General features: G+C 44.9%; 1 protein-coding gene across 2 annotated transcripts; it reads left to right on the top strand.

The window, feature by feature from the left end:
- Window positions 1–6437: 6437 nt before the first annotated feature.
- On the top strand, window positions 6438–49358 carry plod1a (procollagen-lysine, 2-oxoglutarate 5-dioxygenase 1a). Of its 2 annotated transcripts, XR_011927128.1 has the most exons (20): window positions 6438–6592; window positions 7966–8057; window positions 8748–8881; window positions 10394–10557; window positions 15314–15426; window positions 16503–16566; window positions 24678–24775; window positions 32523–32624; window positions 33358–33483; window positions 33558–33679; window positions 33818–33922; window positions 33990–34115; window positions 35136–35277; window positions 38999–39112; window positions 39555–39617; window positions 39698–39802; window positions 43146–43292; window positions 43585–43710; window positions 48652–49053; window positions 49145–49356. XR_011927128.1 is itself a non-coding variant. In XM_072449317.1 (19 exons), exons 1-19 carry the CDS (start codon window positions 6460–6462, stop codon window positions 48805–48807), a joined length of 2232 nt encoding a protein of 743 aa, XP_072305418.1. In that variant the 5' UTR covers window positions 6438–6459; the 3' UTR covers window positions 48808–49358. The 2 variants fall into 2 exon arrangements, 1 of the variants encoding a protein (XP_072305418.1); XM_072449317.1 differs by having other exon boundaries at window positions 48652–49358.
- The last annotated feature ends 4305 nt before the right edge of the window (window positions 49359–53663 follow it).

Genomic DNA, 53663 nt, shown 5'->3' with positions numbered 1-53663 from the left:
TGATTCTCATCCCAGCTGCTTCACACTCGGCTGCAAACCGTCCCAGTGCATGTTGCAGGTCCGGGTTTGATGGAGCCATATGGACAACATCGTCTGCAAACAGCAGGGATGGAATCCTGTGGTCCCCAAACCGGACACCCTCCGACCCCTGACTGCGCCTAGAAATTCTGTCCATAAAAATTATGAACAGAACCGGTGACAAAGGGCAGCCCTGGCGGAGTCCAACAAGCACTGGGAACAGGTCTGACTTACTGCCGGCAATGCGAACACAGCTCCTGCTCCGGTCATACAGGGACTGGGCAGCCCTGAGAAAAGGGCCCCAGACCCCGTACTCCCGGAGCACCCCCCAAAGGACACCCCGAGGGACACGCTCGAAAGCCTTCTCCAGATCCACAAAGCACATGTGGACTGGCTGGGCAAACTCCCATGAACCCTCGAGCACCCGATGGAGGGTATAGAGCTGGTCCAGTGTTCCACAACCGGGACGAAAACCACTCTGCTCCTCCTGAATCCGAGGTTCGACTATCGGTCGGATTCTCCTCTCCAGTACCTTGGAATAGACCTTACCCGGGAGGCTGAGGAGTCCTCCTCCATGGCCTCCCCGAACTCCTCCCAGGCCCGGGTTTTTGCCTCTGCGACAGCACGAGCCTCAGCTCGCTTGGCCTGCCGATACCTGTCGATGACCTCCGGAGACCCACAAGCCAGAGTGGCCTGATAGGCCTCCTTCTTCAGTCTGACGGCATCCCTTACTTCCGGTGTCCACCACCGGGTTCGGGGGTTGCCGCCACGACAGGCACCGGAGACCTTGCGACCACAGCTCCGAGCAGCCGCATCAACAATGGAGGCAGAGAACATGGTCCACTCGGACTCAATGTCCCCAACCTCCCCCGGGACATGGGAGAAGCTCTCCCGGAGGTGCGAGTTGAATACCCTACTGACAGAGGGCTCCACAAGACGTTCCCAACAGACCCCCACGACCGTTCACTGGGGTAAACTCCAACACGTGGCGGCTGAGCAGAGGGGCCATAAGCAAGCCCACACCAGCCCGCCGCCTCTCCCTGCGAGCAACACCAGAGAAGTGGAGCGTCCAGCCCCTCTCGAGGAGATGGGTTCCAGAGCCCAAACTGTGCGTGGAGGTGAGGCCGACTATATCCAGTCGGTATCGCTCAACCTCCCGCACAAGCTCAGGCTCTTTCCCTCCCAGCGAGGTGACATTCTATGTCCCCAGAGTTAGTCTCTGTGTCTGGAGATCTGGTCGCTGAGGCCCCTGCCGTCGACTGACACCCAGATCTCTCTGCACCGGCCCCTTATGGATCCTCCTGCGGGTGGTGGGCCCACGGGAGGGCGGCCCCACGTCGCTCCTTCGGGGTGTGCCCGGCCGGGCCCCGTGGGGTAAGACCCGGCCACCAGGCGCTCGCCATCGAGCACCCATCCCAGGGCTGGCTCCAGGATGGGGCCCCGGTGACGCCGATCCGGGCGACGTAAACGGCCTTGTTTTTGTTGTCATCATAAGAGGCTTCTGAACCGATCTTTGTCTGACCCGTCACCTAGGAAAGCCCCCGACAACATAGCTCCCGGGATCATTCGGGCGCTCAAACCCCTCCACCACGTTAAGGTGTTGGTTCAAGGAGAGTTAATTTATGCTTACCATATTTGACTATATAGACGTTGCTTTTATTATTATTTTATTATTCATTGTTTTATGTTGCACATAACGCCGAGACAAGTTCCTATGTTTGCGAACTGTGTTTAATGGCGTATCGACTTCTACGTAATAATCCCCTGTGCACAAAGTGATCAATCTAAATCTTAATTGTATGAAAATAATGTAACAGTATACCAACAGACTGAAAAGCAACTCTTAAGGACACTAAATTAAATGCTGCGGGCAGGAGACATCAGATGGCTAGTGTCGATGGGGTGTGTGCGTGATGGTGCACATGCACACTACTGCACGTGAAGGGTCTGTCACCCATTTGACTGTGTCTCACAAAGATCGTAAAGCACATTTTACTGATGGTTTTACTTAATTCATGTTTTTGTTAATGGTCCCATTGTTAGCATATAACTACAAGATAATTACAAGATAATTACATGTCTGTGCTGTGATTCTTTTGATCAAAGACCTCTCTCTGTCCCCAAGATGACTCATTTTGTTTTTTAACACTAGGGCACTGTTTTTAAAGGAACAGTAAGAGGTCTCTCTTGCCTTTGTATTCTTTGTTTTCTTGTATTTGCGTAAACCTGCCTGTAAACCTGCCTGTAAGAAAATGTAAATGTTTCTATTGAAGTAGGTCTTGTGACCACCTATTTGACCTGTAATCTATAAAATGAACGTGAATCCCTTGGTGGGGACCAGAGCAATGTAGGGCGAGACGTGTGGACGAATCAGTTCTGCACGAGAGTGACTGACGAATATACATGAGGAAGAGATTCATTCTGATTGTCCAGCAGGAATAAACATTCCCTTTTGAGAAAAGACAACTCTGTCCTACTCCTTTACTTTATTTCTTAATGATTGTAAGGAGAGAAATTCCACAACAGTCGTCCACCTCTTGGTTTAAGACAAGTACCTGTTTTGTTAATTGTGCCAGTTTGGTTTGCAGGGTAGAGGCCATTTCTTTCCAATCAGAGATTGAATTATCTGCCGCTAATGATGGCTTTTCTTCAATGAGAATGTATACAGTACTTGCAATTTGTATTTTTGTATGCATTGAAAATACTGAAAATTGTTGAAATGTTTGAAGTATGCAATGTTTGTCACTTTGCCTTGAAATGTGGGGCTGCATCTCCAATCCCGGATACACGTTCTGGGATCACCTTCTCATGAAAGCCTTCAGTGTTGTACCCCTTGTCACCCTCCGGGACTCCCACAAGTCTTAAGCGGGTTCCACACCGCCGCGGCCGAAGCGTCCAGTTTACATTCAAAGTCTATGGTAAACGCGCGTCGAGCACGTAGTGCGTTATCCGCGGCGCAATTTCTTCGTTTTTGCGGCGCGATTGGTGCGTTTTTTTACGCTCTCGACGCTTTGAGCGCACGTATGAGGGGACGAAAGTGGCTTACGCGACGCGTTCAGCTATGTTGAGGTCTCTGCCGCTGAAGCGTAGCAGCAGCCATCAGAGCTGACGCTCCAGTGACGTACATACGTACGTATTTCCCCTCGCATTTCCGGTATTCCCCGTGGAATTCCCCAAGAAGCGCCACTTTTTCCTTGCTCGTCAACAATGGCAGACGAACGATTGATTGTGGCTGTTTGTGGGAGAAAGGAGCTGTACGATGTATTCACGGTGGAATACAGAGACAGAAACAAACCAAAAATGCGAAAACAACACTCTCGATATCTGCAATTTTACACAATGAAAGGCCACACCGTCAACAACTCCACTGCTCATGCGACAACACCTCTACTGCGCATGTGCGCAGAGAGCTCAAGCGCGCCATACGCGCGCCTGTGTACAGTGGCCGGGGCGTCGATAATGTGCGTCTGGTGCGTAAACCTTTCAAATGTACACGCGCTCAAATTCTGCGTCGGGCGCGATTAGGCCACGGCGATTAGGCCGCGGCGGTCTGTACGTAGCTTTAGATTGTTTCTGTGGAATCTAGACTTTTAAAGGCATTTACAAATTAGTTATTACACCCCAGAAATAAAAAAAAAAATAAGATGATGACCATAATGATCATAGCCTTTTGACTGAAACATTCATTAAAGCTTATAAATCTGAACTTTCAAGGGGATTAGTATCTAAATTATACAAATGTATCAACAGTCTGGACAGTCACTCCACCAACTACATTAAAGGTCCCAGAACATGCAAAATCGACTTTTCAGAGATTTTAACCTTCTTACATTGCTATTTGTGCTTCATATATGTACCCAGAGTGTTTTTTTTTATTGATTCCCGCAGTGTTTAGCTATATTACAGACTATCTCCTTTCTTCGAATCTCCAAACTGACGGGCGGTGGGGCAAGACCGCCTCCCGCCTCCCGCCTGTCGCCTCCCGCCCCCTTCCCCCCGGCTCCGCGCTGCTGTCTCCCCACAAGCCCATTCCGGAGTTTTTCTGCTTCGATTTACGACGAAACACGGCTCAAAGAGGCCCAAAACTTCATTAATGATATCGCACTCTTTACTATTATCACAATGGTGAAGGTTGATGTGGCAGTTGCGGGAAAATAAACGGAGAGAAGTTCTATCCGATACCGAAAAAACAGGAAATAAGAGCGCGATGGACATAAGACTTTTATATATATATATATATATATATATATATATATATATATATATATATATATATATATATATATATATATAAAAGTCTTTATTTATATATATATATATATATATATATATATAGATCATAGATCTATAGATATATCTGTTTTGCGCACGCTGTTGAATAAACACCAGATTTATTTCGGCTCAAAGTAGTGTTGATCTGAAGTTCTATCGTTTCTCACTCATTCGCGCAGCAGGAGCGGCACGGCGGAGCAGACAGCTGTGGGGCTACGTCATGGGTGGGCGGGGCACACACGCGCTCTGAGACTACGTCACGGGTTGGGCGGGGGAGCCAGATCACTCTTCGCAAGGGTGGGGGCGAATATCAAACCAAGCCGTCTGCATTTCCGGGTTGGTGAGGGAGTCCAAGGTCTGGGTGATATTTCTAAACTATTATGTTAAGGGTGTTGCACAACCCTTATTATTATTATCAATTATACACTTAGGATAGACTACGAAACGTGAAAAAAGCATGTTATGGCACCTTTAATGATGGATGGGAAAGAGAGGGTCACTTTGTTCTGGATCATGAAGAGTGGGAAAGTATATGTACATCTCGCTAGAGAACCACAGGATCACATATTTGGAGGGAATTCTGTGTGAAAAGTGTGTCTGGTTTCTTCCTAAACCCATGTCAATGTGCCCATTACTCACAGTTAATGCAGACTGTTGGAAAGGATGTGGCAGCAGGAGGCAGACTGTTGGAGAGGATGTGGCAGCAGGAGGCAAATCACTGTCATGTGTTTTGGGATTGTCCTGTTGTTCAGAAGTTTTGTACTGAGATCAACAAAGCCACAGGCAATTTATTATCATCATTTATATATTATATTTGGGCCTCGAGACTCAGTATTTGGGCCTCGGGACTCTGTATTTGGTCCTCAAAACTCTGTATTTGGTCCTCAAAACTCTGTATTTGGGCCTCGGGACTCTGTATTTGGGCCTCAGGACTCTGTATTTGGGGCTCGGAACTCTGTATTTGGGTCTCTGGACTCTGTATTTGGGTCTCGGGACTCTGTATTTGGGGCTTAGGACTCTGTATTTGGAGGGAGGCTGTCACCTCCAGCCTCGCTCTTCTCTTCTCGCTGTGTCTCCTCCAGCCTCGCTCTTCTCTTCTCGCTGTGTCTCCTCCAGCCTCGCTCTTCTCTCCTCGCTGTGTCTCCTCCAGCCTCGCTCTTCTCTCCTCGCTGTGTATCTTCCTGCCTCGCTCCTCTCTCCTCGCTGTGTCTCCTCCAGCTTCGCTCCTCTCTCCCCGCTGTGTCTCCTCCAGCCTCGCTCCTCTCTCCTCGCTGTGTCTCCTTTTTCCTTTCTCCTGTGTCTCCTCCAGGCTCGTACCTCTCTCCTCAACTTCTCTCTCCCCGCTGTGTCTCCTCCAGTCTCGCTCCTCTCTCCCCGCAGTGTCTCCTCCAGTCTCGCTCCTCTCTCCCCGCTGTCTCCTCCAGCCTCGCTCCTCTCTCCCCGCAGTGTCTCCTCCAGTCTTGCTCCTCTCTCCCCGCTGTGTCTCCTCCAGTCTCGCTCTTCTCTCCTTGCTGTGTCTCCTCCAGTCTCGCTCTTCTCTCCTTGCTGTGTCTCCTCCAGTCTCGCTCCTCTCTCCTCACCGTCTCTTATTGATTACATAGCCAGAGGGATTCTGTTGTATAACTCAGCGCTACTTCCTGTCACTTTCAACTATTCTTTTTCAACTTTTCTTCCAAAACTGTTACTCTGCTGATGTAAAATTACGACAAACATTTACCACTGGTGCTATCCCACCAAACTAATTCATGATTAGAAAACCATAAGAACCTTTTGTTTGCTCAGCTGTTCTCTCACTGTTTTGTGACAAACTGTGATTTCTCTCTCGCCCGGCCCCTGCCCGGCCCCTGCTGGGGCTACGTGCTCCTGCTCACGTCCGAGCAGACCAGAGACTGTACTGTACATGCAATTCATGTGTGGGTTATAGGTCTAAAACAGTCAAATACCCCTCTATTTAGTGTACTTTTACACGTACTGCTGTGCGTTTTTATTACTTTGTGCAGACTGCAGAGCAAAAAAGCATTGAAAACAGAGAGAAAGAGAGGGAGAGAGAGAGCGAGAGACCGAGAGAGAGAGAGAGAGAGAGAGAAAGAGAGAGAGAGAGTGAGAGAGAGATCCATGTGGAGCCATACATACAGCTCCGGGACATTTTTCTACATGGAAAGTTCCTAAATGCAACAACGCACGCTGAGAACGTTTGGCCCCGCGCTGAGGACGTTTGGCCCTGCGCTGAGGATGTTTGGCCCCGCGCTGCTCTTCTGGACTGTTCTTACCGCGAGCGCGGAGGAGACACGGATTCCCGAAGGTAAAAGCTCGGAATGCGCTGGTTACATTCTGCTCAGAGACGTAAACTAAGCCGAAAGAGCGCCGGCTGTGCACACACGTCTACAGCAGGAGGTCAGGCGAGCAGTGGACACGGGAAAAGTCCTGACTCTAAAGAAATGTAAAGTTTAGAGCTAACTTTTAGAGCTCAGCGCCATGACGGCGCTGACGTGGACCGGTCTCTCTCACTGGGGCTCTCGGACTCTCTCTTGGTCTCTCTCTCGGACTCTCTCTCGGACTCTCTCTCGGACTCTCGGTCTCTCTCTCTCGGTCTCTCTCGGTCTCTCTCGGTCTCTCTCTCTCGGACTCGCTCTCGGTCTCTCTCTCTCGGTCTCTCTCTCTCGGTCTCTCTCTCTCGGTCTCTCTCTCTCGGTCTCTCTCTCTCGGACTCTCTCTCGGACTCTCGGTCTCTCTCTCGGTCTTTCTCTCGGGCTCTCTCTCTCGGTCTCTCTCTCGGACGCTCTCTCGGACTCTCGGACTCTCTCTCGGACTCTCTCTCGGTCTCTCTCTCTCGGTCTCTCTCTCTCGGACTCTCTCTCGGTCTCTCTCTCTCGGTCTCTCTCTCTCGGACTCTCTCTCGGTCTCTCTCTCTCGGGCTCTCTCTCTCGGTCTCTCTCTCTCGGACTCTCTCTCGGTCTCTCTCTCTCGGTCTCTCTCTCTCGGTCTCTCTCTCTCGGACTCTCTCTCGGACTCTCTCTCGGACTCTCGGTCTCTCTCTCGGACTCTCGGTCTCTCTCTCTCGGTCTCTCTCGGTCTCTCTCTCTCGGACTCGCTCTCGGTCTCTCTCTCTCGGGCTCTCTCTCTCTCGGTCTCTCGGTCTCTTTCTCTCGGGCTCTCTCTCTCGGTCTCTCTCTCTCGGACTCTCTCTCGGACTCTCGGTCTCTCTCTCGGTCTTTCTCTCGGGCTCTCTCTCTCGGTCTCTCTCTCGGACGCTCTCTCGGACTCTCGGTCTCTCTCTCTCGGACTCTCTCTCGGTCTCTCTCTCTCGGTCTCTCTCTCTCTCGGACTCTCTCTCGGTCTCTCTCTCTCGGTCTCTCTCTCTCGGACTCTCTCTCGGTCTCTCTCTCTCGGTCTCTTTCTCTCGGGCTCTCTCTCTCGGTCTCTCTCTCTCGGTCTCTTTCTCTCGGGCTCTCTCTCTCGGTCTCTCTCTCTCGGTCTCTTTCTCTCGGGCTCTCTCTCTCTCGGTCTCTCTCTCTCTGTAAATAAATTCAAATAAAAATCCTGAACAACTGGTGTAATAATTGAGTGTTCATAGGCCTTACTAAATTCAGAACTGAAATTTGTCTGTTTTGTATTTAATAATAAAAAATAGCCTTTTATAAAGTTGTTATAGACGTGTTCCCTTAATCTGTTCAGATAAACTTGTTGTGCTGACCGTGGCAACCAAAGAAACGGATGGCTTCAGGCGCTTTTTGAGATCAGCCAAGCACTTCAACTACACTGTGAAGGTACAACTGTCCTCCTGCTGACCATTGTCCAGACCACCAGACCATTGTCCAGACCATTGTCCAGACCACCAGACCATTGTCCAGACCACCATACCATTGTCCAGACCATTGGGACGTGCTAACATGCTACATATCTATTGGAACTTAATAAATATAAATTAGAAATGTTTTGCGGGCCGGATTAAAACATTTTGGGGGCCGGATGCGGCCTATGGGCCACATGTTTGACACCCCTGGTTCAAACTATGGGAAGGACTGAGGAGGACTAAACCACTGAGGCCACAAAGCAGGACTTGACTCAAACACCTCAACACAAGAAGTATGTACCTATAACATACATCGTTTGGGAACCATTTTCTTGTCGTCAGACCTGTATTTTAGTTTGGTTTTGGCTGTCGTCTGGTAGTCGTTTGGTAGTCGTCTGCCTTGCTGAGAAGTGTCACAGTTACTGTGACGTGTAGGTACGGCACTAAAATACAGCTCTGACTAGAAGTAATTCGGAAACTACAAAGACGTGAAAAGCTAATGAAACTAAATGGCCAAATCCCTCAATGGCCCAGGAGTTTTCCATGGTAGAAAAGGTTTCATCGACATCTTGATTTATAAGATTATCTTTGAAACCTTTTCTCATATGAAATACGTAAGATGAACTACAAAACATCCTCGAGTTCCTGAAGTGTTTGGTCCTAGGTCCTAGGTCGTGGCGAGAAATGGTCTGGAGGGGACTATACCTCTGCTCCGGGCGGGGGCCAGAAGGTGCGCCTCCTCAAACAGGCCGTGGACGAGATGACAGACGAACACACCATCGTCCTCTTCAGTGACAGGTAGGGAAGGTCCCATTTTTTTGAACACTTACCAATATTTAATGTTTAGCTTGCTGCGGTGGCTGATAATTGATATTTGCCATCATCAATATCACTGATAGCTAAAAAAAAACATCCCCATAGTAAAAATGTATACTATCTAAAAGGCTGAGTGGATAGCACAAATTCATGTTACGTCTGTGGTCCTGCAAGCCAAAAAATGTATTGTATATAGGCAAGGCAAGTTTATTTTAGAGCACAATTCATACACGAAGTGCTTCACACAAACAGGAGAAAATGCATTCATATCACAAAGACCTGTCTCACATCTTCACGAAGAATGTTCCAGATTTTTAAAGGATACATACTCAAATGATGAAAATACCCCAAAGGACAACCTGTGGGTAACTATTTTAGCGCTAAAACTTTGAATTAAAAAAAATAAAATAATAATCACTAAAACATTTGTTTCCTTGTGTTTCAGATTCAAACTTAAGGTTAGGTGGCATGGATTCCATTAGAACTTAATATACTGTGTTTTTGTCAAGCCGTGTTTCAGTTAAAAACAATCAAGATTATAAGAAGAAATACAATTATTGATTAAAACGATATGTTACACAAGGATCTGACATTTAGCACAGCAAGTTTCAAAGTAGTTTCAGTTGGGAGCGTTATCTTTTCACTAGAAATATGAATCACATTTCTCTGATTGGGAAGCCGGACTCGCCTTTTGTTTTCACATCTGTGTGATGTGACTACAGAAATAGCACTAGGCTACTTTGAAGTTTTTTGTTAGAAAAGTGGGGCACAAGCACTTTGGACCTTTTCTGGTAGAAGTCCCCTTTACCTGATTGTCTCCATCAAAATTTGCGTTGCCTGAAATGTCCCACAATTTGGTATGGAGACATTTATAATTTTCATCAAGGATCACACACTAGTTGTATTCAAGAGACAGCTCATCTTTGGGTTCTTTCAAAAATACTTCTTTCTGACCCTCTGTTCTCCTTCTTTCTGACCCACTGTTCTCCTTCTTGCTGACCCTCTATTCTCATTTTTCTGACCCTCTCTCCTTCTTCTTGCTGGCCCTCTGTTCCCCTTCTTTCTGACCCAATGTTCACCTTCTTGCTGACCCTCTGTTCTCCTTCTTGCTAACCCTCTCTCCTCCTTCTTGCTGACCCTCTCTCCTCCTTCTTGCTGACCCGCTCCTCCTTCCTGCTAACTCTGTTCTCCTTCTTGCTGACCCTCTCTCTTCCTTCTTGCTGACCCTCTCCTCCTTCCTGCTAACTCTGTTCTGCTTCTTGCTGACCCTCTGTTCTCCTTCTTGCTGACCCTCTCTCCTCCTCCCTGCTAACTCTCTGTTCTCCTTCTCGCTGACCCTCTATTCTCCTTCCTGTTAACTTGCCGTTCTCCTTCCTTCTGACTTTCTCTCCTGCTTCTTTCCGACCCTCTCTCCTCCTTCTTCCTAGCCCTCTCTTCTCCTTCTTTCTGACTTTCTCTCCTTCTTTCTGACCCTCTCTCCCCCCGTTTCTGCAGTTATGATACGGTCTTCGCTTCTGGACCCAAGGAGCTGTTGAAGAAGTTCTCCTTGGCTGGACACAAACTGCTCTTCTCCTCTGAGAGCCTGCTCTGGCCCCTCCGGCTGCTGGAGGACAAGCACCCCCACGTTGTCCTAGGCAACCGCTTCCTCGGCTCTGGAGGTGACTTTAACATAATTTACTATTGTAGTTCTATTTAAAAATGTTTCCTAGTTAGTCAAGACGTTTTCTGTCTAAATCATGGGTGTCACGCCCCTCTCACTTTTTATTAGAAAATGAGCAGCTGCTCATCGCTATGAAATCTGACCTTCACTTTGCTGCTCTGTTAGCCTGTCTCGCCCTCTTTTAAGTGAACCCTCAAGTTGCAGGCTCCTTGAGTGTCCATCCTCTGCGCTCCTTGGGCACTGCTCCAGAGCAGGAGGAACATCGTGCCTGACCTCCGCCAAACAGAGGAGATTTTAGCTCTTTGGGAGTTTTATTTAGTCTCAATCCATTCAGGGATCATTTAGTTGCGGACTTTTCAGATGGTTTCATTCACATTTTAGTGTCGTTAATATATCTAAATCAGACATATATTCAGACCTGTATTCTCTTTAGTGTTGGTTTACTTGGTTATTAGAATGAGAAGGGAAAAGAGGACAGAACAGCAGCAGAAGAGCAGGAGAAGGAGGCAGGATTTAGATTCTGATCAATTAACTGAATTTACATTGTTCTCCAAAGAAATTACATTCAACATTCAGCTGTAACTGACAGTTTTATACTTTATCATGGCAGGTTCTGATTTTAAAGATGCACAATGTAACTGTGTTTCTGATGCAGGTGCTTGTCTACTTACCAACATGGTCTGGCCCGAAATGGTAAAATTGGCCCTAGGCCGGACCACATTGCCAGTGTTGTACCTGAACGAAAGTTCATGAACGCGTTCATAATTTTTGTGAACGTGAACTGAACGAACTGTATTACTGCTGAAGAACGATAATGTGAACGGGTTCATTCTGGTGTCTGTGAACGGCACCTTCGTTCTTTTTATTTTCGTTAAAAAAGAGCCTATGTCTGGCAAGTGTGAGAGACAGAGAGATTTCGCGTGTCGCACCACACTGCGCATCAAAACAAAAAGCAGCATTGACGCGACCGCAACGTGAAGTCAACAGAGCAGCAATGATTCGCCCTGCTACAAGCAGTTACGTGAGTTTTATGATAAGGTCAGTGAGGATGGGAACAATCTAACATTTCTGTGCAAACTTTGCCCAGCAAGTTTCCCCTCATGTTTTGGAGAATATACTGTGGGGTTGAAAGCTGCTGCTAGTGTGGACTGAATGGACAGCAACAAATGGGGGAAGTCTGTCCCTTCAATGTGAATGTAAATACTGGGTAAGGATTCAAAATTGGATATGAAGATGAAATCTGACACATAGTTTCAGCATTAAACTAATACAATAATTGCTGCCTGTGGTTGTACATGGGCTGTGGAAATCACGGACGGTGATCTGGTGAACAGGTGCCAAATAAACATTTGGGACCAGAATGGAAGTCGTCTACGCTATTGTCAATTGACAGGTAAAAATAACCTTGCGCAAATCCAGCGCGCCTTACCTAGTTTCGGCGATCTTCGTCAATTTAATGAGGTTTCGATTAAATTCTGTCAAAGTGCGCGAAAAAATGTGGAGCTTCGGGAAATGTGTAGCTTTGGAATTCTCCGGACCAGGGCTCGGCAGCCAATCAGAGCCGAGCACACACATTTCATTGATCAATCAGCGCGCAGCATGCAAATTTTCACTTGTAAACACTAAACTGTCATGGCGCGGACCATGGCGGACTATCGTCAAACGCTTCCCGGCCTGATTTAAAGGTGCCATATCATGCTTTTTTCACGTTTCGTAGTCTATCCTAAGTGTATAATTGATAATAATAAGGGTTGTGCAACACCCATGACATAATAGTTAAGAAATATCACCCATACCTTGGACCCCCTCACCAACACGGAAATGCAAACGGCTTGGTTTGATATTCGCCCCCACCCTTGCGAAGAGCGATCTGGCTCCCCCGCCCAACCCGTGAAGTAGTCTCAGCGAGAGCGTGTGTGCCCCGCCCACCCCGGAGACGGTGGGACGTGTAAACAGAGGCAGAGGTGACAGAGTGGACACAGCCACTTTTCACGTACTGTGTCATCTTTCGGCAAAGTAAAGAGTTTGACGCAATTTTTACAGCCGAAAACACATTTTCTCAAACCAGGCATGTTGACGACAAATAACGAGCTGTGTCCAGCAGCAAACAAACAAAAGAAGTCATGTTTGCTAACTTAAATAGCCCCTTCCCCCCTCAGCGCGGAGCCGGGGGAAGGGGGCGGGAGGTGGTAGGCGGGAGGGGGATGGAGAGGGGGGAGGGGGGATGGTGATGCGCGCCTGCGGTTATGACACGGTCTTGCACCCACCCCCCGTCAATTTGGAGATTCGAGGAAAGGATATAGTCTCTCTGGGTACATATATGAAGCACAAATAGCAATGTAAGAAGGTTAAAAGCTCTGAAAAGTTGATTTGACATGTTATGGGACCTTTAATGATAATTCAGTGGCAGCTCGCCCATAGGGGGCGTCGCCCCAGCTGACCTGACTGTTTTTATTTTATTTTATTTTCTAAATAATCTCTCATTTTGAAAAAAAAACCCTGTGTTAATTAGATGCTATTGATGATTTTGCTTTATGGGTTTAGAACTCTCCAGAATTATATTTACATAGTTTCAAGTTCCATGTTTAAAACGTGCACGTTTATCATTTTTGGTGTAGTAGCCAATAGGCTATCTTGCCGGGGCTCCTGTTCGATCAGCCCCATTGTGTTGTATTTAAGCCAACGGCTCCCCTGCTGCTAGGCAAAAACGAATACACATTCGCCAATCATCGTCGAGGAATTTCATGGGTTTGGGGCGCTGAAGATTAGCGCCCCAAAGTACCAAGATGCACCACTGAAGCTGCTTGTTAACAGGTGTTTTCATTCCAGCAGCGTGTAAAATGGCGACGTCGGCCCAAATTCAGTCAAATCCTTACATCTGCATCCCTTTGGAAGAAGAACTTTTGAGGAAAAGCTCATTGTAAAACAACTTGGACATCCACACCATGAGAGTGAACGACGTGAAAGATAGTGGGGTCTCAGATGACTTGCGGACTAGTAAATACAAGTACCGGCCCATTTTTGCACGGTCTGTTAAGTACAGAAACATACCGTCGAGCATAAAGTGGAACGGGTATGTGTCCTACAAGTCCAGTTGCACGACTTCCGGTATTTTTGTTCGTATTCAGTTGTTAATTTCTCTTAATTCTGAGATAAATTGAAACCTCCCGCTCTGGGAGTTAATCTCCCGCTTTACTAGGTGTTATCTCCCCCTGGGATGACAAATAGGTTGAGAAGTATGCCTAAAATGCACTAGAATGCAGGAAATCACATCTACGAAATTCAAAATTTTTAATAGCCCCACCTAAAAAAAAATCACCAGCCGCCACTGGGTAATATTCCCTTTTTTCTAAGATTTATTAATAAAAATTACTCCGCCCTTGCACTCAAAAATGCCCGTCCACATTTCAAAATACCCCGTCCAAAATACGGGAAGACGGCCCTCTATCTAAAAGCCTGAGCTCTAGACCTGTTCAAGATGTAGTTTAAGCCTGATGTGAGCTCTTGGTTCAAGACTAGATCTAGTTCAAGTGGTTTATGATTGATACTGGTTTGGTCTTTGCTTAGTCCTACTTTTATGTGACGGAGGAATATATATATATATATTTTCTTATTTACTTAATTGAAACAACCGATTTCTGTTATACAGTACCATTGGGAGTTGTTTGTGGATATTTGATATAAATAATACAATTTTGGTACATTCCAGCCCCTTTACAATGGCTCTCAAAAACATCTGGCCCCATGGAAAATATTATTGAATTGAATATTATTGAACAGTTTTAGACTATGGTAAGACCAAAAGCCATGATTTTACTTACACTTCTCAGCTGTAAGAAACCTGTAAAAAATGCCCCCAAAAGCAGCAAACTTGATCTTTTTTTCCCAAACATTTGTAAATCCAATTTTCTTTTTCCACTGGTAAATTTAAAGTTTGTGAAAACCACATTCTAAATTCCAAAATGGAGCAAAAGTTGAACATAAACATCAGAATATTACAAAATATGAAAAATTCCGAAGGTTTTGTCAGTAAAACCACTCAGATACACAATAGTTTTTCATTTTATCTACAGATTTGACCACAAATTATACTTTTTTTGAAACTCGAATACAATTTTAAGGCTTTGTAACGTGGGAAAAAAATCCTGCACACTGTCTTATTTGCAAGTGAAATTTATTTACAGGTGGAGAGGCAATGTTCCGGCAACTGGGCCTTCGTCAGGTAAAAGTTGCTGAAACGTTGCCTCTTCACCTGTAAAAACATTTCACTTGCAAACAAGACAGTGTGCGGGATTTTTTCCCCCTAGTACATTTAGCGTCACACACGCCTTTTTCCTACGCACCTGCTACAGAATCTGACGTGCGGAGTAAGTTTGTAACTGAAAAAAACAAACTAACCGCCTGTTCTACACCAAACCACCAAACATTTTAAATTATTGCTTGTGTTTTGTATAAAAACCTAACACCATTTGCATTAAGGCTAGATCTGATCTCAGTTATTTAAAAAAAATGTCCATGTTCATTTCGTACCCAGTTGCCTCCATTCCAGAGGATTCTAGAATCAGAAATAACGTGAAACTAGTTAAATCCTTTAATAAATAGTTAAACACATCTAATCTAGTGATTCGGCCCTCAGAGGCGACTGTTGTTGTGATTTTGGGCCTTACAAAAATAAATTGATTTGATTTGATTTAGTCAAACCTAGACTCAACCTATTTATGGTTGAGTCTCTTGACTGTTGTTGTCCCCTGCAGCGTTCATGGGCTTCCTCCCCACTGTGAAGAAGTTGGTGTCAGACTGGACTGGAGCAGACAGTGACAGTGACCAGCTTTTCTACACCAAGATCTACATTGACCCAGAGAAAAGAGTGAGTACTTGTGGACTTTTATTTTTATGTGTTTATGTTTTGTTTCCTTACATGCAGAATGCCACTCTTTAGTTACGGACCATCCATCCATCCATTATCCGGGGCCGGGTCGCGGAGGCAGCAGTCTAAGCAGGGACTCCCAGACTTCCTTTTTCCCAGACACTTCCTCCAACTCCTCAAGGGGGATCCCGAGGCGTCCCAGGCCAGCCAAGAGACATAGTCTGTTACGGACCATTAAAATTAATGAATGAATAGTCTAAAATAAAAGCATCCATTTCATTAAGGATGGGATTTTTATGAGCTATGAGAAGCAAGAGGTGCTTCCCCAGAGACGTGACTCATAAATAGGCTCAATATCACAACAGCAGCTGTCTCGGAGGGCGACAGTGAAAAACTAATTAAACAATGTCCATAGGGACGAGGGGCAATGTCCCAGGGTCCCCTGTCCTTAGACCCTTCTTTTTGGCCAGGAAAAACTACTAAAAACCTGGGTGGAATTTAAAAGCCATACTATGGAACATTCACCATGAAGATAAGATAGTATGGCTTAACTTAATATCTCCATTGAGTTGTGCAAAACGTTGCATTGTGCTCCTTTAACTAATATTGTCCCATTAAAAGCCTCAAAATACTGCTTATCAGAACATAATGTGCCTATCACCAGTCCTGTTTCTGAAAAAAGGCCCTTCGTGGGGCATCAATGTAAAAAGTAGCTTATCACCACAACGTATAGGTGTAGGGAGTTAAAGAATGGGTTATTATTGCTGTACTTTAATCAATATGTTGTTTCCTCACAGAACCGTGCCATACAACTGATAAATGGTTACTTGAATAAATGAATGAATACGTCTATATTATTAAGGCCAAATACTTAATACTTATTCTTTAAAATGCATCATGTATGTATGGTGTTAAATATTGAATAACTAAACTAAATTAAATAAATTGAGCTGAACCTAATTATTTGGACAATATGAAAGCAGATAGTTTTTTAAACAAAAGTGTTAGTGAATATATACATGTCCACCCATGCTATAAATTCATATTAATAAAATACATGCCTTTTCATATTTCAGAAATCCATCAACATCACATTAGACAGTAAATGCAGACTGTTCCAGAACCTCCTTGGAGCACTGGGTGAGTTTTCCTCTTCGACACTCCACACTTAGTACAAGTAGCATCAAAACATGATCAACTATATAGTACTTGCTGCATTACACTTCAGGTTCGGTTCTGTTCTAAACTGCATTTTCTGCGCTGTACTTGTCCAACCCTTTAATGGCAATAGTGTCATAATACTCTAGACTGGTTGTGGTTTTGAGACCGGCCTTGAAGAATTCAGCTTTGATTAATTCTAGTAGTATAATCCAATGGAACCTGACTTTAATTCAACTCTTCCAGTATCCGCCACTCTCAAGTCTTACGTGTCCAAGGAAAGGCTCAGATGTGGATCAAGGCCTCTTTAGAGCTCTTTTGGGTCTGGGTTTGGTTTCAGATCAAGAGCCCAAGGGAAGTGAGAGAGCGCAGAAAATATCAAACACATTTAAGCGATATAGATAAAAAGCAAACCATTGTTTTGACTATTCATTATACAGAGGTAAACACACGAGAGCAGTTGCAATATGATTTCACACCAAACAGCTAAAGCTAACAAATGTTGTAAATGAATGAAGAATATAGGACTGATGGACATCTGAAGGGAGATGAACCTCAGTGCATGCCAATACAGCCATTTTTCTAATCCACACACAATCTACTCCAGAATATACTTTTTTTTTAAATCTTCAATAAACAGAGATCAAAACTCACTGATAGCAGATATAGGCACAATAGACTTAAGTGAATCAATCAATTATGTCCAAAAGAACTGAACAAATACTCCCAAATTTAATTCACAATGATCATGACAAACGCAAGACAACACTGTGAGAAACATCAGATGCTGTGGTCACGCCAGTATCACATCCGTCCAAGTTATATGCTTTATTAAAATAATTAAATTACAGCAGTAATTTCAGTTCAGTTACATTTAATTAAGTGCTTTAATCCACTTAAAATGAAAAAGACAAAAATCTTGTTCATGACCTGTGTAGCAGGAGCCTAATGTTCTGTGGGCGTATAGCCTACTCTTTGTGGCCCGCACCGAACAAAAAAATAAACTGAATTGAAATAATACCACTGAAACAGATGGCGAAATATATGACACCAAAAAGCTAATTCACAGACTGCGCTCAACATCGTGCTGAGCCCGCTTTATGCTTCTCCGTCAAATCCACGCTGACCTCCCTGACACACACACTGGCTAATTGCAAATCTTGTGGCTCTTGTTGTGTATGTGCCGCAAGCTTTCTGGTTTGCTGCCATGTACGTAGCGGAGGTCTGCATAGATTTGACGGAGAAGCATAAACCAGCCTTCAAGTTTCATCAGTGTTGTTCTGCTCACATGGTTAAAGCGTTATCCTGTGATTATACATCCACCTGACGCCGAGCTCTCCTCTTATCTCCACCTGCTCGGTCCTCTGTTACAGCGAGTGGTCATGCACTCCCACGCACAGGCATACACGTCGCGCACTGCCCCGTACCGCTCAGCTATGCCACGCAAATCCGCCTGATCCTGCAGCATTTGACCCACGGGAAATCCCGTCCACCACAGGTCTCTAGTCAGGGCTAAGGCACAGCTAAGGCAGGGGCAGACAGGGGTCCAGCAGCGCTGCTTGCCTCCTCTACAGCTCTGGAGCAGTGCGCAATGGCACACACTTGCAGTTTAGAGGCAACAGTGCATAAGACAATCCTTATATTTAATGAATAATATACAAAAACAACAGAACAAAGCTGTAACAAGGCTGGATGCTGAGAACACTTTTGATTCTGTTAGCTGGCCTTATTTATTTAAAGTAGTAAACTAATTTCAAATAGATTATTTAATTATTAAAATTATGTCTTTATGATGGTCCAACTAATAATTTAAATCAATGGTCACCCGACAGATCCACTGGCAGGATAAGAGAGGTGAGACAGGGCTGTGTCTGGTCCCCCCTCCTGTTGCTTTGTACCTGGAACCATTGGCCCAATATATCAATCAAAAACAATTCACGGTGTTACAATTGATGGGATGGAACATAAAATTGCATTATGTTCTATTGTCGGTGTAATCCCTCATTCGTCCAGGCGTGTTCCATAGTAGAAAAAGCTTCAGTTGTAGTCATCTGGACTCAGTTAGAAAAAATAGACGTTTCGACTCTCATCCAAGAGTCATTGTCAATAAAAGAATTTAGATCGAGAACTCCGATATTAATACTGTTCTGTGGTAAGACCCGCCCATTGGGCGGAGCCTTCCTGAAGTAGCAAGAGTTGTTTGTTTCAACAGAAACTCCCCCCTTGTATCTACCGAGCTAGCCTATTCAGAATTTTAATGGGCTATTAGAATCCTCTCTGTCTTTGTGAGACCCTGGCTCAACCACCCTGAGTACCTGATTAGCATCTAAATGTCCTTGTCCTGGTCCTCTACCATTCCAGGGGTTCAGTATACCATTATAGATACCAGGAAGATTGAATCTAGCCCTCCATTTCTGTTTAAAGAAGGTCTTTCTTTTTTAACAAAAATAGCTTCCTTGACTCCTCTTTCAAACCATCTTTTCTCCCTGCTTAAAACCTTCACCTCACCGTCTTCAAACGAGTGATTAGAGGCTTCAAGATGCAGATGCACGGCACTCTGAGGTCCTGAACTTGTATTTCTTCTGTGCTGATAAAGCCTCTTGTGTAGAGGCTGTTTCGTCTCACCTATGTAACGTTCTTTACAGCTTTCTTCACTGCATTGGATCGAGTAAACTACATTGCTCTGTTTTTGAGTCGGCAACTTGTCCTTAGGATGAACCAGTTTTTGTCTTAAAGTGTTTCCTGGTTTAAAATAAACAGGGACTTCATGTTGTCTAAAAATTCTCTGCAGTTTTTCCGACAGGCCAGACACATAGACACACAGGGATAGAAACACCCTTCCTTCTCTGTTCAGTTTCCCTTTTGTCCTGCTTCTTGGTTCTCTTCACTCTGTTGAGAGCCCAAGCGGGGTAACCACAGGCTGAGAGGGCATTTCGGACATGTTTTTCCTCTTTCTTCTTGCCCTCTGAGCTGGTGGGCACACCTTGAGCTCTGTGTTGTAAGGTTCTGATCACTCCCAGCTTGTGCTGTAGTGGGTGGTTGGAACCAAAGAGCAGATACTGGTCCGTGTGTGTAGGTTTCCTATATACTTCTATTTGGAGTTTCCTGTCCTCTCCTCTGATCGTGGAACAATCAAGAAAGGCCAAGCGATTCTCCTTAGCGTCTTCTCTTGTAAACCTGATATGTGGGTCCACAGCATTGATGTGATCAGAGAAGGTTTCCAGCTCTTGTTTCTTGATTGTTACAAACGTATCATCGACATAGCGAAGCCACAGTTTTGGGGCTATGCCTGAGAATGAGGCCAGTGCCTTCTTCTCAAAGTGCTCCATGTACAGGTTGGCCACTATGGGAGAGACGGGCGAGCCCATGGCACAGCCATGAATCTGTCTGTAAAATTGTCCCCGGAATTGAAAGTAAGTGGTGTTCAGACAGATGTCCAACAGTTTGCATATGTGTTCAGGTGTCAGTTTGGTCCTTTCCTGTAGGGTGGTGTCTTCCTGCAGTCTGATCCTCACTGCTGCTACTGCATCAGAGGTCGGGATGCAGGTGAACAGGGACACAACATCATATGAAACCATGAGGTCATCTGGGTCCAGTTGGAGATGTTTCACTTTATCCACAAAGTTGTGCGTGTTTTCCACCTGATGTTCCGAATTCCCCACAAGCGGAGCCAATATAGTTGTTAAATGCTTGGCCACATTGTAAGTGATAGAATCTGTGCTGCACACTATGGTTCTGAGTGGAACATCCTTTTTGTGTATTTTTGGAAGGGCATAAATGCAGGGCATGGCTTCACCAGGATACAGACTGTAATACAGAGGCCGGTCTATCGCTTCCTCTTTTTCCAGCCTTTGTAAACAGTCTATCACTTTCTTCTTGTAGCCACTGGTCGGATCTCTTTTCAAGCGCTCGTATGTGGTCGTGTCCTCGAGGAGGGTGTGGACTTTGGCTTCGTAATCAGCTGCGTTGAGAATCACAGTGCAACGTCCCTTGTCTGCTGGGAGGATGTTGATGCTATGATCTTTTTCTAGTGCTGAAAGTGCTTTTCTCTTTTCAGATGTGATATTTGAAGGAGGTGGTTTGGCACTCTTCAGAGTCGCTGTGACACGTAGCCTCAGGTCTGCAGCCTCCGATTCAGTCATTTTGTTGTTCCTAATTGCCGTTTCAGTGGCTGTGATGTAGTCCTCTGTAGGGATGTGTTTAGAGGTGACAGAAAAGTTGAGCCCTTTAGAGAGCACCTCCTTTTCTGCCTGTGTCAGAACACGATCTGATAGGTTCTTAATCCAATTGTTTTTGCTGGTCGCTAATTTGTCTGTCTCAGTCCTAATGTCTAGCTCGACCTCACCTGCATTCTTTTTGTTCAAAAGAATGTTGAACTTCTTGATTTGGCGTTCCTTGCTCTTCTTGTGCTGTGCTTCTTGTGCTGTCTGTGTAAAATCCAGCACTCTTTTGAAAGCTTCTTCAGGGAGTATGCTGGTTAATTTCTCCTGTAAAGTTCCTGTTCTGTCTTTCAATTTATCAATTCTGACGTTGTTTTCCTGGATCCTTTCACTGAGCATCTGCATAAGGCTCCTTCTCCAAATCTTCTCTGCTCTGTGTCCTCTGACCGGTGATTTGATCTGCAGGCTCTTCGGGATCATGTTGTTCTGTCTGCATCTAAGATTGAACCTCAAGTGATTCCTGTTGTCTGCTAGTTTCCTGGCTACAGATTCGAGTTCCCGAACTAAATCCAAGGTTTTAGGCCCAAAATTCTTGGAAATATGTCGGTGTAATCCCTCATTCGTCCAGGCGTGTTCCATAGTAGAAAAAGCTTCAGTTGTAGTCATCTGGACTCAGTTAGAAAAAATAGACGTTTCGACTCTCATCCAAGAGTCATTGTCAATAAAAGAATTTAGATCGAGAAATTCTTTTATTGACAATGACTCTTGGATGAGAGTCGAAACGTCTATTTTTTCTAACTGAGTCCAGATGACTACAACTGAAGCTTTTTCTATTATGTTCTATTGTATTTCACCAAACCAACAATTTCCATACCCAATGTGATACATTTTCTTCAGATAAAAATTGTATGTACAAAAACATTTTAATTATCATATTCTGGCCTCCCCTTTTGATCTATAGAAAAACCTATCCATTTAAATGGCGGTGTTTAATAGGTGTTGTCCTCAATAAAGCTCTATCAGCAATTATAGAGAAAAAATATACCCCTCTCTTTACTACTATAAAACAAGATCTTGAAAAATGGACTCTGATACCATACTTTGTTTAAGTCAAAGGATTGAAACTATAAAATGTAATGTTTTGCCCAGATTTTTCTATATCTATTTCAGACTCCTCCAATTTCCATCCCCAACCAGCTGTTTGATGCGTGAAATAAAACAATGTCAAGATTTGTATGGCAAGGCAAACAATATCTGTTTCAAAGCTCTGTCCTTCGACAAATGTCCCAAGCACACCTGTCCTTAGACCCGAGGAATTCCACAGTGAAGGAGAGATCTGACTCCCTCGGACTATTATTAAAACATAAATCCTATTATTAAAAATAAATCCTATTATTAAAACTTAAATTGCAATGCTTCTTAGAAATTAGCTTTCCCCCCCTCAAATTATTCAGCACTAGGCAAGGCAAGTTTATTTGTAGAGTACATTTCATACACAAGGTGTATGAAATGCCTGCTTGAAGCAGCCTGCTTCACTCAACACATCAACTCATCAAAAATGCATTCAAATCACAAAGAAATTACAGATATCACAAAACAGTTTAAAGGTGGTATGGACGATTTTTTTCAGCAATTTTTTTTTATCATATTTCCTCGTGGCGTGGATAAGTCATTTCTCCTGCCACGTATCAATCATAAAACGCACCTACCGCTCACCTGCAGCCACGTCAGGCTCGTCCCCACGTTTCAGCGTGCCTAAGCGCATGGATCTGTCATAATATAGTTCCCTCAGTGTACGGGACAAAATGAAGACGGAGAAAGACAGTTCGAGCTGACGCAGAGGTGGACAGAAATCTACGGGAGACAAGCGATGCGATGCGCTCCGTTGCGCTAATAAACAAACGCACGTGTGTGTTGTATCGGTCCGCACGGGGGAGTGTGCATGCGCACTTCCGCCTGCGTTCTCAAATCGCCGAAAAATCGTCCATACCGCCTTTAAGACATGAAAGAAAAGAGTGCAAAAAAAAAATAATCCTTTCGGTCATATGCACAGCCAAACAAAACTGTTTTTAGCTTTGATTTGAACATCGTCAGATGTAGAATCTGTCTCACATCTTCAGGAAGACTGTTCCAGATATTAGCGGCATAAAACTAATATGCAGATTCCCCATGTTTGGTCCTGACTCTGGGCACCAGCAGGAGGGCGGTCCCTGAGTTCCTCAGAGTCCGAGATGGTTCATATGGCACTAACATGTCCTAGATGTACTTTGATGCTAGGCCATGGAGAGACTTGTACACAAGCAGAGCTGCTTTAAAGTCTATTCTCTGAGCCACAGGGGCCAGTGCAGCGACCTGAGAACAGGACTAATGTGATGGTACTTCCTGGTTCTAGTCAGGACTCGAGCAGCAGCGTTCTGGATGTACTGCAGCTGTTTTACAGCTCGTTTGGATAGGCCAGTGAGCAGGCCGTTACAGTAGTCTAATCTACTGGAGACAAACGCATGAATAAGTCTCTCCAAATCTGGTTATTTTTTTATTTTGGCAATGTTTTTTAGATGGTAAAAAGCTGCTGATGTTATTGATTTGACTTGGCTGGTAAGGTTCAGGTCTAAGTCCTTTATTACCCCCAGATTTCTAACTTGATTTGTAGGTTTCAGAGTGAGACTCTGGAGGTGACGCTAACACTTTCTCTTTGTTTTTGTGGGCCAAAGATGATGATTTCAGTCTTGTCTGAGTTCAGCTGGAGAAAGTTGTTTTGCATCCACACACTGATCTGTTGGATGCAGTGACAGAGTGATTCCACTGGTCCATATTCACCTGCCGACAGTGAAACATAGATCTGACTCGTCTGCATAATTATGATTTTCAAATTATTGCTGCGTATCAACTGACCTAACGGCAGCATGTATAACAAAAGGGGTCTCAGGACTGACCCTTGGGGCACCCCACAGGTCAGGGGCATGTGGTATGAGACACCAATGAGTGTCACCAAAGTACTTCCTGTCTTCCAGATAGGACCTTAACCAATTTAGAGTGGTGCCAGTGAAACCCACCCAGTCCTCTAGTCTTTGTAAGAGGATCCCATTCTCAGTGCTGTGATGAGGTCTAAAGCCTGACTGAAAAACATCAAATGAGTTGTTAATTAAGAGGAAATCTGTGAGCTGTTGTAAACAACCTTTGCCCCAAAATGGCAGATTAGAGATGGGCCACTAGCCATAGAGTATAGGGTTTGTGAGGGTGGGGGTTGTAAGTAGGGTTTGTGAGGGTGGGGGTTGTAAGTAGGATTTGTGAGGGTGGGGGTTGTAAGTAGGGTTTGTGAGGGTGCGGGTTGTAAGTAGGGTTTGTGAGGGTGCGGGTTGTAAGTAGGGTTTATGAGGGTGGAGGTTGTAAGTAGGGTTTTTGAGGGTGGGGGTTGTAAGTAGGGTTTGTGAGGGTGGGGGTTGTAAGTAGGGTTTGTGAGGTAGGACGGTAGGACGGTGGGTGTATCTGGCCGTACCATGAAGGAGCCGTGTAGCCGCTGAGGGGCCGCTCTGTGACAAGGCGCGTGTTCAGACAGAGGCCAGGCCTGTTACAGTGGCATGTATGTTCTCCTTCACTATGGAAGGAATTTACGACAGCCACACAAAGAAAAAATAGTTTTCTCTCTATAAATGTCGTCCTGTTGATCTGACTTTATTTCTAGAAAAATAGAGGCCCTGACTTTTATTCATTCTCATTACTCCCTGCAAAGTGTAGGTGACAGAACCTCCACCTGAAAAGTTGTGAAGCAGCAAAGTTACACCTTTAACAAAAATTTAGGATTATTGTTTTACTAATTTATGGTTCTAGAGAATAATGAATGCAGCATATCCCAAAAAGTAGGCAGGTACTAGTACCATGTATTGTCAGTGGTGGTTTACCAGGAGCTGAGACTTGACCTGCAGTGTCTTTCAGATGACGTGGTGCTGAAGTTTGAAGACAGCCGTGTGCGAGCGCGAAACGTGCTGTACGACACTCTACCTGTCCTGGTCCACGGCAATGGGCCCACAAAGGTTTGACAGACACTCCTATCACACACATGAGCGAGACAGCATTTTCACACTGAGTCCTAATTTGTTTAGACGGGTCGGATAAAAAAACATCAAAAACTGAAATCTGAACTGCTTAAAAAATTAAAAAATCTCATGCAAGTTTGTAGAGGTTTTTATTGCATCTCAAAATGCTTTTATCCCCTAAGCTTCTTTTGCAGATTTGCTCATTTCTATTGAAATTTCAAATAAATAAATTCTGTGCTCACGACCTGGAAGGAGCTAATCAAAACATACAAACAAACTAAGATGTTAAGATCTTAAACTTGATGGTTTATGATCAAAGTTTTGGATTACAAAAGAAATAAAGGTGTTTTTTTTACCAAGTTGTAAAAGAATTCCTTCAACATATGTTGAAGGAATCCTTTGGCTTTGAGAAAGAGCATTTTATTGATATTTCCAAATATGGAGTTATTATAATCAAGAAATTAAACCAAGCAATGACCGTTATAACCCTCTGAATAAAATCTTTATTTAGCCATATAAATCAGAATAATATCCAATTATACAATTACATTAATAATCCAGACTTCATGAATGGGAAAGAGAAGGTAATTTAGTTTTGATTGATGAAGAATTGGAAAGTCCATCCATCCATCCATCTTCTGCCGCTTTATCCGGGGCCGGGTCGCGGGGGCAGCAGTCTGAGCAGGGACTCCCAGACTTCCTTCTCCCCAGACACTTCCTCTAACTCCTCCGGGGGGATCCCGAGGCGTTCCCAGGCCAGCCGAGAGACATAGTCTCTCCAGCGTGTCCTGGGTCTTCCCCGGGGCCTCTTCCCGGTGGGACATGCCTGAAACACCTCCCGAGGGAGGCGCCCAGGAGGCATCCGAAACAGATGCCCGAGCCACCTCAGCTGGCTCCTCTCGATGTGGAGGAGCAGCGGCTCTACTCCGAGCTCCCCCCGTGTGGCCGAGCGCCTCACCTTATCTCTAAGTGAGCGCCCAGCCACACGGCGGAGGAAACTCATTTCGACCGCTTGTATCCGCGATCTTGTTCTTTCGGTCACTATCCAAAGCTCATGACCATAGGTGAGGGTAGGAACGTAGACCGACCGGTAAATAGAGAGCTTTGCCTTTCGGCTCAGCTCCCTCTTTACCACAACGGTCCGATGCAGCGACTGCATCACTGCAGCCGCTGCACCGATCCGCCTGTCGATCTCACGCTCCATCCTACCCTCACTCGTGAACAAGACCCCGAGATACTTGAACTCCTCCACTTGGGGCAAGGACACCCCACCCACCTGGAGAGGGCAAGCCACCTTTTTCCGGTCGAGAACCATGGCCTCGGATTTGGAGGTGCTGATTCTCATCCCAGCCGCTTCACACTCGGCTGCAAACCGTCCCAGTGCATGTTGCAGGTCCGGGTTTGATGGAGCCATCAGGACAACATCGTCTGCAAACAGCAGAGATGAGATCCTGTGGTCCCCAAACCGGACACCCTCCGACCCCTGACTGCGCCTAGAAATTCTGTCCATAAAAATTATGAACAGAACCGGTGACAAAGGGCAGCCCTGGCGGAGTCCAACATGCACTGGGAACAGGTCTGACTTACTGCCGGCAATGCGAACACAGCTCCTGCTCCGGTCATACAGGGACCGGACAGCCCTGAGCAAAGGGCCCCGGACCCCGTACTCCCGGAGCACCCCCCAAAGGACACCCCGAGGGACACGGTCGAAAGCCTTCTCCAGATCCACAAAGCACATGTGGACTGGTTGGGCAAACTCCCATGAGCCCTCGAGCACCCGATGGAGGGTATAGAGCTGGTCCAGTGTTCCACGACCGGGACGAAAACCACTCTGCTCCTCCTGAATCCGAGGTTCGACTATCGGTCGGATTCTCCTCTCCAGTACCTTGGAATAGACCTTACCCGGGAGGCTGAGGAGTGTGATCCCTCTGTAGTTGGAACACACCCTCCGGTCCCCCTTCTTGAACAGAGGGACCACCACCCCGGTCTGCCAGTCCGGAGGCACGGTCCCCGAACGCCACGCGATGTTGCAGAGACGTGTCAACCAAGACAGTCCTACAACATCCAGATACTTTAGGTACTCTGGAGCCCTGCCACCGAGGAGTTTGCGAACAACCTCAGTGACTTCAGCTTGGGTGATGGATGAGCCAGCCTCCGAGTCCCCGGTCTCTACTTCCTCTTCGGAAGACGTGACTAAGGGATTAAGGAGATCCTCAAAGTATTCCTTCCACCGTCCGACGACGTCCCCAGTTGAGGTCAGCAGGCCTCCATCCGCACCGTAAACGGTGTTGGTGAGACACTGCTTCCCCCTCCTGAGGCGCCGGACGGTTTGCCAGAATTTCTTTGGTGCCGATCGATAGTCCTCCTCCATGGCCTCCCCGAACTCCTCCCAGGCCCGGGTTTTTGCCTCTGCGACAGCACGAGCCGCGGCTCGCTTGGCCTGCCGATACCCGTCGATGACCTCCGGAGACCTACAAGCCAGAGTGGCCTGATAGGCCTCCTTCTTCAGTCTGACGGCATCCCTTACTTCCGGTGTCCACCACCGGGTTCGGGGGTTGCCGCCACGACAGGCACCGGAGACCTTGCGACCACAACTCCGAGCAGCCGCATCAACAATGGAGGCGGAGAACATGGTCCACTCGGACTCAATGTCCCCAACCTCCCCCGGGACATGGGAGAAGCTCTCCCGGAGGTGCGAGTTGAATACCCTACTGACAGAGGGCTCCACAAGACGTTCCCAACAGACCCTCACAATGCGCTTGGGTCTGCCAAGTCTGTCCGGCTTCCTCCTCCGCCAGCGGATCCAACTCACCACCAGGTGGTGATCGGTTGACAACTCTGCCCCTCTCTTCACCCGAGTGTCCAAAACACGCGGCCGGAGGTCTGATGACACGACAACAAAGTCGATCATTGACCTCCGGCCTAGGGTGTCCTGGTGCCATGTGCACTGATGGACACCCTTGTGCTTGAACATGGTGTTCGTTATGGACAATCCGTGGCTAGCACAGAAGTCCAATAACTGAACACCACTCGGGTTCAGATCGGGGAAGCCGTTCTTCCCGATCACCCCTCTCCAGGTGTCACTGTCATTGCCCACGTGGGCGTTGAAGTCCCCCAGTAGAACAACGGAGTCCCCGGTCGGTGCACTGTCCAGTACCCCTCCCAAGGACTCCAAGAAGGCCGGGTACTCTGCACTGCTGTTCGGCCCGTAGGCCGCCACAACAGTGAGAGACCTGTCCCCCACCCGAAGGCGGAGGGACGCGACCCTCTCGTTCACCGGGGTAAACTCCAACACGTGGCGGCTGAGCTGAGGGGCTATCAGCAAGCCCACACCAGCCCGCCGCCTCTCCCCGCGGGCAACACCAGAGAAGTGGAGCGTCCAGCCCCTCTCGAGGAGATGGGTTCCAGAGCCCAAACTGTGCGTGGAGGTGAGGCCGACTATATCTAGTCGGTATCGCTCAACCTCCCGCACAAGCTCAGGCTCTTTCCCCCCCAGCGAGGTGACATTCCATGTCCCCAGAGTTAGTCTCTGTGTCTGGAGATCTGGTCGCCGAGGCCCCTGCCGTCGACTGCCGCCCAGATCTCTCTGCACCGGCCCCTTATGGATCCTCCTGCGGGTGGTGGGCCCACGGGAGGGCGGCCCCACGTCGCTCTTTCGGGCTGTGCCCGGCCGGGCCCCGTGGGGTAAGACCCGGCCACCAGGCGCTCGCCATGGAGCACCCATCCCAGGCCTGGCTCCAGGATGGGGCCCCGGTGACGCCGATCCGGGCGACGTAAACGGCCTTGTTCGTGTCGTCGTCATAAGAGGCTTCTGAACCGATCTTTGTCTGACCCGTCACCTAGGACCTGTTTGCCTTGGGAGACCCTACCAGGGGCATGAAGCCCCGGACAACATAGCTCCCGGGATCATTCGGGCACTCAAACCCCTCCACCACGTTAAGGTGTCGGTTCAAGGAGAGAATTGGAAAGTGTGCGTTTATACAACAGAGATATATTTCTTTATTTGATCCCTGAGGGTCAGTTCTAGTGCTGCAGTTTAAAAACATTCACATACAAACTTTCACAGTATTTAACAGGGAATAGTTCAAATAAGAACTGGGTACAGTTACACATTAAGTTAGTACAGGTAAAGGCAAAGTGACCAGCTCTGAAGAGTTGTTGAGAAGGGGATCCTACACCTGGGCACGCTGAAGTGCCTGCGGGAGGCAATTGGTGAACACGATATGCCAGAACCTTCCTGGCTTTGGACACCGACCTTGTCTTAAACAGGTCCAGGATCCCAATGATTTTACCACACGTTTTCTGCTATGTAGACGGAGATTATTTTTCAGGTTCAGCAAATTGAACCAACAAAGAAAGGAAAGCCCAATTCTACAAAACAACTGTAAAACATTTTCATGAAAACGTGATCAACATTATTGACCCTGCTTTACTGCACACTGCGTTGACCTGTGATTCAGAGGTCAACTTGTTGTCCATTTTTACAATTTTCCCTTCTATTAATACTGTGGTCTGAGCCAGAGTGGCCTTCTGGAAATGAATGTGCATTTCTTTTGTTTTAGAAACATTTATTTGCACAAGCGACAAGTGGTACCACTTGGACCGTAGCCTGGTCCTAACCAATTTCTATAAATAACAATCACTGGAACAGTGCCAAGAAGGAGATTCTTATTCTGTTTGTTATCTTTTTTATATATCAAAAAATCTAAAACTAAAACAAAAGAATGCAGCGTGCGCAAAGGCATAGTGGTTCAACATCTTACAATCGTCTAAATCATGTTTTCATAAGTGCAGCAGAAAGCATCAATCGTTTTCAGCTTGTAGTGTTTTCTAGAGCCTCAATCTGTTCAGCAGAAGAGCAGGAGAAGGGCTTCAGGTGACACTGGAGCAGGGGCGGAGCAGGGGCGAAGCAGGGGCGAGGCAGGGGCGGAAGCAGGGGCGAACTGGGACTGTGGGGTCCCTCATAATAAACTGAGTAATGAGTTTCTAATCATAATCAGAATACAAACCGTTTGTGTGTGTCTGTGTGTGAGAAAATAGGTCCCACAATTGGGACCAGAATGGAAGTCGTCTACGTTATTGAGTGTCGCTTTCTTAACTATATAATAGCGTTGTATGTGACTTGAATAAAAAAAAAAAAGAAAAAAAAAGTTCAACCTGGCGGATTGTTTTTCAACCTGGTGGTATCTTTTGCGCAGGCGGTGACGAGCCAAAGCATAGCGGCCCGCCATGCTAAAACCCCTCAGCGAGAACACTATATTCACTTCAGAAATAGTCACTCTAAAGGCCCGTATAGACCGCGGCGGCCGAAGCGTCCAGTTTACATTCAAAGTCTATGTAAACGCGTGTCGAGCACGTCCTGCGTTTCTCGCGGCGCGATTTCTTCGTTTTTGCGGCGCGATTGGTGCCTTTTCGTACGCTCTCGACGCTTTGGGCGCACGTATGAGGCGCCCGAAGCCGCCCAATGCGGCTGGCGCGACATGTACAGCTTTGTTCAGCTTTCTGCGACAGATGCGCCGCAGCAGCCAATCAGAGATGACGTGCTACGCACGAAAAAGACCCAAAACAAAACCCCGCAAGATAAAAAAAAAAATCCTTAAAACGCAGCTCTTGGAGCAAATAATGATATTGACTAAACTCTGCTCAGCTCTGAAGTGTATGCGGGTCCCAGACGGGCCCCGGAGCCCATCGCCTCCGCTTTTGGATTTTGTAAAGTTAATAAACCAAAGCCATGGTCCAACATTAAACTCATTAAAGGTGCCATAACATGCTTTTTTTCACGTTTCATAGTCTATCCTAAGTGTATAATTGATAATAATAAGGGTTGTGCAACACCCTTAACATAATAGTTAAGAAATATCACCCAGACCTTGGACTCCCTCACCAACCCGGAAATGCAGACGGCTTGGTTTGATATTCGCCCCCACCCTTGCGAAGAGCGATCTGGCTCCCCCGCCCAACCCGTGACGTAGTCTCAGAGCGTGTGTGTGCCCCGCCCACCCGTGACGTAGCCCCACAGCTGTCTGCTCCGCGCTGCGCTACTCCTGCCGCGCGACTGAGTGAGAAACGATAGAACTTCAGATCAACATTACTTTGAGCCAAAATAAATCTGGTGTTTATTTTACAGCGTGCGCAGAACAGATATGTCTATAGATATATATATATATATATATATATATATATATATATATATATATATATATATATATATATATATATATATATATATAAAAGTCTTATGTCCATCGCGCTCTTATTTCCTGGTTTTTCGGTATCGGATAGAACTTCTCTCCGTTTATTGTCCCGGTTGCTGCATCAGCTGCCACATCAACCTTCACCATTGTGATAATAGTAAAGAGTGCGATATCATTAATGAAACCCCTACATATTTTTTACAAGTTCAATGTGGGCTGGGGGGCATGGGGGTACCACTGAGAATTTCTGCTTAGGGCCCCCAAATGGCTAGCAGCGGCCCTGGTTTTTCCCATTAACCCAACCCTCCAGCTATGGTCCAGACCAGGTCAAAACCAAGCTCTGTGCAGCAGCAGCAGCAGCAGCAGCAGCAGCAGCAGCAGCAGCAGCACACTGCTCCTGACAGGTGGCTCTAGCCCCCTAATCCCCTAGCCTCAGAAGATGAATATATACTGAATAATGCCTCACAAGGGATTTATAAAGTATACTTAACCTTACATGTATTTAATACACATACATTAAAATGACAGTTTGTTTACCTTAATAATTAACATCACAGCATTCAATATATTCCGACCCAGCAAGAAGGAAAACACTAAAATCACTTTTTTGTTTCACATAAATGTCACCCAAGTATGCAATAAATAGTGACTCTATAAAAAATGGGCACAGGGGGTCATTTATAAATAAACTGACCTGACCATCAATGATATTTGTAAAGGAGGTGTTGGGAAGGAGACTAAACTTAGACTCGACCACTCTGTGATGTGGGACGTTAAAGAGGACATTATTGAGGAAGAGGATGGATGTTTCAGGATGATGTCTATGGTGTCTATAAACATGAAATTAATAAAACAAAGTGAATAACTTCTACACGGAAACAGTTATACATAAACAATAATGATAATAATATAAATATTCACAACACAAATATCCAAATGAAGTAGGAATGAATGTGGCTATTTACAGTGTAACAACGTGATGCAGTGGTATAATGGCACTGGACATGACTACAGTCATGACTACACGCACCGCTGTGTTTAGCTCGTGAACGCATCAGCGGCACAAACAAAGCATGTGATGTTGAGGCTGAAACAACGTGATCAATTAAAGCTAGGTTCTAAACAATCATTTAACACAGTTTAAGACACATTTTGAGAACATTCTTGAGAATTTAAATGATGATTAAACTGAAATGATCACGTATGCCAATTGGATGAAATACAAATTCTACGGTAAAAATAATGGAAAGCCGACAATATAATGAATTTGTGGATGGTGGATTATGATTGGTTAAAAGTTGTGAGGAGAGAACACTAATTGGTTGAATGGTCGCAGGGTAGTTACTAGGCAGAAATGTCCAAATAATATTAAAAACAAAATGAACAAACTTAGACCCTTGATAACACATTTGTTCCTATACTTTAGCGTGTAGGTTGTTTTTGCCTTGACATGTTTGGGTGAGCGTCTCTTTCCTCAACTGTTGGACTTTGTCTTTCGAAACAAACAAACAAACAAACAAACAAACACAAATACGTGTGTTTTCCCTCAGCTTCAGATTAACTACCTGGGGAACTACATCCCAAACACGTGGACGTTTGAGACGGGCTGCACAGTGTGTGGACAAGACCTGCTGCCTCTGTCCTCACTCAAGGTCTGTCTCCTCCTGTCCCCTCCTGTCCCCTCTGCTTCATCAGCCCTTCCTCTTCCTCACCTTCTCCCTTCCTCCTCTCCGCATTGTGTTTTTCCCCTCTCCTGCTTCTCTTGATCTGTCCTCTTTCTCGTCTCCTCCTCCTTCTTCTGATCTGTCTTCTTCCTCGTCTCCTCTTCCTCCTGATCTGTCCTTCTCTTCGTCTCCTCCTCCTCCTGATCTGTCCTCGTCTCGTTCTCCTTCTTCTGATCTGTCTTCTTCTTCGTCTCCTCTTCCTCCTGATCTGTCCTCTTATTTGTCTCCTCCTCCTTCTGATCTGCCTCCTACTCATCTTCTTTGTCCCTTCTTCCTCCTTATCTGTCCTCTTCTTCATCTCCTTCTCCTCCTAATCTGTCCTCTTCCTCATCTCCTCCTCCTCCTGATCTGTCCTCTTGACCTCTCCCTTGTCTCCTCCCTCCCGATCTGTCCTCTTGTCCTCTTCCTCGTCTCCTCATCCTGAACTGTCCTCTTCCTTATCTCTTCCTCCTCCTGATCTGTCCTCTTGTCCTCTTCCTCCGAATCTGTCCTCTTGTCCTCTTCCTCGTCCCCTCCTCCTCCTGATCTGTTCTCTTATCCTCTTTCTTGTCTCTTCCTCCTGGTCTGTCCTCTTCCTCGTCTCCTCCTCATGATCTGTCCTCTTGTCCTCTTTCTCGTCTCCTCCTCTCAGTCCTCACTCTAATCCTGATGTTTCCTCCAGGAGCCTCCTCTTGTCCTCATAGGGGTCTTCATCCAGCAGCCCACTCCCTTTGTGAGTGTGTTCTTTGAGCGTTTGGTGAAGCTGCAGTATCCGAAGGACCGACTACAACTCTTCATTTACAACAAGGTAATTCATCTAGAGCAGTTCATAGTGTTTTGTCTAGTTTCACTCACCGTCTCTGCTGCGTCCCCGTCGTGAAGGAGCCTCACCATGAAAGGCACATCAGCGTCTTCTTAAAGGATCATGGAGCTCTTTATCAGAAAGTCAGTTCTGTTGGGCCAGATGAGGAGATGGACATTGCTGCCTCCCGAGACCAGGCCATGTGAGTCCAGCTGACAGTATGCCAGAAGTCACATTATACCAGCATAACTTATGAAACAAACTTTATTGATCCACAAGGGACACATTGGGCACAGTGACTCAATCTTTCTATTAGTTTTGACCTTCTGTGTGATTCCAGCGACATGTGCCGGAGCGATAGTGCCTGCGACTATTTCTTCAACCTGGACATTGAAGTGGTGCTGAAGAATGAAGACACTCTGAAGATCCTCATCGAGCAGAATCTGTAAGTGGCTTTGAGGACTGTGTAGACAAATGCTAAAAGTCATGCTAACCCTGAGTGTCCTCTGCAGCCCTGTGGTGGCCCCCATGATCACCAGAGTGGGCCGGCTCTGGAGCAACTTCTGGGGAGCTCTGAGTGTGGAGGGCTACTACGCTCGCTCCGAGGACTACGTGGACATAGTGCAAGGACGCAGGCAGTGAGTTCACAACCTTCAGCTATAGGCATTCTCAAACAAGTTTAAGTTGTTAATTAACTATTTTTTAGCCTTTATTGGGTCTATTATTGTGAAACAGACACTAAAAAAGCTAACCTTTTATTTACCTTTTAAAATTTTATATGGACATATTAATATTGGATGAATCAATGTTCAATATTGAAATATTAATTATAAATGAGCTATGGTAACATTTCACTCAACATTACAAATCAGAAAGGAATCATTTGCCTGAAATCCATGAATAGAAACATCTATTATACAACTGTAACTAGACCTTGAGTTTAGACTTCTACAAAAGATGTTCGGAAATCAATGTTATTGTAGTATTAGTTTATCAGTTCATATCTTTGTCTTTTAAATGTTAATGCTCCTGGAGTTTTTTTATGACATATGTAGTAAATCTAATTGCAATATTTATCAGTGTCCTGGATTGTGTAGCCCCAGCCTGGAATGTTCCACAATTTGGAGATAAACTGTATCTAAGTCAGTGGAGACAAGCCGATGACATCAGGTCAAAGTACTAAATTAAGTTATTTTTTCTCAACTTAATTGCCAAAAGGACAAAATTACAGGAAATTTGCATAGTGACAAACAATAACAAGTGTTGAGATTGGACTCAAACCGAATAATTCTGTATGAATCAATGCAGAAAACTGGTGACACATACAGGTACCAAACAGGGTCAGACACTTTGGACATCCCGTGCACAATAGTGGGCTGGTACGGCTTAAGCCAGTTTAGGGAGATATTGTCATTATGTCCTTAATGGAGGTCCGCAAAAAAAATATTTTTGTTTTTCAATCTAAGGCTCCAATTTTGACTTCCAAATCACCTTTCCCCACTGCTCATTCATTATAATCACTGGTGTATGTCTCCACAGTAGTCTTCATGTTCTGCTCAGGTGTTAGTTAAAGCCCATATGAATCCAACTGTACTTTGTACTTTGTAGATCACAAAGAGACCGACCATAAATTAAAGCTTTTCCTGTCCCATTTGCAGAGGAGTGTGGAACGTGCCCTACGTGTCCAACGTGTACTTGGTGCGAGGCAGCCTTCTGCGCTCCGAGCTCCAGGACCTGTCTCTGTACACCACCCCAGGTTTGGACCCAGACATGGCCTTCTGTCAGCAGCTCCGCACCAAGGTACTGCACCGCCATCTGCAGGACTAAGCAAGGACATGTTTCTGAAAATTTAATGTAGAAGTTAAGTAACAATGTGTGTTGTATGTATTGAGCTTCTAGACATTACAGTTTAAAGGGCAATTTAAATCCTTATATATTTCTATTTAAAATATGTCAGATTTTTTTTCAGAACTCTGAAAAAATATTATTTTTCAACCTTTCTTCACAGTCTGCTACTAGGCTGTTTGATTAATATTTACCATGGATGTTATTCCAATCCCACCAAACTAAGTAGCCCGTAGGCAGTGTTGGGAAAGTTCACTTTCTACATGAACTAGTTCAGTTCATAGTTCACACATTTTAAAATGAACTAGTTCAGTTCTTTTTTTCAATATTATGCTATATTTTTTCTAAATTATTTCCACTGCCCATATACAACCACAGGCAGCAATTATTTTATTAGTTCAATGCTGAAACTATGTGTCAGATTTCATCTTCATCCAATTTTGAATCCTTTATCCAGGATTTACTTTCACATTGAAGGGACAGACTTCCCCCATTTGCTGCTGTCCATTCAGCCCACACTAGCAGCAGTTGCAGCTTTCAACCCCACAGTATATTCTCAAAAACATGAGAGAAAACTTGCTGGGCAAAGTTTGCACAGAAATGTTAGATTGTTCCCATCCTCACCAACCTTATCATAAAACTCACGTAACTGGTCGTAGGGTGACTCCTTGCTGCTCTGTTGCTGTCACGTCCATGCTGCTTTTTGTTTTGATGTGCATGCACAGGGTGGTGCGACACTTGAAATCTCTATCTGTCTGCAATTGCGCTATCAGCCTCTACAACTTCGGAGCTCTCACACTTGCCAGGCATAGATTCTTTTTGGGCAACATTAACGGTGTGTTTTTTGCCTGGAAGTCTCTAGAAATCTGACACATTATTGAACGAAATGAAAAAGAATGAACACAGACACCAGAATGAACACGTTCACAGTTTCGTTCGTCAGCAGTAATACAGTATGTTCAGTTCACATTCACCAAAATTATGATTGCTTTCATGAACTTTCGTTCAATGAATGCGTTCAGGCACAATACTGCCTGTAGGGCTGGGCAATATCACAAATATTTTTCCACATATTGATCTCCATTTTTGATTCATTTAAATAAGTAAATTACAACTTTCAATTTTAATTTCTTGAACATATGCAATACTGCCTGGAAGATCTGGTTCTCCTCCTGACGAACTGGTTCTCCTCCTGAAGAACTGGTTCTCCTCCTTAAGATCTGGTTCTCCTCCTGAAGATCTGGTTCTCCTCCTGAAGAACTGGTTCTCCTCCTGAAGAACTGGTTCTCCTCCTGAAGAACTGGTTCTCCTCCTGAAGAGCTGGTTCTCCTCCTGAAGAGCTGGTTCCCCTCCTGAGTGGCTCCAGCTCCAGTCTCCCTCGCGTCTGTCTGTGAGAGTCAGATCCCCCCTTCTCTCTGGAACTCCTCCAGGGTTATACTTTTTCCCAAGGAGGTTTTTGTGTAGTTTTTCCTGGCCGAGAAGGAGGGTCTAAGGACAGAGGATGCTGCCCCCACGGACATTGTTTAATCTGTTTTTCACTGTCTCCCTCAGATGCAACAGTTGTTGTGATTTTGGGCGTTACAAAAATAATTGAATTGAATTGAATATCGACTTGGCATTTCACACCAAAAAATTTCACATTTCTGAACTCTGCTCCAAACCTTTTACTGAGGAGGACTGGCTGTAGACCTCTCCATTCAAAGTATAAGACCCATGCAGATTCGAACTGACTGAACCTCAGATTTGTTGATTTTTTTTTTTTGGTGTCTAAAAAAATTAATGTCGCAAAATGATTTGCTAAATTTCAAAATCCATTACGGCAATGACAGCCCTTTTCTTTTGTTTTTCTTTTTTGGCCCGAAGGCTTTATTAGACAGGAAAGGTAGGCGTGACGTGGGGGATAAGAGAGAAGGGAGGACATGCAGTAAATTGTCGGTGTCAGGATTCAAACTCAGTCTGGGCAGCTGCACTTGGAGCCTGGCATCCGTGTGCTGTGCCTTAACCACCTTTTTCATCGTAGGTTATGAAAATTGGTACAAACATACCTAATGTCAGAAGTAAAAAATTATATTATGACTCCTCTCTAAACCCCACAGAGATAATTCTTTTGATTCTTGATACAATTCCAAATGTGGGCGTGGCAAGCTCATTAACAAAAAGTATTTTTTGTTGAAGTGTTAAAACTTGCATATCTCTGGTATGAGATGTCCTATTTCCTGGCACCAATATAGGTTTTGTGCGAAATCATGAGCTGAATGCAATGATATGACAGATACAAATATTGTCATTGACTTTTGAATGGGATGAAAAAATGTACTTTGATGTAAACAAATTAAATTTTGCACAGACATCCTTCACTAGCAAAGACCACAACCCCAGCTAAGATGCAAAGTGTTTATTGACATACGAGAAACACGAGTCTGCAGAAATTAATGCAGTTTTTGGGCTTCTGGCGATGAGAGCTGTTGGCCCCCGGGCCTCGATACCCCCATCTAGGAGATGAATTAGAATAATAATTAGAAGAATGCTGATGTGTGTGACCTGGATGTCTAAATAGTGTAGCCGCAGGAAGGGCCTGCTCCTGGATGCCTAAATAGTGTAGCCGCAGGAAGGGGCGTGAAAGGGGTGTGGTCCTGCTCCTGAATTCAAGATAACAAACTTATTCTAATTTCTTGCCATTCTAAACAAAAAAGCCAATGACAGCATACTTCTAGCTGCAAGCATGTTACCGTGGCAACCTGACAACCACTGCCATAGACTTACATGCGTTTTGGTTTACATACATTTTGAATGGGATTAAAACATGTACTTTGTCATTAACAGTTAAAATGTTGCACACTTATTCTCCACATCACACTGAACATAAAAGCCAAAGGGAACCTTACCCCATTCTAGAACCGTGCGGTCTGTGCAGTTTGTGAGGGAGGGGTGATGTAGGCAGGGGAATTAGAGGTGTACTTGTACCCCTTTAATTTACTCTAAAATGAGTATTGAAACTAGTTACTCATTTGAACCAAATACTTGGTTGGACATTCAAGAGTAGTTTTAGGTATGTCGATCACGATCGCAGAGGCAGTGAGGGTCAATCGCACCGAAGCGCGCCGGAAAGCGCGCCGGAAAGCGCTGGAATGCGCCGAAGTGCGAGCTGTGTAACGCAGAGGAAGGAGGAGAGAGGAAGTTCTGGTTAAGCTCGACCTTCTATCATTTAGTGTAGTTGTGGTCAGTATATTTTATTTTAAAAATACTCAGCTGTATTAAATGGTCTAGTTAAATAGTAGATTTTCTCTCTGCTTTTTATATTGCACATTTGTATATGATAAACAATATTAGGCTATTAATGAAACCCTACATTGTGTTTCTATAGCCAATTATGGTTAAACAAAAATAAAAACCTGTTTGATACTGACAATAAAAATAATACTAAATTAGATCTATAGGTAGATCTACGGGCTTTGACAAATATAAAAGTAGCTTGTGAGCCGGAAATGTGTGTGCACCCCTGATCTATATCAAAACTAGCCATATTGAAATATTAAAAACCTTCTATTATTTTATTTTTGACATTCTGTAGTCATAAAATACTTTTTTCTATCATTATCGAGTATCAAGCCTTTTCCCATTGAGCTCTTCTGTATTGTAGATGTAGAGCTAAACAAACCTGTGCTGTCTTCTGCAGGACGTCTTCATGTACGTGACCAACCAGCAGACGTTTGGACGCATCCTCTCCCCCGAGAACTACCAGACCAGCCACCTGCACAATGACCTGTGGCAGATCTTCCAAAACCCGCTGGTCAGAGCCACTCTCATCACTCACCTTTTATTACAGTAACTATGTTTAGGAGAGAACGTTCAAATCATTTACAACATGACTTAAGCCTGGCACTGGTGATTTAGATTAGCTCGTTTCTATGGAAATGCTGTTCCTTGGCTATAATATTCCACAGTATGAATATAAGCGGTTGAAATGTCAGAAGTAGAGCAGAGTAATTTTTCAGTTTGGTTGCTGGGTAAGAGTTATGGAATTTCCTAGTGTGATGTCATGATTTATTATCAGGATGTAAACATATAAACTTAAAAAATGGCAAAACTGTGATAAAATGTGATAACATTTTTTGAAAAAAAAACAAAACGAAATATAATTATCTTAATGAATTAATTAATTAATTGATCTTAAACCATCATATACATTTTGTTCGTTTAAGTGAAGACTATACTGTTTGTGTGTGCTGTAGGACTGGGAAGAGCGCTACATCCACCCCAACTACAGCCGCGTGCTGAAGGACCAGATGGAGACTGTAAGTAGCTCCACTCACAGGCTCCACAGGCTTGACCGGTGAGCACAACACCTAATCACACTGTCCCTGTGAACCCACAGCCTTGTCCAGATGTCTACTGGTTCCCCATCTTCTCAGAGACCGCCTGTGACCACATTGTCGAAGAAATGGAAAACTTCGGGAAGTGGTCCGGAGGAGGCTCCATGGTACGTCCTTCAGACAAGCACAGGATTCTGGACTGTCCTTTGTAAATAAAAATACAATGTGTTAGTTTTTCTAAAAGGTTCTAGTTGTTTAGACCTGTACAAACATGTTCCACTGAGTGACATGTTGGCGGTATGAATTGCAGCTCCCTCTGGTGAATACTGCCATTGTGTCCTTGGGCAAGACACTTAACCCGCCTCACCCTCTGTGTCTGTGTACACTGATGTGTAAATGTGTGTGTGAATGGGTGTGTGGTTCCTTGCGCTTTGAGTGCCTTGAAGGTGGAAAGCTGCTGTATATGATGCAATAATATAATAATAATAAAGCGCAATAAGAACCATTAACAAAGAAGGTTCCCTTGATCACCCCAATATTTTATTTATTTAAAGGTTGGATTTTGCAATCCAACCTTTTAAAAGCAATGCTCAACTTTCCAACAATTTCAATCAAAGTATATAAACAGTATAGGGTGAAGGAGGATAAATAAATAAAGTTGAAACAATTAAAAAACTAAATGGTGAAATGTCAAGATTCTGTATATGTGTAAATATGTGAATACACGAGTGTAGGTGTTTATAACTGTGATTGTGAATGTTTGAATATGTGTGTACAGGTAGACAGGTGCATATATATTTGCATCCACGTATGTGCCTGCGTATGTACAAGGGTGTGTATTTCTGTATGAATGATGAATGTATATAGTAAAAATAGTATACTGGTACTATAAATGTAAAAAAGGTGAGTAACAATGTATGCAGGAATGGATATGCTTAGGTATAAATAAAGGACTGCAAAAATATTCTGTACATCTACGGTAGTCTATATCGTGGAATTAGGACAAATGTTAGTTTGAAAATAGGAAACACTGAATATTGTGTAAGTGGAAAGACATGGTGACGGTGGCAGGTGATGGCAGGTGATGGCACGGTCACTCACTGGTCTTGGACGTGGGCCGTAGGTGCTGTTGTAGCGGCTGGTGGTGTGAGGGAGGTTTAGCCGACGTCATGATGCCATTTGATGCTGGTGCAATGGGTTATTATATCATTGAGATAAATTTAGGACATTTATAAGAAGGAGAAATCATTGAACAGGGCCCATTGCTGCTATATTGAAAGCAAAAACAAAAGCTGTCTCTTAATCTCCTTAGGTCTGCAGGCAGAGCAGTGACAGTCACAGTGGTGATAATCTGATCCCACCACCATTGATATTGAAACACAAATAACAAATTACAAATGGCTCATTATAATAATTATTGAGCTAATTGAACAAGTCACGGGGCTGATGGCATGCTGATGACTGCCCCTGCACTGTTGCTGCTGTGGCATCTGCGTACTGCGTTTGGGACTGGACTCGACAGTCATAGTTCTGGAACTATAGGTTATAAGATAAAACTTAACAACTGAACACAAGAGCCTTTTTTCTAGCAAATTATATAACATTAAGATCATTGTCAAATGTAACTTTGTTAAATGATTGCAGCCACACAAAGGAAAGTGATGAACAATGGGGTGGTTATCAGTATTTTTCTCATTGACTCGAATCATGGATACATGGTGGACATTCAGATGGATATGTATATGTGTATATCATATGAACTTGTTTGTGCACCTGTATGTTGGTAAGGGTATGCAAATATGTAATTGCTGTAAACCAGGGGTGTCAAACTCATTTTTGACAGCGCGCTGAATTTCAGGGGAGGGATGGCTGCTGCAAAGGATTGCGGAACTTGTAAAAAAAAAAACTAAATATGGTGTCAGCGGAACCACCTCCTCATCAACGCGGGGAAGACCAAGGAGATGGTGGTGGATTTCCGCAGACGCCACCCCACTGCCCCCTCACCAGTGAACATCCAGGGACGGGACATTGAGAGAGTGACTCATACAAGTACCTGGGTGTTCGTCTGAACCACAAACTGGACTGGACTCATAACACAGACGCACTGTACAGGAAGAGCCAGAGTCGGCTCTACCTCCTGAGGAGACTCAGGTCTTTTGGAGTGACAGGGCCACTCCTGAAGACCTTCTACGACTCTGTGGTGGCATCAGCCCTCCTGTACGGTGTGGCCTGCTGGAGCAGCAGCATCACAGAGAGGGAGAGGAAGAGGCTGGACAAAGTCATCAAGAAGTCCAGCTCCGTCCTCTGGACTCGGTGCAGGAGGTGGGGGACAGAAGGGTCCTGGCTAGATTCACATCTATGCTTGACCATGAGTCTCACCCCCTGCAGGACACTCGCTCTGGAGAGCAGCTTCAGTGAGAGACTGATCCACCCTCGCTGTGTGAAGGAAAGGTTTCACAGGTCTTTCCTTCCTGCTGCTGTCAGACTTTATAACAAGCACTGTTAGTCCTGAACACTCTCAATACTGACCTAACCTAATACTGATGTGCAATTCCGTCATATGTGCAATTACTGTAAAATTCATGTGCAATCTATGTGCCGTCGTGACACATATTCATGTGCAATTACTGTCGTGATCACATGCAATGGTATTTATGTGTTTATTTATTTATTTGTCTATGGGAGTTTTTATTTATAGGAGATCTTCTACTGAAAGTGTTTTTCAGACTTCCCATAAGTGATCTGTTCTTCTGTATCTACCTCGGTATCTTCGTGCGTTGCACCAATGAAATTTTCCCATGTTGGACAATAAAGGATTATCTTATCTTATCTTATATCTATCAAAAATTTATAAATATAAATTATAAATTAATATTTTTCTTTGCTTTATATTTAGTTTGCACCTGACATTTAGAAGAAGAAAAGCACAAAAACAACTGTATAACCAGATAAACCACTGAGCCATTATAAGCTATTTTTACACATTTATTACTGCTACAGACTTTGGGATTGTAGACAGTTAAACTCATCACCTTTTGCTCCTTTAAAAGCTCTTTCTTAGTCTGGTTATTGAGGAAATGAATAGTTAACAGGCTGAGGGAACTAGCTTGCTCTTCACCATCGAAGCAACAGAAAACACTTTATATAGACTTGATATATACTGAAATCTCATGGTCATCAGTTTACAGCAATACATCTATTTAAACATGCATAGATTATTCATTTAAAATATTAAATTGTATTTCAATAACACGTATTTGGTGAAAATGATATCCTTGATATCATAATCAACAATTATAGTCAACAATTTCAATATTACCTCATAGAAGAAATTTGTATAGATGTTGTATCACTCGCTTTTGATGCTGATATTATTTATCATAATTATGCATACATCATCTTGATGCTGATAATATCTGCATCCTTATCTGCATATTTTGCATCCTTAACGCTTATGTACTCTGACTGGGCCCTGGCAAGCCCCTCACTGTGTCGTGCCTTTCCTCTCAGGACACTCGGATCCAGGGCGGCTACGAGAACGTTCCCACCATTGACATCCACATGAACCAGATCAACTTCCAGAGGGAGTGGCAGAAGTTCTTGTTGGAGTACGTGGCCCCTGTCACAGAGAAGATGTACCCAGGATACTACACCAGGGTAAGGCAATAATGATACCTCGCAGGTCAGATAGTGGCGTGCGATGGAATTAGGATTTTATTGACTGATTGAAGCCTGAACCGCCACCTTAACGTGGTGGAGAGGTCTGAGTACTCGGGTGATCGCTATGTTGCCTGGTGCTTCATTCCACTGGTAGTCTTTCAGTAGTCTGAAAGACTACCACTACTGGTATATATATATATATATATATATATATATATATACACAAATATTAATTATATATATATATATATATATATATATATATATATATATATAATGTGTTTTGCAGGCCCAGTTTGACCTGGCTTTTGTGGTCCGATACAAGCCTGACGAGCAGCCCTCGCTGCGGCCGCACCACGACGCCTCCACCTTCACCATCAACATCGCACTCAACCACGTGGGCATCGACTTCCAGGTAAGTCACCACTCAGATCAAACAGTTTAGATATATAGCAACGGACAAGCATTTCTTATGAAGTAAATTGATTATCCTGAACTGGACTACGTAATATTTTTGCAATCCATCATGCTAAAATGTGCCTGGAAAGGTCTTAGTCGAAATTGAAGTATGGCGCAAAAAGTGAATGAGCTGTAAAGTTGAACACCAAAGAGTAGAAATTGCACTTTATACCCTTGTTGGGACAATTACACTGTAAGTACCTTTTTATCTAAACTGTTCTGTCTGCAGGTTTTTCCCCCCAATATTGTTTAGACGATATTCTCAATACTGTATAAATTGTACATTTTAAAAACAACCTAAATATCTAGAGGGGGGACTGTATAACTTACATTGTATATGTATAGAAGACACAAAAATACATTTTTGAGAGTATGATTTCTGCCAAATCTCTTATAGATTGTGGAAGGAACAGTTCTTTGCGGTCCTATGTCCAAAACACCTCCAAAACCACTTTTAGGATCCACATTAGTGAAAAGAAAACCATGACCAAAGGAAGATCCATTCGGATCTCATTAAATGCAGTTATGGAGTAAGTGTGTAAAGCTGATGGATTGTAACCTCAGTGAAAGACAAACCGTCTCACCAGCTAATGAGACCTGGGTTAGGGTTATATGCTGCTAAATTTTATGCTGTAAAACTACACATTTATGCACAATTATTGGGGATGTGGAACCTGCACCAGTAACCTATGCTAGTATACGTATAGTTCCCCCGTTCGTAGAAAAGGGGAACATAGGTACCAGGGACGTTACACGAGCGCCCCCAGGCTTGTTTCGCCATATTGTCGGTCTGCTGATCGTGTTTACCACTACAAGCCAATTCAATACTGCCGTCTGTTTGCTTCGATTTACAACAAAACACGGTTCGAAGAGGCCCAAAACCTCATTAATGATATTGCACGCTTTACTATAATCAAAATGGTGCAGGTATGTGTGGCAGTTGGTGCAGCAACCGGGAAGATAAACGGAGAGAAGTTCTATTGGATACAGAGAAACCCGGAAAGAAGAGCGCGATGGACAGCTGCGATAAAACGTTCAAACTGGGAACCAAAAGATCAGACTATGTAGTCGTCACTTTATATCTGTTAAGTTACTATTTGTAGTTGAATTGAAATTGTCACTCGCGCGGAAGGAGCTGACAGCTGTTCAGCCCCGTGCAGGAGCCTGAACCCCGGGCATGCGCTGGAGCTCCGGAGTATTAAAGCTGTAGAATTAACATCAGTTTTATTTAGGAGTAGACCCTTTGTTGATCTGAAGTTCTATCGGATACAGAAAAACCCGGAAAGAAGAGATGGACAGCTGCAATAAAACGTTTGAGCTGGGAACCATACGATCACCACAAACTACGTAATAGTCATTTCATATCTGTTAAGTTACTATTTGTAGTTGAATTGAAATTGTCACTCGCGCGGAAGGAGCTGACAGCTGTTCAGCCCCGTGCAGGAGACTGAACCCCGGGCATGCGCTGGAGCTTCGGAGTATTAAAGCTGTAGAATTAACATCAGTTTTATTTAGGAGTAGACCCTTTGTTGATCTGAAGTTCTATCGGATACAGAAAAACCCGGAAAGAAGAGATGGACAGCTGCAATAAAACGTTTGAGCTGGGAACCATACGATCACCACAAACTACGTAATAGTCATTTCATATCTGTTAAGTTACTATTTGTAGTTGAGTTGATATTGTCACTCACTCGCGCTGTGGTGGCGGACAAAGGGGCGATCACGTGGTTTTGTGACATCGGTGAATGAGCTCTATAGGTACGCACCTGGCTAACATGACCGGCATGGCTCCCGATGGGCCGCCACACAGCCAAGAAATGTTACGTGAAATGTAGTGTGACATGGGGTCATTGAGAGCACAACAAAACAAAGCTGTAATAATTAGCTTAGACATGGAGAAAGCTTTTGATCCTTTTAGCTGGCCTTATTCATTTAAAGTTCTTAAAAAAATTAGACGACTCAATTACAAAAGATATTGGGGCTCTTGACGATGGTCCAACATCAAGAATTAACGGTTACCTAGCACGGCATTGATTTTGGAAAGAGGGTGAGACAGGGCTGTGCTTGGTCCCCCCTCCTGTTTGCTTTGTACTTGGAACTGTTGGCCCTAATATATCAGGCAATCAAAAACAAGCCATGGTGTTACAATTGATGGGATAGAACATAAGGTTGCCTGTTACACAGATGATGTTCTCTATATTTGACCAAACCAGAAATTTCCATGCCCATTGTAATGCATTTTCTTACTAATTCAATGTAAAAAAAAAACTGAAACTATCTCATTCTGGTGACCCCTTCTTTGACCTTTAGAAAGACCTATCTATTTAGTTCTAGTCCTCCATAAAGATCTATCAACAATTTTGGAGAAACATTTTACCCGTCTTTTAACTACTGTTAAAAAGATCTTGAAAATGTGACTCTCATCCCATACTTAAGTCTAAGTCAAATGGCTGAAAATATAGAAATAATTGTTTTGCCCTATTTCAGACTCTCCCAATTCCCATCCCCAACGAATAGACGAATCAATCAAGATTTGTATGGCAGGACAAAAAAAACTCATATCCGGTTCAAAACTCTATAATTATTGAAACAAAAAGGAAGCTGGGGTTCACCTTGTCTGAAAAGTGACTTTATTTCAGCTCAAATCAGAGCGTTGCAGTACCGGTGTGACCCAGAAGATGAAGCTCAGTGGAAAAATATTGAGATTAATGTTGTGCCGGGGGTTCCTGTACAGACTTTTCTTGCAGATGACGCTTGAGTCATTTGGAGAGAGTTGAGAATCCTTGGGTAAAATCTGTGCTTACAACATGGAAAAATGAATCAAATTGTATATTTTAAACAAATATGTTAAAAATCTTAAACTGGTTGGCTTATGATCAAATATTTGCACCTAACGGCACAGATCTGAGATTTAAAGTCTGGATAACAAAAAGTATATAAGTTTTCTACCAGATTGTAAAATACAGGGCATGAAATGTCACCTCGCTGGGGGGGAAAGAGCCTGAGCTTGTGCGGGAGGTTAAACGGTTCTGACTAGATATAATCGGCCTCACCTCCACGCACAGTTGGACGCTCCACTTCTCTGGTGTTGCCTGCAGGGAGAGGCGGCAGGCTGGTGTGGGCTTGCTTAGCAGCCATGTGTTGGAGTTCACCTCAGTGAACAAGAGGTGAATGAGAGGGTCGCGTCCCTACACCTTCGGGTGGGGGACAGGTCTCTCACTGGGTGTCGGCCTATGGGCCAAGCAGCAGTGCAGAGTACCAGGCCTTCTTGGAGTCCTTGGGAGGGGTACTGGACAGTGCACCGACCGGGGACTCCGTTGTTCTACTGGGGGACTTCAACGCCCACGTGGGCAATGACAGTGACACCTGGGGAGGGGTGATCGGGAAGAACGGCTTCCCCGATCTGAACCCGAGCGGTGTTCAGTTATTGGACTTCTGTGCTAGCCACGAATTGTCCATAACGAACACCATGTTCAAGCACAAGGGTGTCCATCAGTGCACATGGCACCAGGACACAGGCCGGAGGTCAATGATTGACTTTGTTGTCGTGTCATCTGACCTCCAGCCACGTGTATTGGACACTCGGGTGAAGAGAGGGGCAGAGATGTCGACCGATCACCACCTGGTGGTGAGTTAGATCCGGTGGCGGAGGAGGCAGCACATTGTGAGGGTCTGTTGGGAATGTTTTGCGGAGCCCTCTGTCAGCAGGGTCTTCATCTCACACCTCCAGGAGAGCTTCTCCCAGATCCCGGGGGAGGCTGGGGACATTGAGTCCGAGTGGACCATGTTTTCCATTATCGATGCGGCTGCTCAGAGCTGTAGTACCAAGGTCTCTGGTGCCTGTTGTGGGAGCAACCCCGACCCTGGTGGTGGACACCGGAAGTAAGAGATGCCGTCAGGCTACAGACTGACTGGCTTGTAGGTCTCCTGAGGCCGTAGACAGGTATCGGCGGGCCAGACGTGCCAGAGGCAAAAACCCGGGGCTGGGAGGAGTTTGGGGAGGCCATGGAGGGGGACTATGGGTCAGCCCCAAAGAAATTCTGGCAAACTGTCCGGCGCCTCAGGAGGGGGAAGCAGTGCTGATTATATTTAGCATCTCAACATCAACTGTACAAAGTTTAAAGGAAATCCATTAAAGTGAAGTTGAATTATTTTCACTTTCTTATAGAATTGTGTATGGACAAATTAATGCAAATTATATGTGTCAGGGAGTAGTTTGGGAGTATGGAATATTAATTCTGATATAGCGTGTGAAGTGTCTGGGATACAAAACTCATCTTGAACTTAATTTGAAGCAAATACATTGGGGGTCCCATCTATCTGGGACCCAAACTGAGAATTCTCTGTCTTCCAGCTGTGAGCATTACCCTTGTTTTTTTTATGGAATATCAACATAACTTGATTAAAGTTCAAATAAAGCACTTGATTTCAGCTTCTAGCTCTTTTCTTGGACGTATTGGGTCGAGACTGAACTATAAGCAGACATTCCTCTGGGTGCCTCGGCTCAGCAGCCCCAGCACAGCCTTTCATCATGACAGACAGTAATGCGATGCTGCAGGGGCATCATGTGAAGAAGATTTGTCCATGAGAATTACTTTTTTTCAATAAATTATCTAATGATTGGAAGACGCTCTTGCTAAAGAGATTCTTAATCTCAATACATTTGTTAAAATCCTGTTTAAATAACGGTACGGTAAAAAAGATTAAAAAACTTAAGTAGATCATCATTTAGTATTTAGTTAATTATTGATTAAATTTCAATATTGATCTAAACATATGTTATAACGGTTCTATATTTTATAGCCTAATGTAAATGTATTTCTTTGTATAATTTGTTTGTATCATGTTTCTGATTGGACAAGCCTCTAATGCTAACTGACTTGTGTATTTGAACCAGGGCGGTGGCTGCAGGTTCATCCGTTACGACTGTGCCATCACGTCCCCACGTAAAGGCTGGACTCTCCTGCACCCGGGGCGGCTCACCCACTACCACGAGGGCCTGCCCACCACCGCAGGGGTCCGCTACATCGCAGTCTCCTTTGTGGACCCCTAAGCATTGGCGCACTCCCACTGACTGGAGCAAACAAACTGACCTGTCCCTTGGAGGAATGCTATTTATTATGCAAGAAGCTGTGGTCATCACTGCGGTGCTGTTACTGTACTTCTGATGGGAGACTTCCCAAAGATGCACACAGAAATGTCTTATGTAATGTTTGTCACAGCAGAAGTGGGTTTATTTGTGCATCTAACCTGCTGTCTACTCTGTGAGGGGATGTGACCCTCAAACAATTTACTGAATGTTTGTATTTTCGCAAAATGATTGACAGCCCCATTATCTCCAGTGTACAGACAAACAAACCAAAAGCAAAGCTGAAGACAATAATCTACAGACAATAACCAGATAATCCTTATGGGCTCCCACACAGGTGTCTTCATGTCCTGCTTTCTCTAGTGTACACTCTTCTTGTTTGCTCACACTTCTCGATAAAGCTGTATGTTTTATATGGATTTTATTCATTGCTGAAATGTATTTTTAAATGACAACAAAACATTAACTCCAGTCCAAAATCCTGTGATGCTAAACATATCTTAACAATGTCAATGATGACACTTGTGGATTTTTAGGATTCAACTTTAGTAAATTTCTTTTCAACTTCCATAAATGTATAATTTTTAATATACTGTCTCTTTATTTCATACTTTTCAAATTACTTATCAAGTTTCTTTGATGCCATGCAAATAGATTTACAGGGGTGAGGAGTACTCGGCTACGATTTCTCGATTCACTTTTTTCCAAAAATTGTACTTCAAGTAACTTTTTGACTTTGACTCCTACCAAATCAGTTAGATCCAAACTGTTACTTTTAATTGAGTAATAGTTTCCCCAAATACATTTTAAAAACTTTTACCGGAGTCATTTCTTGGCCCACTACTTTGTACTTCTACTTCTAGTATTATTTTGAAGTCGCTTTACTCTTACTTGATTCTTGAATTTTGATGTTATACCAATAAAGGTGTGGAGGCTCAGCGAAACTATATCAAATGCAACATTTTGAAGGATTCACATCAATGTCGGGTTGTCTGTAGCCCTCTGCTCCATGTAAGTTTCAAAATGTGGCCTTCGGTGAAAAAAGTTTGGACACCCCTGCTTTAGTGAAAGCCTTCTCTGGTTTATCGTTGCCATGGTGAATGTCTTTTCAAAGAAGAAAAAAAAACCTACTCCACACCAACGAAGTAAACTGAGTGGCCCATCTGACCAGTTTCAGGTGACAGAAGTCAATGCTTCATTTACATTAGTCAAAGTGCATATGGCGGGTTTGTCAAAATGGTTTGATTTAAAATGTAGAATTTTGAGTTAAAGTAAATTAATCTAGGCACTACTATATTTGTTATTAGTTGATTGATTAAACATTTGTGATTTTACCTTTTAGATATTTCACAGTATAGTACAATGTAATCAATGTTTTTTTTGGCTCTTGCCCCCCCCCCATCTGAGGTCATGACATCACCTTCTAGAATCTGAAAAGCACTCATACCTTTGAACCGGCACAAACTTTACTCTCCTCTTTCCCCGTAGTCACTTTCTTTGTAGAGTGATCCCTCATTGAGTGTCTGCGTAACTATATGTTCTGTTTTTTATTATATTTTCCATGATTTCCATTTAGCCCGTTTCAACTCCTTAACGCTTCAACCGATTTCAACAAGTTATACCTCATTACGATCGCTTTCACAGTATTACGTGTGCTATTACTTTTGACATTTGAACAACTTGTACTTTTTGCAGTATTTTCAAAAGTATTAGTACTTTTTCCCCATTTAAATGAATGGGGCATTATTAAAGTATTGGCTTAATTCTTTAGGCTTTATTCTTTAGGCTTTATTCTTTAGGCTTTATTCTTTGGCCGTGGCTGCAAAGCCCAGTGTGGAGGTCCAGAATTAATGAGAATACCATGGTTGTGGATAGAGGACTTTGTACTCTTTATGGTGGATGTAATAAACTGTGCTGCTCAGACTCAAAGCAGAACTGAAAGGATCAGGATCATTGCTAAAGCTGCCGGGAGATTCCTTGGCACAAAAGAGCTTGATTGGGCAGAAATAGAAAACAGGCTAAATGGGAGCGTGATGGGGTCTACTTTTGGCGAATCAGAGTGATCAGAGTGACGAGATGGGGGTGGGGGTGGTCTCCTGTCCTCGCCCAGTTGTTGTTGTTGTTGTTGTTGTTGTTTCACTAGCAAGGACCACAACCCCAGATACGATGCAAGGTGTTTATTGGCAGGGGAGAAACATGAACAACACGAATGTACGAAGTTGATGCCGTTTTGGGTCTTCTTGCGATGAGGGCTGAAGGCTCCCGGGCCTCGCTACCCCCATCTAGGAGATGAATTAGAATTAAAAGTTTAAAGAGGGTGGGAGGGAGGGGCACGAAAATCACGAACACAGGTGTGTGTGATCTGGATGATTAAGTAGTGTAGCCGCAGGAAGGGGCGTAGGAAGGGGCGTGGTCCTGCTCCCGAACTTAAGATAACAAACTTCTCTTCATTTCACTAGCAAGGACCACAACCCCAGATACGATGCAAGGTGTTTATTGGCAGGGGAGAAACATGAACAACACGAATGTACGAAGTTGATGCCGTTTTGGGTCTTCTTGCGATGAGGGCTGAAGGCTCCCGGGCCTCGATACCCCCAAAAGAAGCTTAACGAGGCAGTGCGGATTGGCAGAATGGAGGACGAGGAGGTAATGGTGTGTGTAGACCTGGAAAGTCATGGAGAACCAGTGCTCCACGATATAATGAGGCGGTCAACGACTCCTTAACTGGAGGGAGATGTGGCAGCGCCAATGTGGGAAAAGCTTGGTAGGAAATGTGGGGACCAGGCGTGGAACGACTTTAAGTAAAGGATGAACCAGATCCTGAGTCCTGCTGGGAAGTGCCACTTGACAACCAGTGCACAAGGTCTGGACGGATTGCAAAGGGGCTCGGAATAGATCGTGTTACCACAGTAGTCCTGCTGTTTTAGGGGAAGACTTAAGCGTTGGTTGGAGGTCCTTGATGCCGGGGTGAGGAGAACTATTGTGGACAAGACGGCCTCTGAGCAGGGGAACGCGCCTGACGTCGATGCGTCGATGCCACTCGGGTAGGCTTGAGTACTTGCAATGTGACTGGTAGTCGAAGGTGAATGGGAAGTAATTAGTTAAGAAGGTTAAACGTAGTGAGGGTAGAATGAAGCCATGATGGAAGGAACTTTAACTGAGCTGGATGGTCTAGGAAGACTAAAGCACCTGAAGCGGAGCTTATGTGTGAAACGTGGTAGCTGAGGTTAGAGGAACTGGGGTCGATGATGTTCCACCTCGGTAGTAAATGTTCTGAATGTATTTGTTGATGATACAGGGTCATCGGACTGGACGGCCATGAACATGAATGGCCCGACAGGAAGACAGCAATCCTTATAGCATTGGTCTTAAAGAACCCCCAAACCGGCTGATAGAACGGTGTATCAAAGTGCAGCAGCAACTTGATGGACTGGATGAGAATGACGACGCTTTGGAGTGATGAACCGAATACGTTAGGGTCGGGAGGTGGGAGATACAGGGGACAAGGGGATACAAGGGGATGATCTGCATGGTAAAGTTGGTATAACCAGCTGCTGTTTGGAGGACTCCAAAACATGGCGGACCGGCATCCCGAAGGGGGAAGAGGCGGCATCCCGGTGCCCGAAGGGGGAAGAGGCGGCATCCCGGTGCCCGAAGGGGGAAGAGGCGGCATCCCGGTGCCCAAAGCCCGAAGGGGGAAGCGGCGGCATCCCGGTGCCCGAAGGGGGAAGCGGCGGCATCCCGGTGCCCGAAGGGGGAAGCGGCGGCATCCGGGTACCCGAAGGGAGAAGAGGCGGCATCCCGGTGCCCGAAGGGGGAAGAGGCGGCATCCCGGTGCCCGATGGGGGAAGAGGCGGCATCCCGGTGCCCGATGGGGGAAGAGCCTGCATGAGGGAAGAGGCTGCATGAGGGAAGAGGCTGCATGAGGGAAGAGACGGGAAGAGGCTGCATGAGAGGCGGGAAGAGGAAGAGGCTGCAGGAGGGAGAGCGAAGAGGCTGCATGAACCTCACGGAAGGAGGAGACATGGCATCCCGGTGCCGGGGGGAAAGGGGGGGGGGGGGGGGGGGGGGGGAGTTGACCTGGCATCCCGGTGCCGAGGGGGGAAATAAAGTAGACCTGGCATCCCGGTGCCGAGGGGGGAAATAAAGTAGACCTGGCATCCCGGTGCCGAGGGGGGAAATAAAGTAGACCTGGCATCCCGGTGCCGAGGGGGGAAGGGGGGGGAAAGACAGTCGACCTGGCATCCTGGTGCCGAGGGGGGAAAGAAAGTAGACCTGGCATCCCGGTGCCGAGGGGGGAAAGAAAGTAGACCTGGCATCCCGGTGCCGAGGGGGGAAAGAAAGTAGACCTGGCATCCCGGTGCAGAGGGGGGAAAGAAAGTAGACCTGGCATCCCGGTGCCGAGGGGAGAAGGGGGGGAAAGAAAGTCGACCTGGCATCCCGGTGCCGAGGGGGGGGGTTAGAAATGGGGGAAATAAGAGACCTGGCAACCCGGTGTCAGGAAAGCATGAGAGACTGAGGGGGGGGAGGAGATCTGGCATCCCGGTGCCGAGGGGGAGGGGTTTGGAAATGGAGGGAATAGAAAGACCTGGCATCCCGGTGTCATAAGAGAGGGCATGAGGTAGAGATGTTTAGTAAAAGGTAGTGTTCATTGTTAGGGGGAAGGGCGAAAAGGAGATCTGGCATCCCGGTGCCTGAGGGGGAGATATTTAGTAAAGGTAGTATTGACGGTTAGGGAGAAGGGCAAAAAGGAGGTCTGGCATCCCGGTGCCTGAGGGAGAAATATTTAGTAAAGGTAGAGTTCATGGTTAGGGGGAGGA

The sequence above is a fragment of the Eucyclogobius newberryi genome, unplaced genomic scaffold (assembly GCF_026437365.1).
Source record: "Eucyclogobius newberryi isolate DKJ021-1_F unplaced genomic scaffold, fEucNew1.0.hap1 SCAF_17, whole genome shotgun sequence".
Classification (NCBI taxonomy): Eukaryota; Metazoa; Chordata; class Actinopteri; order Gobiiformes; family Gobiidae; genus Eucyclogobius; species Eucyclogobius newberryi.
Note: the sequence above shows the minus strand (reverse complement) of the source record. Positions and strands in the feature narration are given on the sequence as shown.

Coding starts and splice junctions, on each gene's coding strand:
- plod1a (XM_072449317.1), top strand. CDS start 6,460: ATGCAACAACGCACGCTGAGAACGTTTGGCCCCGCGCTGAGGACGTTT. Junction 8,058..8,747: donor ACTTCAACTACACTGTGAAG/GTACAACTGTCC, acceptor GTTTGGTCCTAG/GTCCTAGGTCGTGGCGAGAA. Junction 43,293..43,584: donor ACCCAGGATACTACACCAGG/GTAAGGCAATAA, acceptor TGTGTTTTGCAG/GCCCAGTTTGACCTGGCTTT.